At 44.0% G+C, this 72,089-nt stretch overlaps 1 protein-coding gene across 1 annotated transcript; it reads left to right on the forward strand.

The window, feature by feature from the left end:
* Positions 1 to 5,436: 5,436 nt before the first annotated feature.
* On the forward strand, positions 5,437 to 40,186 carry NINJ1 (ninjurin 1). Its single transcript, XM_065407874.1, has 4 exons — positions 5,437 to 5,520; positions 27,147 to 27,360; positions 35,685 to 35,850; positions 40,134 to 40,186. Exons 1-3 carry the CDS (start codon positions 5,437 to 5,439, stop codon positions 35,837 to 35,839), a joined length of 453 nt encoding a protein of 150 aa, XP_065263946.1. The 3' UTR covers positions 35,840 to 35,850; positions 40,134 to 40,186.
* Positions 40,187 to 72,089: the final 31,903 nt, after the last annotated feature.

Raw genomic sequence — 72,089 nt, forward strand, 5'->3', positions numbered from 1 at the left:
ACAATACCCCTTGCACAATTCCTTCCCATTGTCCTGGTAAATGCTTCAGTCATGTCCCTTTGTCACCTTGGATATGGTGGTCCAAAGCAGCAGCAGTATGTGCGTGGGGTTTTTTTTAAGCTCTTTTACTCTCTCCTCCTCTTGTTGTATATTTCCACTACATAACAAGGGGAGTTGTGGGTACACCTTTGTTTTCAAAATGTTATTCCAAATATTATTCTATGGTGTTTTCTCACTTTTCTGAGAGTCCATAATGCTGTAAAGCTTTACTTCTGTCTTCTCTAAATACAGACTTTCCATCCAGCTGTGTTTTTTTTAAAGTCCACAATGAATCAGTATAGATTTGTAGATTATGGGAATTTTCTTTAAGTCGTCCAAGATATTCCACTAAAACAAATGGCTGCTGCTTTTTATCATGAGACGCTGTATAATTTTTTTTTCTTTTTTCTGATGTACATTACACTTTTTATAGACAGGAAGTTAATGACAAATTGGATTGGACTCATCTGTAAAGTTTTTTCTTCAGTAACCTTTAGCAGTAAATATGGAAGCCTAACCTGTGCTTGTTTGCATTCAGACATGTTTGACAGTTCACACACTTTTATCTGCAATGTAGCAAGCCTAAAAGTTTAGTGACTTGCTGATAGTTGCTTGAGTAATCAGTTTTGTATAAAATACTGTAAAGTCCAATAGAAAATGATTAGCAGCAGTGACTCAGTGTAATCCTATATTGAAATGCATACTGATTTGTACATAATAAACCATGTTACAGGAAGTGTAAAGGCTCCGCCAAATCACAACACGCCATGAAATTCAAAGAGAACATCAGAATTCCACTCTTAAACTGACACCCAAACCTTGCAGCGCATTTGCTGGATAAGATCATATACTGTTTGGAGTTGGCTACAATAATCTGGTGCAGAGGAATGAGTTTAATTTCGTGATTAATACTACTACACCTCTACCCCACTATAACGCGACCCGATATAATACGGGTTCGCGTATAGCGCGGTAGCAGCGGGGCTCTGGCGGCGCTATAAAGGGTCCGGGGCTCCGGCTGCTGCGGGGAGCCCCGGGCCCTTTAAATCACTGCTGGAGCCCTGCTGCCGCTACCCTGGGGCTGCGGCAGCGGGGCTCGCCGGCGATTTAAAGGGCCCGGGCTCCCCGCAGCGGCCGGAGCCCGGAGCTCTTTAAATCACCGCTGGAGCCCTGCCGCCCCTACCCCAGGGCTGCGGCAGCGGGGCTTGCCGGCGCTTTAAAGGGCCTTGGGCTCTGGCTGCTGTGGGGAGCCCCGGGCCCTTTAAATCACCGCTGGAGCCCTGCCGCCCCTACCCCGGGGCTGCGGCAGTGGGGCTTGCCGACGATTTAAAGGGCCTGGGGCTCCGGCTGCTGGGGGGAGCCCCGGGCCCTTTAAATCACTGCTGGAGCTCTGCCGCCCCTACCCCGGGGCTGTGGCGGCAGGGCTTCACCGGCGATTTAAAGGGCCTGGGGCTCCCCGCAGCAGCTGGAGCCCGGAGCTCTTTAAATCACCGCCGGAGCCCTGCTGCTGCTACCCTGATATAATGGGGTTTCAGCTATAACGCGGTAGGGATTTTTGGCTCCCCACGACCGCGTTATAGCGGGGTAGAGGTGTATATAGATAGCACTTTAAGAACATAAGAACAGCCATACTGGGTTAGACCAAAGGTCCATCTAGCCCAGTATCCTGGCTTCCGACAGTGGCCAATGCCAGGTGCCCCAGAGGGAATGAACAGAACATGTAATCATCAAAAGATCCATGCCCTGTCGCCCATTCCCAGCTTCTGGCAAACAGAGGCTAGGGACACCATCCCTGCCCATCCTGGCTAATAGCCATTGATGGACCTATCCTCCATGAACTTATCTAGTTCTTTTTTTAACCCTGTTATAGTCTTGGCCTTCACACCATCCTCTGGCAAAGAGCCCAAGTTCTCCATTCTGCCAGCCCTTTAGCAATTGTCTGTTGGTGCAAAGAAGCCATGAAGCTGCTGGAGATCGTTAGGTGTGATGAAGGAATCCCTTGGTAGTGTAGCAGTTCTAGCCCACATCTCTTCATAAGGAGCAAAGCCTAAAAGGTGAAAGTTGGAGTGTCTCTATGCTGTGGATAATCTCAGTTGCTCTAACTTAAACTGGGGGATGAATGAGTCCCAGCCAGAGCCAACATTTTTAATAATGGAAATTTATAGGATTATATACTAAGGAATTATTCTATGTTTAGATACAATTACTCAGATCTAAACGACATAAGAATAGAGCTACTGAACAATCAACCTGTAACTGTGTAAAGCCTTTTCACTGTTGGAAAGCAATTTCAGTTGTAGCTATGCTGCTATTTGAGAGGGGATTATGTGTGTGTGTGTTAAAGGAAGAGTCCATGTAATTTTTTAATCTATACTCTTTCAATCTTAGGTAATCATAGATGTTACTTGTAACAGTAGTAAATTAAAAAGAAATCAGGAAAAAAGTGATTGAAATTATTTCCCTCTATTTCTTTTCACATTGTTTACTTTTTGCAGTTGTAGTCACTTTGTGTAGTCAGTTTCACTGTTTCTACCTATTTTAGGGATCTGTGCTGGTGTCCTTTACCATAAAATCTGTACACTATACAGTCAGTCATTCCTTTTTATGTGGGTCATTCACACAGTAATAGAGAAGAGAAATATTTCTAGAAAAATAGGACAAGGAGATTGCAAGCCCACAAACATTGGAAGGAGGATACAGATTAGTATTTAGGTTGTAAATGTCCTTTTTATTCATGGCCTACAAAGACCTTCAGATAAATGTCTGAAAAAATTGCATTTTAGAAAAAAATTTAATGAACCAATAACACTGAGAAGATTAAGAAGTCACCAATTTGAAATTTATTTTATTTTTTTAATAGAATAAATTTCAAATTGGTGACTTCTTAATCTTCCCAGTGTTATTGGTTCATTAAATTTTTTTCTAAAATGCAATTTTTTCAGACATTTAACTGAAGGTCTTTGTAGGCCATGAATAAAAAGGACATTTACAACCTAAATAACTATTCTACGGTTGAGATATACAAAGTCTAAGGTCAAGCGCCTTCATCCAACCAAAAAGTACAAGTTCCTGTATAGCCCCATTTCTTGATGTATATTAGGTTAGTCATATTTGGCTGTGTTTGACCCATTGAATTATAACAACTATTTCTACACGGCCCAACCTGGAAGGAATGGCTTATCTGCCAAAGCCCTCCATTAACTAGCAGGATCAACAAAGCCTCCTAGTAAGGAAGATAATTGGATTAACTTACTATGTAAGGGGTTAAACATCTTAAACAGAGCTCTTATCTGCTCTGCATGGACATTAAAGATTCCTTGGTGTTTTTTCTCAGAGTAGGGGGTTTGCCTTCATCTCCTTGGTGAAAATGACTCATCCCTGATTGTTCTATAGTATGCTACATGCTGGCTGCCATCTCCTTGCATGCCAGTGATAGGTATCACAAGCAATTCAGGTCCTGACATAAGACCCAACCTTGCACATATTTATGCCTGTGTATAGTCCCACTGAAACTATTCACTTGTGTGCATTCCTTATGTCTGCACATCTTTGCCCTATTTTGTAAAGTGTTTTGAATGCAAGCACTATGCAAGATTATTTTCATTTAAAAATCATCATACAGTGAACTTCAAGAAAGTGCATAGTCCTTGTACTAAAAGACTGATAAGGTTTTGTATATTACAATGGCCACTTATCTAAAAGATGTTTGGAGAGTGTGGTCCCCTGGTTAGTGCAGTGGGCTAGGAATCAAGATTTGTGGGTTCCATTACCATCTACTTCTAACTTGCAGTGTGACCAACTCTTGTTATTTTATTGAGAGTCTTACATTTGGTGTTTTTCTTCATGCACCAGCTCCTGGAGTCATGTTATTTTATGAGAATGTCAGCTTTCTTTTTTTAATTAAATGTTTAGCCCTCCCAGTTCCAGAGAAAAGCTTGAAAACCTGTCCTGAGTGTGTCCTAAAGGTTTGTAAACCAGAAAGCAAGAACTAAAAATATATTTAAAGAAAACCCATCTCAATTTGAAAACCAATCGCAGGATTTTTGAATATTTGGGATTAGGAATACTAAATTTACTTTGTGATCTTGAATAAGTGGCTCCTCAACAATCTGTAAAATGGGGGTAACTCTTATCTACCTCTGAAGAGTGTTGAGAGATTTAGACCTTGTTTAGACCTAGAAAAGATTTGCTGGTATTGCTATACTGGCAAACCCCTCCTAGTGTAGACACACTTCCTTTATACCAGCACTCTTTTGCTGGGATAAGCTGTGTCTACACTAGGAGGGTATGAACAACCAGTTATACAAACAATTTTTCCTGAAAGGAAAAAAAAAGTCACATAATGAAAGTGATGTCACTGAAGCACAAGTTGACATCCCTTCACATTCTGGTGTATTGGAAATGGCTTTGCAATGGTTTGCAGGACAAGAAGAAAATGAAGCAATGCTCCATACTGCAATTTATGCTCTGCACCTATTGTGAATTTGAGATATTCCATTTTATGAACTTTCTGATTTTATGAAGTCCCCAATCCCCAATTAGTTTGTCAGATAGGGGTTCTACTTGTAAGTTTTTGCCAGCAGAACTGTGTCTAGATTAGGGCTTTGGGGGGAAATGGGTGGTTTGGTTGTTTTTAATTCTTTGCCCTACCACAATGCTATAGGATAAAAGTTCCTAGAGTAGTCCTGGCCATAGATTCTTATTCTCCCCATCTTCCAGGAAGACTGACAAGAACGGCCACACTGGGTCAGAGCAATGGTCCATCCAGCCCATTACCCTGTCTTCCAACAGGGGCTGGCACCAGATGCTTCAGAGGGAATACCAGAATAGGGCAATTTATCCAGTGATCCAGTCCCCGTCATCCACTCCCAGATTCTGACAGTAAGAGGTTTAGGGACACCTGCAGCATGGGGCTGCATCCCTGAGCATGGCCAGTAGCCATCGCTGGACCTATCCTCCAGGAATGTTATCTAATGCTTTTTTTGAAGCCAGTGATACTTTTAGCCCTCACAGCATCCCGAGCAAGGAGTGCCTGGGTCGGGTGAAGAAATAGTTCCTGTTGTTTGTTTCAAACCTGCTGCCTCTAGAGCTAATCCGGACGCCCGCTTCTTCTTCTGGTCTGGCTCCTTGCCCGGCAGAGCCGCCAACGTTTTATAACATCCTCTGGCCACTCACCCAGACACTTGCAGCTCTGCCGGCCGGGACTAAGGGGAATCCCGGGCGGAAAGGGAAGCAGCCCCTGCGGAGCGAGCTCCAAGGCGGGACTCTCCGGCCCGGCCGCCGCATGTGTGTGTGCAGCGCGCTGGGAGGGCAGATACCGGGCGCGGCTGGGCCGGCGGATAAGCGGCCCCTGCGGGCAAGCGAGCTGCGGCCGAGCAGCCGGCCGGCCACGGCACCATGGCCTCGGCCTCGGCCTCCGAGACCCTCGAGCTGAACGGGCAAACCGGCCGCGGCGGCGGCGAGGGCGCGCCTCCCAACGCGGTAAGGAGCAGCGCCGGACGCCGCAGGGCCGGGCAGGCGCATCCTGCGCTGCGGGGCACAGAGGCGCTGCGGCCCGGCGGGGCTGTGCCAGCTCCCGGCCTGGGCTGAGGCCTGGTGGGTGAGGGGCGCTGTCTGGCTCGCCCAAGGCGGGGGTCCCTGCGCTGCCAGGGGCTCTGGTCGGACCGCCGCAGGGCTGGGCCCCGCGCCGGGAGATGGGTCAGTGGCTGACAAGCCAGAGGGCAAAGCGCTGGCCCCAGAGAGGGGAGAGCGAGCAAGGGGCCTTGCCCTTCACCCAGCAGCGAGACGAGGGCTGAGCGAGCCCCTGCCACCACTGCCCTGGTGTGCTTCAGGCTGTAGGAGGAAACCCATCACCTGCGAGGAGAGCGGGAGCAATCTCTGCCCCGCAAAACTATGCCTTAGGTTTTAATCCTGAAAGCCATTAGATGGGCATATTGTGTGCTGGGTTAAGTTTAGGAATGATATAAAATTATTCTACTTAACTGCCAGGGGGCAAATTTGTCACGTACACATGGGAGAAAGAAGAAGGACAAAATGCAGGGTCAGCTATAGGAAGTCAGGAAGTTCCTTCAAGAGGAAATGTAGCCAAACTGCAAACCTGGAGACAATGAACCTTTCTGTGCCTCCGTCCTGTAGATAGCTAACCGCTTAGTTTGCAAAATAAGCAAGGAGAAGGGGGCAAATAGATGAACAATAAGGGGTCACAAGAGGGGCAAATATATGTAGCTTGCTAATTATGTATGGTAATGATGGCAAATTTTGGCCAATCATAGAGCGATAGATTATCATAAGCAACTGCATATAATGCTTTGGTGTAAGTGTTTTCTTTGTTCTTGCTAACTTATGAGCTCGAACCCAATTGCAATTGAAATAAACGGATCGCCCCTCCCGGGGCTCCTTGCTTGGCTAGCTGTGTCCGTCTTTCCTTATTCCTCCGCTGGAACGGACAAAAATTTCTATGACAGGAAGATCATCCAAAATTTGAGGTGCAAACGCCTCCCTCCCCCTGCCTCTGTACATTTCCATGTACTTCAGTCAGTCCCCCTATGGAATGGAGACTGTCATTTGCATTTATCACACTAAAACAGACTGCATAATTCATAGATTCTAGGACTGGAAGGGACCTCGAGAGGTCATCGAGTCCAGTCCCCTGCCCGCATGGCAGGACCAAATACTGTCTAGACCATCCCTGATAGACATTTATCTAACCTACTCTTAAATATCTCCAGAGATGGAGATTCCACAACCTCCCTAGGCAATTTATTCCAGTGTTTAACCACCCTGACAGTTAGGAACTTTTTCCTAATGTCCAACCTAGACCTCCCTTGCTGCAGTTTAAGCCCATTGCTTCTTGTTCTATCCTTAGAGGCTAAGGTGAACAAGTTTTTTCCCTCCTCCTTATGACACCCTTTTAGATACCTGAAAACTGCTATCATGTCCCCTCTCAGTCTTCTCTTTTCCAAACAAAACAAACCCAGTTCTTTCAGCCTTCCTTCATAGGTCATGTTCTCAAGACCTTTAATCATTCTTGTTGCTCTTCTCTGGACCCTCTCCAATTTCTCCACATCCTTCTTGAAATGCGGTGCCCAGAACTGGACACAATACTCCAGCTGAGGCCTAACCAGAGCAGAGTAGAGCGGAAGAATGACTTCTCGTGTCTTGCTCACAACACACCTCTTAATACATCCCAGAATCATGTTTGCTTTTTTTGCAACAGCATCACTCTGTTGACTCATATTTAGCTTGTGGTCCACTATAACCCCTAGATCCCTTTCTGCCGTACTCCATGCAAGACTTTTTTCAATTTCTACTTTGCTATTAATTTACCTAGAAGCAGGATTACACATGTGCTTTCCCTTCATATATATGAAATAAAACTATGACTAACAAAGTGCTTTCTGTTAGAATATATACAGCATGGTCCTGTAAGGGTTCCATTCAGACTTCCAGTTTGCCTATGGAAGGGTAGTAGAGAATCATTCTTCCTCTCTCCATACACTGGCCTGCCACTTCCTGCAGCTCCCGTTGGCCAGGAATGGCGAACCACGGCCCACTGGGAGCTGCGGGAGGCCGTGCCTGCGGACTGTCAACGTGAGCAAAATGTCTTGCGGCCCGCAATCAGATTACACTGATGGGCTGCATGCGGCCCACGGGCCACAGGTTGCCCACCACTGCTGTAGCTGCTACCTTCCTTTGCCAACTGCTGTTTTAGCACACTTGTTCATCCCTTGACATTGTCATTAAATTAGAATATAAGCTTTTCGGGGCTGGAACCATATCTTTCTACATATTTATACAGTACTTAGGCCAATGGGGCTCCAAACCAGAATGTGGCCTTTAGGTATTACAAATAATAAATAATGTAGTTCTGTTAAGTTTGAGGGGAATTTTTAGGAAATGTGTGTGCTATAGCTTGGTATGTACATAGGAAGGATGACATTTGCAAATGAATGTATAACTGACTCACAGCAGTATGTCACCAAGGAGGAATTCTACAGTATTTAAGAGAGATACAAGCTCCAGTAACTAGTGGAATTTGAGTAAGGACAGCTGATTTAAACCAAAGCCAAGACTCGAATATTTAGTGGATAGTGCTTACTACAAATGTCAGTTGTTCATATCCCCTTTGGAAATCTGATTGTGAGACTATTTTGAATGTCTTGAATCTCAAATATACTATAGTTGAAGAGAAAAAAAATGTAATCTATTCCTTCCAAGATTGGGAGAACATTTCTCTAGTAGAGTTTTTCTGTCTTTCCTGCTTGAGAGCACAGCTTTTAAAACAACAACCCCTATTTTCTAATTTTCTTACAGTCACACTTGTATAAGCTATTTTTGAATCGACTGCTCACTCAGCTTGATGGGAGAATCTCTCTTTTGACCTGAAATCTCCCATTTTGTCTATTCAAAATCTATGTTTTAAAGTACTGAGACATTCAGTATCCACTGAGAGCAGCACAAAGGAGCATAGGAAAGTTGATTTTACTGTCTGCTTTTGTTTGCCCTTCGCCTTGAGGCTGTTCAGCTCCTAGCTCCGGACATCAAGTCCTGTTGGCCAAAAGGTGTATTACCGCTCATCATACAGCCCTCCACTCAAGCCTGTGCTCACTCCTCCACCTCCTCTTAGGTAGAGCTGCTGTGAGCAGCAACAGGACTGAGTGCATTCTTCCTTTCCTATAGAGCAGCTCTAGCAACTCAAGGAGAAGCAGAGGGGTCCTCTTTCTGCATCTGATCAGTGAGGAGGATAGAGAAGAGACCAAAAGAGGTTCAGGAAAAGACTGGATGAATAGTTGACAAACTCCTAAATAACAACACCTGTCTGTAAAGTATTGAATCCTCAACTTGAAAAAGGCTTGTCTCCATGCAAATGTTTTTTCTTGGTGTAACTGAAGGTGCAAATTTAAACTGATCTAGTTATACCAGCATAACTCCAGTGTGGACACTTATTCTGATATAAGAGGACCTTTTCTATGGTTTAGCTTAAGTTGCTTGTGAAGGGGGTTAAGCTAACCTGGAAAAAGCTGCTCCTATGCCTGAATAAGTGTCCATATAGAACAAAATATCAGTATAACTGTAGCTGTATAATTGGTAAAACTTTTTCATGCAGCCAGGACACAGGCGCATCTGTGTAAGATTCCTGTTCCCACCCTGATGAGCCCTGTGTGTGATGTCATACAGTCTTACTGGCATAAGTTCTAAAGTAGATTGTCAAATACTGGAAAAGTACTGCAATAAAAAAAATTGTTTCACTTTGGCATTACTCATGTCTTACCCCAAGTCAAGCTTGATGTACTTGAGTCAGAATGGTGAACTGAAAAATTCTCTTTAGAACGGCCAGTTTCTCATTCATCTCATTTTAACAGAAAGGAATAGCTTTGACTAGGTCATGTTAACTCAATTTTTTCCCCTTCAGTTTCTATTCTTTCTATATACTTCAGTGGGTTTTCTGATTTTGCTTTATATTCTGCCATCCGTAGTTACTGTTCCATTTGTGGCAAACCTTTCCCAAAGAAACTGAGACACAATCAGTCAATTAAGATATCATAAGCAGCTGTAAATTAACCGCCAAGCATATTTAAAACCAAATAATTCTATAAAGTAATGTTGTAGAGGTATTTACAAACTTTAATCCTCCCATTACACCTGAAATAGGCAGGTGTTACTTTTGTTTTGGCCTGGGCGGGCGGGAATGAGGCAGAGGCTAAGGGTCAGATTTTCCAAAAGAACTCATATCCCTTTAAGGGTATGCCTACACAGCAAAGAAAAACTCGCAGCTTGCCTGTGCCAGTGAACTCGAGACTTGCGGGGCTTGGGCGGCGGGGCTGGTTCATTGTTGTGTAGACTTCTGGGCTCAGCTGGAGCCCAGGCTCTAAGCCCCTGTGGGGTGGAGGGTCCCAGAGCTCAGGCTCCAGCCTGAGACTGGAAGTCTACACAGCAATAAAACAGCCCCAGCCCAAGCCCGAGTCAGCTGGCACAGGCCAACCACGTGTTTTTCTTTGCCGTGTAGACCAGGGCCGGCTCCAGGGTTTTTGCCGCCCCAAGCAGCAAAAAAAAAAAAAAAAATGCCGCGATCGCCATCTGCAGCACTTCGGCGGCAGCTCTGCCGCCGCTGCTTCATTTTTCGGCGGCAGGTCCTTCGCTCCGAGAGGGAGTGAGGGACCCGCCACCGAAAAGCCAGACGTGCTGCCCCAAGCACCTGCTTGCTGAGCTGTGCATGGAGCTGGCCCTGGTGTAGACATACCCTTAGATACCTAAAAAAGGTGGAAGCACTCAGCACCCAATAGATCCCCCTGTGATATCTATGATCAGATTTTAAGAAGAGCTCAGCATGGTGGATAATTGGGAGCTAAGCTCTTCTGAAAAATCAAGCCTCCATTTTCGATGCTAAGCGCTATTGAAAATCTGGCCTTTATTGACTTGCCCAAGACCCCAAGGGATCTATATGAGAGAGAGATATTAAGAGCCAGAAATTCCTAGCTTCTACTGTTAGACTAGATTGTCATGCCTTTGCTCACAGTGAGTAGTTCCTTTCTCACTTTTAGTAGAGCCTATTCTTCATTATTCCAATTAAAGTCAATGATGCTGCCTGAGAGATTGTGAAGAGAGTTTTTCATGCTAGTGCTGCTGGCAATAGCTAGTGAGGACAAGAAATAGAAAAATATGGAAGCTGTCTCAAAAGTTTTCTTATAGCTGGTGTGCTATCTCACTGTATCAATCCACACAGCGTATTCTGTCAGATGAATAAACTACCAAAGAGAGGAAAGATAAACCCAAACGTGGTATAGCAAAGCAAGGGATATTAATGTCACATTGTAGCCATTCGTACATTTATGTTTTTTTTCTGGCTAGAAACATATGCAAAGCAGGTAGTATATTGTCACTCTTAGTAAAGTGAAACCATAACCATAAGTAAATGTTAATAAAGAATATTGAGTATCCTGGCAGTCTAAAACTATAAATGAACAAATTTCAATACATGTGGGAACTTGAAATAATTATTCTTTTCTTCATAGAATGAAATGTGTCCTGAAGCATTGCATATTTCAAATGGAAACTCGGTCTCATCTAATGGCTAGTAGTAATTATTTATAGCAAATAAAACTTGTCAACAGAGCTTTACAAACACACAACACAAACAAACAGTCAGCTTACAATGTAATTCTGACAAATGCTGTAAGACCAAATAGCAGTGGAGTGGAGAGATGGAAGGTGAAAGCCAGCAGTCTAAAAATGCTCTTGGGTTAAAAATAATTTAAAAAACAAGTTCTCATTGCCTTAAATTATTAAAATTGATTTTTAGAGTTGGTTTTTTCATCATTTTTGTTGGTTTACTTTTTGCATAGTCGGTCAGTTTGGGTAATAAAAATATTCCAAACAGGATTTGAGAAAAGAAAGGCGACTTGGCATACGTGAAAGATGAAGCTGTTCTAAACGTAGGGAACAGAACGTAAAGAAGTACAGAGTCAACAGCAGGATGATGAGCCAAGGGAATACTTAAAAACCTGGAACCTCTGGGGAGAGAGTCTGCCCTTATCTGCTCAGTGCCCAGACTTAAGCTACTCATTTAGGGCCCAATCCTGCATACCCAAAACTCATTAGTTTTACAATATTAAAATCTTCATGGAACAAAGATGCACATGTCAGTGATGCTTATTGGCAAGGAAATAGTTACACTGAGGACTATAAAAGAAAAGGACCAGAACAATGAAGATTTGAATCTGGGCAGAATCTGATATTGCTCCACACAAAGCAAAACCCATTGGAGAACATGTGATGTGCCATATGATTACATGAGTCAGACCCCTAGTACCCTGCATTTATCATTTCGATCAAGTTTAGTTCTCAGTTGCAGTAGTACTTTTAAAACTTATTTTGAAGCTATCAAAATGTCTGCAAGCCACAGCAGGGCTCTGTGAAAACCTGCCACATTAGTCATCAATGGTATTCCTGGCTTTCAAGAGCTTTGTAGTTAGAACTCTCATGTGCGATTTAGTGTCATTAAATAATCATATTGGCTCGGAATATTCATTTTCTTCTATAGAGTGTGTGTCATGCAGAGAAAATATTAGTTTGTATTAAAGGAGAAACCTTTGCTGTTTCACCGCATAGGGTGGTAATTATACTGCCTCACGGCCTAATCTTGCTCTCAGTTAATTCATTGACAAGACTCCCACTGATTTAAAATAGAGCAGGATCAGTTCCTCCCTTCCCTTTCAATTTAAGTCTGAAAGCTAAACGCAGCCCTGGCATGGGCTTCAGTGGAGTTGCTCCTGCTTAGAGTGGATTTGAATTTGGTCCAATATCTTTGGCATTTAATTTCAAAAAGGGGAACTATGCAAAAATGAAGGGGTTAGGTAAACAGAAATTAAAAGGTACAGTGACTAAAGTGAAATCCCTGCAAGCTGCATGGACGCTTTTTAAAGACACCATAATAGAGGCCCAATTTAAATGTATACCCCAAATTAAGAAACACAGTAAAAGAACTAAAAAAGAGCCACCGTGGCTTAACAACCATGTAAAAGAAGCAGTGAGAGATAAAAAGGCATCTTTTAAAAAGTGGAAGTCAAATCCTAGTGAGGTAAATAGAAAGGAGCATAAAAACTGCCAAATTAAGTGTAAAAATGTAATGAGAAAAGCCAAAGAGGAGTTTGAAGAACGGCTAGCCAAAAACTCAAAGGGTAATAACAAAATGTTTTTTTAAGTACATCAGAAGCAGGAAGCCTGCTAAACAACCAGTGGGGCCCCTAGATGATCGAGATACAAAAGGAGCGCTTAAAGACGATAAAGTCATGGCGGAGAAACTAAATGGATTCTTTGCTTCAGTCTTCACGGCTGGGGATGTTAGGGAGATTCCCAAACCTGAGCCAGCTTTTGTAGGTGACAAATCTGAGGAACTGTCACAGATTGAAGTGTCACTAGAGGAGGTTTTGGAATTAATTGATAAACTTAACATTAACAAGTCACTGGGACCAGATGGCATTCACCCAAGAGTTCTGAAAGAACTCAAATGTGAAGTTGCGGAACTATTAACTATGGTTTGTAACCTGTCCTTTAAATCGGCTTCTGTACCCAATGACTGGAAGATAGCTAATGGAACGCCAATATTTAAAAAGGGCTCTAGAGGTGATCCCGGCAATTACAGACTGGTAAGTCTAACGTCAGTACCGGGCAAATTAGTGGAAACAATAGTAAAGAATAAAATTGTCAGACACATAGAAGAACATAAATTGTTGGGCAAAAGTCAACATGGTTTCTGTAAAGGGAAATCGTATTTTACTAATCTATTAGAGTTCTTTGAAGGGGTCAACAAACATGTGGACAAGGGGGATCCAGTGGACATAGTATACTTAGATTTCCAGAAAGCCTTTGACAAGGTCCCTCACCAAAGGCTCTTATGTAAATTAAGTTGTCATGGGATAAAAAGGGGAAGGTACTTTCATGGATTGAGAACTGGTTAAGACCGGGAACAAAGGGTAGGAATAAATGGTAAATTCTCAAAATGGAGAGGGGTAACTAGTGGTGTTCCCCAAGGGTCAGTCCTAGGACCAATCCTATTCAACTTATTCATAAATGATCTGGAGAAAGGGGTAAACAGTGAGGTGGCAAAGTTGGCAGCTGATACTAAACTGCTCAAGATAGTTAAGACCAAAGCAGACGGTGAAGAACTTCAAAAAGATCTCACAAAACTAAGTGATTGGGCAACAAAATGGAAATGAAATTTAATGTGGATAAATGTAAAGTAATGCACATTGGAAAAAATAACCCCAACTATATATATAATATGATGGGGGGCTAATTTAGCTAGAACGAATCAGGAAAAAGATCTTGGAGTCATCATGGATAGTTCTCTGAAGACGTCCACGCAGTGTGCAGAGGCAGTCAAAAAAGCAAACAGGATGTTAGGAATTATTAAACAGGGGATAAAGAATAAGACGGAGAATATATTATTGCCCTTATATAAATCGATGGTACGCCCACATCTTGAATACTGCATACAGATGTGGTTTCCTCATCTCAAAAAAGATATACTGGCACTAGAAGAGGTTCAGAGAAGAGCAACTAAAATGATTAGGGGTTTGGAACGGGTCCCATAAGAGGAGAGATTAAAGAGGCTAGGACTTTTCAGCTTTGAAAAGAGGAGACTAAGAGGGGATATGATAGAGGTATATAAAATCATGAATGATGTGGAGAAAGTAGTTAAGGAAAAGTTATTTACTTATTTCCATAATACAAGAACTAGGGGCCACCAAATGAAATTAATGGGCAGCAGGTTTAAAACAAATAAAAGGACGTTCTTCTTCACACAGCGCACAGTTAACTTGTGGAACTCCTTACCTGAGGAGGTTGTGAAGGCTAGGACTATAACAGGGTTTAAAAGAGAACTGGATAAATTCATGGAGATTAAGTCCATTAATGGCTATTAGCCAGGATGGGTAAGGAATGGTGTCCCTAGCCTCTGTTTGTCAGAGGGTGGAGATGGATGGCAGGAGAGAGATCACTTGATCATTACCTGTTAGGTTCACTCCCTCTGGGGCACCTGGAAATGGCCACTGTTGGTAGACAGGATACTGGGCTAGATGGACCTTTGGTCTGACCCAATACGGCCGTTCTTATGTTTTGTAAGAGACAATAGTATATAGTTATACACATTCTTTGGAACAAGTTCTACGCAAGCATTAACGCAATACATTAACATGCAGGGACTGCATTCTTGTCTAATCTGGGAATGATGGCAGATTGGGATGCTTTCCTGAATCTGGTCCTATTTAAGCATGTTCTTACATATTGCCCTTAGTGCAGTCTTGAATAGGGATGCACTTAAGTTCATGTGTACACACTTTCCTGAATCAAAGCCTTAATGCAGAAATGAAAAGAAAACATGATGCAGGGAAAAAGAAATCTAGCATGAATGGTTTTGTCTTGATTAAATAAATTGGATTTGTTTTCCTTTTAAAACACTTTACTACTTGATTTGCATTGTCATCTTGATTGCTTTCTAAGGCATTCTGTATTGTCTTTTTTATCTGAATATATTATTAATCCTACTTTCTCCTTTTCTTTTTAAATAATGTTGCTATAATACTACTCTTGATTTTAGACCTGTGAAAAACATCTCAGTTTATAGAGGTCCCCTGTTCTGTAGTGATAATCTAATGGACTGCAGCCATGCCATTTCAAGATGTGATCTCACCAGCTCTCACAAGCTAGTATTGTTGAGCTGGATTAGCACTTGAATGCCAGACCTCTAGGGAAAATGGAGGCAGGAAGGGGTGTTGATGAGGGCTTGTCTACACTGGCAAGTTTCTGCACAGTAAAGCAGCTTATTGTCCCATAATGCCTCAAGTGACCGCTCTGCTCATTGTTTTGAACTCGGTTGCCCTGGAGACATGCACCCATCCCCTTTCAAAGCGGGGCTGATGTTGGGAGTTTCCCCCTCCCCCTGCCTCAGGACTGGTTGCTTCCTGCCACTGTCTGAATTTACAAGACAGCATGCTGACACACACTCTCTGTCCCCCAAAACACACTCTCTCCTCCTCTCCATACACACACTCACTCCCTGTCAAATTCTCCCCCCCCCCCCCCTTCAGTTGAAAAGCAGCTGGCAATGTAGTGGGATGCCCATGGAACAATGGGATTGGGAAACCTGCATCATGTGATGCTGTGCCTGCCCCATGAGGCATTGCAAACCCTTCCCAAAGCACCCTGTGGCCAGTTGCACAGTGGGATAGCTACCACAATGCACTGCTGTCTTTGCCGTGGCAAGAGCTGCTAATGTGGATGCGCTCCAGCGTCAAAAGGAGCACAGTGTGGACACGCAACAGCGTTTTAATAAAAGTGGTATAACTTGTGGCGCAGAAACTTGCCAGTGTAGACATACCCTCCGTTCTGTATGTGGTATTCTTCTGTCTGAGTCAGTATTTAACTAGTGGTTGAGTGTGGTGTTGCGGGCAGGGTCCTTGGGAGGTTTTATCTTTGCGGAGATAGAAAAACAAGAAGGTCCTAACCATCTGTTGCATAGCTGCCACCATTCCAAAGATTTTCCTAGGCATAATACTGAAAAGCAGCAAGGGCTCTGGAGTCTTTTCAGGAGAGAATTCCTAAAACAAGGTATTTCTGGTTGCTGAGTGACAGCATAGTTATCCATCATATTTCTGATTTGTGAATGATAGAGAACTGGGGAAGCTGCGATTGACAAACAGTTATGTAATCAGCTTAATGGTATAGTTACAGGAATAACATTTCCACTTAGACACTGGGAAACTAATGGTTTATGTTAAAAAAAAAAAATCCAGAAGTTGTCCTCCTTCCTCACTTTTCCTCTATTGGGATTTTGTGCTTTGCAGACAAAGTATTGTCTATAATACACATGCAATGGGTGAAGTTTTCTGAATTGGCCAGTGCTTTTGGATACTTTAGTTTCTGGAAGCCCAGCTTGAGACATGGGGCCTGATATTCAGAAGCACTGAGCACTCACAGCCCCAGTTGAAACCCACAGGAGCTGTGGATGCTCAACGATTCTGAATCAGGGTCAAAGCGTCTCAGCTTGGACGCCCCAAATTTGTATCGTGTGCACACAAATCAAAGATTGCAGTACCCACAGAGAAGCTGGAAATTGAAAGTTTAGTTTAAGAATGCGAGAAGCCTAGGTAACAAAATGGAGGAATTGGAGCTCCTGGTCCGAGAAATGAGACCGGATATCGTAGGAATAACCGAAACGTGGTGGAACGGTAGTCATGACTGGAGTACAGGTATGGAAGGGTATGTGCTGTTTAGGAACGACCGGAACAAAGGTAAAGGTGGGGGAGTAGCATTGTATGTCAATAATGAGGTAAACTGTAAAGAAATAATAAGTGATGGAATGGATAAGACGGAGTCTGTCTGGGCAATACTCACATTGGGTAAAAAAACTACTAGAGCCTCCCCTGGGATAGTGCTTGGGGTGTGCTATAGACCGCCGGGATTTACCCTGGATATGGACAGAGAACTCTTTAATGTTTTTAGGGAAGTAAATACTAATAGGAACTGTGTAATCATGGGAGACTTTAACTTCCCGGATATAGATTGGGGAACAAATGCTAGTAACAATAATAGGGCTCAGATTTTCCTAGACGTGATAGCTGATGAATTCCTTCATCAAGTAGTTGCTGAACCGACGAGTGGGGATGCCATTTTAGATTTGGTTTTGGTGAGTAGTGAGGACCTCGTTGAGGAAATGGTTGTAGGAGACAACCTTGGCTCGAGTGATCATGAGCTAATTCGGTTTAAACTAAATGGAAGGATTAACAGAATTAAATCGGAGACTAGGGTTTACGATTTCAAAAGGGCTAACTTTAATAAATTAAGACGACTAATTAGGGAAGTGGATTGGACTAACATATTTATGGGTCTAAAGGCGGAAGGCGCCTGGGATTATTTCAAGTTGAAGTTGCAGGAGCTGTCGGAGGCCTGTATCCCGAGAAAGGGAAAACGGATCGTAGGCAGGAGATTTAGACCGAGCTGGATGAACGAGCGTCTCAGAGGGGTGATTAAGAAAAAACAGAAAGCGTACAAAGAGTGGAAGAGGGGAGGGATCGGCAAAGAAACCTACCTTATTGAGGTCAGAGCATGTAGAGATGGAGTGAGAAAGGCCAAAAGCCGTGTAGAGTTGGACCTTGCGAGGGGAATTAAAACCAATAGTAAGAGGTTTTATAGCCATATAAATAGGAAGAAAACAAAGAAAGAAGAAGTGGGACCGCTGAAGACTGTAGATGGAGTGGAGATTAAGGATAATCTAGGCATGGCACAATGTCTAAACGAATATTTTGCATCGGTCTTTAATGAGGCTAATGAAGGGTTTAGGAATAGAGGCAGCGTGACAGAGGGGAATAAAGGAGTGGGGGTTGACATTACAGTACCCGAGGTAGAAGCCAAACTCGAACAGCTTAACGGGACTAAATCGGGCGGACCGGATGATCTTCATCCGAGAATATTAAAGGAACTGGCGCGAGAAATTGCAAGCCCGTTAGCGATAATTTTTAATGAATCTGTAAACTCGGGGGTGGTACCGTTGGACTGGAGAATAGCTAATGTGGTTCCTATTTTCAAGAAGGGGAAAAAAAGTGACCCGGGTAACTACAGGCCTGTTAGTTTAACATCTGTAATATGCAAGGTCTTGGAAAAAATTTTGAAGGAGAAAGTGGTTAAGGACCTTGAGGTCAATGGCAATTGGGACAAATTACAACATGGTTTTACGAAAGGCAGATCGTGCCAAACCAACCTGATCTCCTTCTTTGAGAAAGTAACAGATTTTTTAGATAAAGGAAATGCGGTGGATCTAATATACCTCCATTTCAGCAAAGCGTTTGATACGGTACCGCATGAGGAATTATTGGTTAAATTGGAAAAGATGGGGATCGATATGAAAATCCAGAGGTGGATAAAGAACTGGTTAAAGGGGAGACTGCAGCGGGTCGTACTGAAAGGTGAACTGTCAGGTTGGAGGGAGGTTACCAGTGGAGTTCCTCAAGGTTCGGTTTTGGGTCCGATTTTATTTAATCTATTTATTACTGACCTCGGAACCGAATGTAGAAGTGGGCTGATAAAGTTTGCGGATGACACAAAGTTGGGAGGTATTGCCAATTCGGAGAAGGATCGGGATATCCTGCAGGGAGACTTGGATGACCTGGTAAACTGGAGTAATAGTAATAGGATGAAATTTAATAGTGAGAAGTGTAAGATGATGCATTTAGGGATGACTGACAAGAATTTTAGTTATAAGCTGGGGACGCATCGGTTGGAAGTAACGGAAGAGGAGAAGGACCTCGGAGTCCTGGTTGATCGCAGGATGACTATGAGTCGGCAATGTGACGTGGCCGTGAAAAAAGCTAATGCGGTCTTGGGATGCATTAGGCGAGGTATTTCTAGTAGGGATAAGGAGGTGCTGCTTTCGTTATACAAGGCGCTGGTGAGACCTCATTTGGAGTACTGTGTGCAGTTCTGGTCTCCCATGTTTAAAAAGGATGAACTCAAACTGGAACGGGTACAGAGAAGGGCCACTAGGATGATCAGAGGAATGGAAAACCTGTCGTATGAAAGGAGACTCGAGGAGCTCGGTTTGTTTACCCTAACCAAAAGGAGGCTGAGGGGGGATATGATTGCTCTCTTTAAATATATCAGAGGGATAAATACCAGGGAGGGAGAGGAATTATTTCAGCTTAGTACTAATGTGGACACGAGAACAAATGGATATAAACTGGCCGTCGGGAAGTTTAGGCTTGAAATTAGACGACGGTTTCTAACCGTCAGAGGGGTGAAGTTCTGGAATAGCCTTCCGAGGGAAACGGTGGGGGCGAAAGACCTCTCTGGCTTTAAGATTAAGCTTGATAAGTTTATGGAGGGGATGGTTTGATGGGATAACGTGATTTTAGTCAATAAGTCAATAACGTGCCATCGCTGGTAATTAGTATCAATGGTCAATGTGGGTCTGGCTGGAGAATCTTGCCCACATGCTCGGGGTTCTGCTGATCACCATATTTGGGTTTGGGAAGGAATTTTCCTCCAGGGTAGATTGGCAGAGGCCCTGGAGGTTTTTCGCCTTCCTCTGCAGCATGGGGCAGGGGTCGCTGGCTGGAGGATTCTCTGCGACTTAAAGTGTTTAAATCATGATTTGGGAACTTCAACAGCTGAGTCAAGGGAGAGAATTGTTCCAGGAGTGGGTGGGTCAGATGTTGTGGCCTGCATCATGCAGGAGGTCAGACTAGATGATCATAATGGTCCCTTCTGACCTTAAAGTCTAGGAGTCTAACTCTGAACTGTTGGTTTTTCAGTAGAGTCAGTTAAGGATGGATTAAGAGTTGTAGAGCTTGATCTTGCAAACCCCAATTCATGTATGTGAGTAAGTTCATTCATGTTAACAGCCCTATAGCCCTCAATATGCACAAGCATTTGCAAAATCTGGCTCATAACTTTTAAGTTTCAGGCCTCTGTTGGTTTAGGGCATGTTCTAAAACAAACAGTATTTAATTCTATCCTCTTAGAAAGCATGTGTATGATGGGAGAAATGTAAGAGGCTAACCAAAACAATAGCTGCATGTAAGCCAGAAGCAAAAGGGCATGCATTAAAATCTCCAGCGCGTGAAGTCAAGTGCATTTTCTTTCATACATGCAAGGGCACAAGAAAGTCACAGAAGTGAACTTTAACATAGTTATGGAGCTAATGAAAGAAAGGAGTGCTCAGTGGTGCTGGTGTTTGCAGTCTAATTTCCAGCATGGAGAGGTATCCACATCAAAAAACAGAACGCGAATTGGTACTGACACTTTTAGCTCTCCTGACAGTGTAATTGGTACTCTTTTGGGGACTCTCAGCAGAGGCCAAAGTTTGAATAGCGAGACTAAATTCCTCTCTCCCCCCCCCCCCCCCCCGTAAGCCATTCCTCTTTGTCAGACTTTAGGCATGTTAGTGTGTGGAAGCTTAAGTAGACAGCATCGTTTAGTGAATGAACAGGGGACTTTGGTCTTCAGGCTTTTCAATGAGGTAACTTTCACCACTGAGTCAATAAAGAGCATAAACGCTTGAGCCTTACTATAATGCACACAAGACCTGTATGTTTAGCAAACTGCCTTGATATTTGTTTTCAAACTTTACCTGAAGTGGATACTGTCACTGAGTTGCAACTGAAAGCCCGAGAATTTTTGTTGTTGAGTCATCGGGTGTAAGGAATAAGGCTTTTTTTTAATAAAGGAAATCCCCATGAACTGGAAGTCACAGGGTCAGAATGGTCAGTAAAAACAAGTAGTTACAAAAGATTCTCTTTTACCCATACAGTTCCCAGTAAAATATTACTAAATATAACCATAGTGTGGGGAAATAAGCATTGGGTTACCCGTGTTACCCTTTTAATCTTTTGGTAAAGGTTTAAGAGAAGGAAAACAATGCAACTATCCTGATGTTATGTCTTAATTAGTTGGCTCCCCACAGATGGGATTAAACACTGCTGGTGAAGACAGCAGTCCCACAAACCTTGAAAAGGGGCTGTAAGATGCTGGGCGGGTGGGAAAGTTCAGTTAATGAAAAACTAAGCTGTTCAGCAAACTGTTCTCACTGCTCTCAGAAGAGCCACAGAGACTGGAGATGGGGAAAGCTTTTCACAGCTCCCCTTTTCAGAGAAAGCTAAAGAACACACTGCACAGACAAATATGGTTTGTGCCCAGAGCTAGGGTGACCAGATGTCCCAATTTTATAGGGACAGTCCCGGTATTCGGGGCTTTGTCTTATATGGGCGCCTATTACCCCCCACCCCCTGTCCCGCTTGCTATCTGGTCACCCTATCCAGAGCTCAGATACCAGCTCTGCTGTGGCAAACCTGCATGCATGCAGGTTGTTAACATGGAAGTGAATACACTAAGATCTTGTTCACATGAGCGCTTCTTTGAAACCATTCTCAGACACTTCTGAGCCACCTGCCCCCCCCCCCCCAATATAGTCAGTAACTTGTCTGTACTAGATAATTCTGGTGGTAGGAGCATGGCACGGGATTGCATCACACCGCTCTGTGACCAAAGACGCAAATGTTTGCAATGGTGCAGAAACATGCCGGCACTATTGATATTGCTTGGGACAAGACTCGCCATCACCACATCCAGCACTGGCTCACCACGGTAGTGCTCATGTAAACCAAGACCACATCTACATTAGGCAGATCGCCCAAAGTTACACATCCAGTGGTGTAGCCCCACGAGTGGTAGCAACAGTGCTAGCACTAGTGTAGTGCTGAGAACTGCTGACATTTTTTATTGCATGTCATCTGGACCTACTCCAAGTAAGGTTAGCTGCATATTGCAGGGATGCAATTCTCGGGGGTGTGCAAGGCTATTAAGGTACGGCACTGATGGTGAGGCAGGTAAACAGCTTTATCCCAGCCACATTTACCCAGAGAGCTCCAGGAAAAAAGGATGGGGAATAGATTTCTTCATAGAATTGTCTCCCCACTACTCCGTAAGCTGTCTGGCAGCAGGTGTCCTCTCACTGCTCCTTATGGATCTTTACACAGTTTGGGTAAAATAAGCATGTTGGAAAAAACAGTAAGGGAGACAGACCCTAGACATGTGCATGGAAAGAACCTTCTGTAGCTGGATCTTATCCTTCCTGTATACATTTGTAGGGAGGGGGGAAATAGAGTCGCCCCATCACTCCTGCCACAAATACCAGAGGGCCCTCTGAAGATCCAGCCTTCCACTGACTGGGGGAAGGTCTCTTTGTAGTGGAAACACTTAATCTATCTTGCACTCACTGGAAAAGGTTACTATAGTTGGAATCTGTACCAATTTATTTGTAGTCTCCCCTCTGTGTGGGAAACGCTCCTTAAAAAGGGTCAGGCACTGGCTGAGGGAGTGCCACCAGTATTAGCAGTATGTCCAGACTGCAAGTGAAGGGGTAATTGTAGCACGGATAGGCATAGACATGCTAGCTTTAATCTAGCTAGCATTGGTAACAGTAGAGATGTGGCAGCACAGGCTAGCATCCAGAGTGCAAGCCCTGCAGGAAGCCTACATATGCACACTGGTTGCTAGCTTGTAGTGAAATTTGTGCCACCACATCTACACGACTATTGTCATCCCGGCTAGCTAGATTAAAGCTAGCATAGGCATGCCTATCCATGCTATAGTCACACCTTCACTTCGCAGTGTAGACATAGCATAAAGCTCCATTAGAACTGGACAGAGCCACAGGGTGCCAGGAGCCACTGCAGAAGAGAGCAATCCCAGCTCTTCTGCAAGGGGCAAATGTTGCCCTTGTGGAGGGGAAAAGGTAGATACCCTGCGGTTTTTGAACAGTGCTTATAAAATGGAAAGCACTGGTTAAATACATGGCACTGTTACTGTGCCGTTGTAGCAAGCACTGGGTGGCATTTTACAGCCACATAGTAGCAACAAGCATTTTGGACAGTTATTGTAAGCCCAGTTCAAGCTTTAGCATAGACCTTGCTTCTGTATCTCACTTTGCTTCAGGCTTAAATCTTCTAAAGCCAAGAAGCTGCAGCACAAAGACTTAATTTCTGGTACCTGCCAGCTATTTGCATGTTGTTCTCTTAACCACAGTATGAAATCATTTCCTGCTTTCCCCCAACATAGTATTTAAACACAGAGATTGCTATATAATATGCCTTTTTTTCTGATTCTAACTGCCATAGACAGCAAAGCCTCTGCAGTAGTACTGGCTAAATCTGTATTTTCAGCAGTTGCCTTAAACTGATCTTCCAGCATGTCAGATCTTCAATTCTGACATATTAATCCATGCACTGTTCCTTTCCTCTTCTCTTGCCAGATGGGAAGTACCACTGCCTAATGAGGGTGTGGAAGTTCCTGGAACTTTTCTGGTTACGTTCCCCCTCTCCCCAAATATAAAGTGATAAACACCACCATTTCCTCAGCTAAAGGGTGTTTGGAAATACTTGCATACAGTAGAGGACTGCCATTTTTCAGTGGTGAATGTGTTAGTACAGCTGCATCTGAGTTTCCGAGACTGTGAGTCACCATATAAAACATCAATAGTAAACTTAACAAATGGGACATGAATTCAGTGGAGTGGGCAGGCACTAGAATATCAAGTGTAGGTATTCTCTCTGTGCCTAGCTAGAACAGTCTTACTTTCCCTGCTATTTAAAGTAGTTATTGTTGAAAAGCAACTCAAACCCAAATTACTGTACTTGTTTGCTCTATGAGCCACAAAAGCCCAAACCACAGTGCTGAACAGAGGTGCTCCGCAGTAGCTCAGAACAGGAGGTCAGTGACTAAGGATATCTATTATCCATAACCCTTACATGGGGCTGGAACGCAGTGGCCACTACAATAGACTATTTAATGAATCAGGATATTAACCCTTTATGTCCCTCCATCCTCCCCTCCCTTTGTTTTTTTAAATGCAATGGACCAGATTGTCTACTCAGCTAATATGGTGTGACTCCATTTATGAGCTACTCCAGTGTAATCCACTGCCCATGCACTGGTCCACTGTGTCTGCACAACGAAGGAAGTCTTTTGGAATGGCAGGATGTTTAAAAATGTGGGAGTGCTTTTCCTGGTATAAGGACTAGGCCAAGTTTCACTCTGACACATGAGCACCCCATTGTATCCACAGGTGGAAATTAAAGCAGAATGAGCCCCAGTCCATTTACATGTAGTTAATTAAGAGTTGTGTATTAAAGTAAATTATTTAAGGCCATGTTCCCACTCCCCTTGAAGCCAAAGGGAAAACAGAGAGAGCTCCAAGACTGGGCCCTAAAGTTTTTATCGTAATATGGATAGGGAAGCAATCTGCTTGCTTCATTTAGAATTGGAGCCTGGGTCAAACCAATCTACTATTTACCGATATGTCAAATATTGCACCAAGTCAGTTTCTTTGGCAGGAAGAGGCAAATAATTAGCCAGCAGCTACCTGAACAGATATTGGTATGCTTCCTCAGTTATTAACTTATTGCAAAACCCCACAAATGATATCAGTTTTATAGTCCATAAAAAATTTTTTAAAGTTATTTTCAATAGAAAAACACTGGCCAAATTCTGCTGTTACACTTGTGCAACTTTTTGATGTTATTGACATTACATGTTTGCAGCCACAGGCAGAATATGGCCTCTACTGTACAATTAATAGGTGATATTAGTCTAAGTCTTTTTGCTCAATAGCTCCAACATTTATTTTGGGTTGCTTTTCCTCGAAGGTAATGGGAACACAGCCGCACAGGTCCTCACTGCTGTTCGGGAGATGGTATCATTCGAGGAACTGCAATGTAACTTGTGTCCATGTCCTCCCCTCCGCCCCCCCCCCCCCCCCGGAAACTGAGGCAAATAGGGTTTTTTGTGTTTTTTTTTTTTAAATATCATGGGTCCCAAACAAAGCAAAATAAATAGCTAGTTCTTCCTAACTGAAGTTTGGATCTGAAAAATTAACACTGCCTCTTTTCACCATGAGCAAAGTCTCAGTAATCAAGCCCTCTGTGTGAGGCTAAGATTACCTGGCTTCATTCCCATTGCTGCTGTTTCATGACATTTTTCTCTCAGTACATTATTTAAATTGTGTCCAGAGAAATGAGGTCAAATTTTGCAGTTTGTTCTCTTGGAAGGAACTGGGAAGTTACGTGGTGTAGCATAACACATTTAATGCACTGAAATTTTTCTAGCTTCAAAGACGACAAGCACAGGATGGACAGTGGCTGAACTGGCTTTGAAACTGGAAGTTTGGCTGTTTTGATCACAGCCACTGACCAGTTTAATTAGAGAGTGTCTTCTGCATTTGAAGTAACCTTTAAATAGAGATTTTTCCCACAGTGCTTAACCTTTCCAAAGAAAACATTTATATAGTAAAAAATATCCCTAACAAATAGGAGTTAAAAAACCCAAAACCAAAAAACCCAGCCACGACACTTCTTATAATCTTTCAAAAGAAATTATATTGAAGTAGTTAGAAACCAAAGATACGGACAAGAGGGAAGCTCATACATAGTCAGTCACACAAGAGAAAAGGAAGTTGTTTGTATAATTAAACATTCAGTAAGGAAGAAGAGTTATTAAATCAAACATTGAAGGTCTATATTCTGCTCCCTCTTATGCCTGTGCAACTTCATGGAGGTGAGGAGAGGTGCCTGGGTGTATACTTGTACTATGGGTGTAACAGAAGGCATAATTTGGTTCATGGTTTCAAGTGTGTACCAAGGGCCAGGTTTTTTAAAGAGGCCAAAGGGAGGTAGGCACCTAACCTGCTTTGAGAGAGACAAGGTGGGTGAGTTAATATCTTTTATTGGACCAACTTCTGTTGGTGAGAGAAACAAACTCTTGAGCTTCTGAAGAAGAGCTCTGTGTAAGCTCAAGAGCTTGTTGCTCTCACCAACAGAAGCTGGTCCAAATAAAAGATATTAACTCATCCTCCTTGTCTCTCTAATATCCTGGGACCAACACAGCTACAACATAAGCTGCTTTCAGGCAGTTTTGAAAATCTCACCAAGTGCCTAATTCCTTTAGAAATCTGGTGCCAATGACAGAGTTTTACTGATATCCTAAAGGATGAAGAAAGAAAAAGAGCAAGAGAGACCAGACCTGCTATGTCTACTGCTTTTTTGGCATTTGGTGTTGGAAATCCCCTGTGTCTTAACCATCTCCTATCACATGAGATCAGAAATGGAATATCCACATACGTATGGTTGGGCGGGGGCAGCATGGGAATATCCACCAGTGTATCTGCGGGGGACAAAGATTTATGCAGCAGTTTAATCCAACAAATCCTCAAATAGGATTATTGAATGACTCAGATGGTGCATAGGCCTTGTCCCACATCCCATACAGGGAGGAGTTTCATCCAGTGTAGTGGGTGTTTAAAGCAGTGGCTCTCAACCTTTCCAGACTACTGTACCCCTTTCAGGAGTCTGATTTGTCTTGCGTACCCCCAGGTTTTACCTCACTTAAAAACTACTTGCTTACAAAATCAGACCTAAAAATAGAAAAAAGTGTCACAGCACACTCTTACTGAAAAATTGCTTAGGGTCTCATTTTTACCATACAATTATAAAATAAATCAATTGGAGTACAGATATTGTACTTACATTTCAGTGTATAGCATATAGAACAGTATAAACAAGTCATTGTATGAAATTTTAGTTTGTACTGACTTTGCTAGTGTTTTTTATGTAGCCTATTGTAAAACTAGGTAAATATCTAGATATGTTGATGTATCCCCTGGAAGACCTGTGTGTACCCGCAGGGGTACACGTACCCCTTGTTGAGAATTGCTGGTTTAAAGTATAGCCCTGGTTTTAAAAATGTTTAAAAGCAATCCCATTTATACACTTCGCAGCCTTTAGATTATCCAGATTACCCAAACTTTCTGTCTCTTGTGACATAGAAGCATGTGCATCACAATTTCCAACAGTTAATACATTTGTATATATCTGCCTTAAGTCCAGGCACAATCTATTACTCCTTGGTTAGAGGATCTTTGTAGGTGTGAGCACACAGAAACAGATGAAAGCAGTACAGAGATGAGCAGATTAGGGAAATCAGTCCCTGGACCAAAGTCTGTTTCTTAGCTCGCTAACCCATTAAACTTGATGTATCCATAATTGAAATATTTTCACTTTCAGCCTAGATATCAACGCATTAATATGAACCACTACGCCAATAAGAAGAGTGCTGCAGAGAGCATGTTGGACATTGCTCTTCTGATGGCCAATGCATCCCAGTTGAAAGCAGTAATGGATCAAGGACCTTCTTTCTCATTCTACGTCCCACTTATTGTTCTCATCAGCATATCCCTCATACTTCAAATTGGCGTGGGCATGCTCCTGATATTCCTTGGTACGTATTAAGAACATTACCATTTATTTTTCCCTATAGGATTAACCCTGTTTTTGCATTTTCCTTTTGGAAAGAAAGCTATTTGAATGACTTTGTCTCAGAACAGGTTAAAATTCAGCCACAGAATACAGGAAATGTTTTTAGTGTATTGGCTTCCTTTTCACTGGGGAAAAGTGGATTGCCGATAAGCTTCCTCATTTTTAATTGCTGACTGCAGGAAAATGGACGATTATTTCAGTGAGGCTGGAGGAGCAAGGAACATAGTTAAATACAGTGCACATTAAACAAACAACAACAACAAAATCTATATAGGGCAGGCTCTTTATGCACCGTAGCCTCATGCAATTAGAGGCAACAGAGTGTTAAGGAATGACCAAAAAGTTATTCTGTAGCAACAGCAGTATAAGAGTAGATTACACCTCCTCCCCAACATCTTTATTACCAATGACACTACAGTCCTCCACCCCCACATTACCAATGTCACAGACTAATGGTTGTATCCTAGATGTTTTCTTTAGTTTATCACTGTATTACCCCCCTCCCCCCCACAGAATTTCTTTTACATTGATGCTGTACATTGGCTTTAACGGCTTTAAAGCAGTGTGAGTGAAAGCAAAATTTGGGCCTGAGTACTAGACATCAGCATAAGGCTTGGTAGGAATAAAATTGACTTCTTTGAAAACTCCCAGTCTTCTGGGGTAAATAAGGGAACTGATATTACTGCATGTACCATAAATGGCATTAAGGAGTATTTTAGAATACTGACATTCTGGTTACCACACACATCGTACAAAGAACAATGGAAATATATAGTCAAGGATGCCAAAGTCATTACAGGTTTTGACACTAGTGATTTAGAGAAGAAGAGATTCACCCTTTCTAGCATTTCTTATTGGTATATAATCCCTTGAATGAAATGGATTGACAGCCATAAGCTATTAGAGAATTGTTCAAAGGCAAGATCCTGGATTCTATTTGAAGAATGGTCTAGCTAACAAACAGCTAAGGTAGAATTTCTTCACACCAAAGACATGTCTAATCCATCATCAAGCCACCATTACTTCATCTTGACTTTTTGGCCAACAGGACATAAAACATCAGAGTAAAAGCTGATATGTCTATGCCTGGGGACCATCTTCTGGACTAGCAAGGAGATTCTAGCACGAGCATCAAGATTACTTTGATTTCTAACTTATTTGTCACTATTAATATTCATTATTACCAGTGTTACATGTGTCCGATTACTGATAAGACTAAAGAAAACATCTAGAACATAAGAACGGCCGTACCAGCTCAGACCAAATGTCCATCTAGCCCAGTATCCTGTCTACAGACAGTGGCCAATGCCAGGTTCCCCAGAGGGAGTGATCCTAACAGGTAATGATCAAGTAATCTCTCTCCTGCCATCCATCTCCACCCTCTGACAAACAGAGGCTAGGGACACCATTCCTTACCCATCCTGGCTAATAGCCATTAATGGACTTAACCTCCATGAATTTATCCAGTTCTCTTTTAAACCCTGTTATAGCCCTAGCCTTCACAACCTCCTCAGGTAAGGAGTTCCACAAGTTGACTGTGCGCTGCGTGAAGAACTTCTTCCTTGTATTTGTTTTAAACCTGCTGCCTATTAATTTCATTTGGTGACCCCTAGTTCTTGTATTGTGGGAATAAGTAAATAACTTTTCCTTATCCACTTTCTCCACATCACTCATGATTTTATATACCTCTATCATATCCCCCCTTAGTCTCCTCTTTTCCAAGCTGAAGAGTCCTAGCCTCTTTAATCTCTCCTCATATGGGACCCGTTCCAAACCCCTAATCATTTTAGTTGCCCTTTTCTGAAACTTTTCTAGTGCCAGTATATCTTTTTTTAGATGAGGAGACCACATCTGTACGCAGTATTCGAGATGTGGGCGTACCATCAATTTATATAAGGGCAATAATATATTCTCAGTCTTATTCTCTATCCCCTTTTTAATGTTCCCTAACATCCTGTTTGCTTTTTTGACTGCCTCTGCACACTGCGTGGACATCTTCAGAGAACTATCCACGATGACTCCAAGATCTTTTTCCTGACTTCTTGTAGCTAAATTAGCCCCCATCATATTGTATGTATAGTTGGGGTTATTTTTTCCAATGTGCATTACTTTACATTTATCCACATTAAATTTCATTTGCCATTTTGTTGCCCAATCACTTAGTTTTGTGAGATCTTTTTGAAGTTCATCACAGTCTGATTTGGTCTTAACTATCTTGAGCAGTTTAGTATCATCTGCAAACTTTGCCACCTCACTGTTTACCCCTTTCTCCAAATCATTTATAAATAAGTTGAATAGGATTGGTCCGAGGACTGACCCTTGGGGAACACCACTAGTTACCCCTCTCCATTCTGAGAATTTACCATTAATTCCTACCCTTTGTTCCCGGTCTTTTAACCAGTTCTCAATCCATGAAAGGACCTTCCCCCTTTTATCTCATGACAACTTAATTTATGTAAGAGCCTTTGGTGAGGGACCTTGTCAAAGGCTTTCTGGAAATCTAAGTATACTATGTCCACTGGATCCCCCTTGTCCACATGTTTGTTGACCCCTTCAAAGAACTCTAATAGATGAGTAAGACACGATTTCCCTTTACAGAAACCATGTTGACTTTTGCCCAACAATTTATGTTCTTCTAGGTGCCTGACAATTTTATTCTTTACTATTGTTTCAACTAATTTGCCCGGTACTGACGTTAGACTTACCGGTCTGTAATTGCCGGGATCACCTCTAGAGCCCTTTTTAAATATTGGCATTCCATTAGCTATCTTCCAGTCATTGGGTACAGAAGCCGATTTAAAGGACAGGTTACAAACCATAGTTAATAGTTCCGCAACTTCACATTTGAGTTCTTTCAGAACTCTTGGGTGAATGCCATCTGGTCCCGGTGACTTGTTACTGTTGAGTTTATCAATTAATTCCAAAATTTCCTCTGGTGACACTTCAATCTGTGACAATTCCTCCGATTTGTCACCTACAAAAGCCAGCTCAGGTTTGGGAATCTCCCTAACATCCTCAGCCTTGAAGACTGAAGTAAAGAATCCATTTAGTTTCTCCGCAATTACTTTATCGTCTTTAAGCGCTCCTTTTGTATCTCGATCATTCAGGAGCCCCACTGGTTGTTTAGCATGCCAAGGGATTATGCAGCCTTCTTCCAAAACATTTTTGAAAGTAGAATCATTTGCATTGTCACTATCAGAATCTTTTGATAGTCTTTGCATATACTTTGCCATCACAGGAGTGAGATGTGTAGTGAGATTCCAGCATCACTTTGCAAAGTTTTTATACAAGGCCTGTATCTGGAGCTGTAGCATTCATAAGAATCACCTAGTCAAAAGGAAACAGACACCCAAAATATCTGCAGTGCAAGTTTCAAGAGTTGACTTGAGATGCTTATGCAAGTTGCCAGAAGAGAGGCTTAGGTTTTCACCCACAGCCCCTCAATAAGGGTCTGCACCACAGCCCATTGAAATAAGTGGGAGTTCTACTGACTTCAGAAGGCATTAGATCAACCCTTTGCTACGGACAACCATATACATATAAACATTGCTCATGTAGATTTTAAAGGCTCTTCTTTTGAAATTAAGACCGTAAGATATTTGTGTTTTTTCATATGTAGAAAAGAGAAGTCTGGAAAGCAATAGCCACAGTTCACACAGGGCACTTAAAGAACTCCCCCCCCCCCCCGATTTCTCATTGGCTACTATTTTGCTTAATTAGCTTTCTGTGAAGCACAACTGAGGAGGCAGTCTCCTGTTCCAAGGGTGAAGTTCCCAGCTAGCGAGGATGCATGGGCTGTGGTGTCTTCAACACGCTGATGGCACCCAGCTTTGTGTTTCTCTCTTCTCATCCAGCCAGGAGAGTTGAGTGCCTTTGCCAGTGTCTGGAGGAGATTGGGGAATAGAGATCTAACTGGCTGTGACTCAATTCAGATAAGACAGGAGTGATGATGGGTTAGAGAAAGCAGCCTGAATACATGGCAGAAACTAAATCTTTAATGTCTTCATTGATTGTTACTGAGAGACTGGTTTGAGCCCCATTGCTGCTGAATAATCCATCTCTCAGCAGTGGCAGACACTGCTTTTTAACATTTACATCTGGCTAGCAGGCTGCAATCTTCTTTCAGATGTGGACCTTGCTTCTCTAACGCATACCTTTTGCCAACCTGTAATGTGTTCTATTTGGGGGCTACACCCAAACTCTGTTCAGAAGCTAGAGATAAGGCAGCTGTGCAGTAGCCCACTTGGTAAACAGAGTGGTGTACAGCCAGCACATTTAGCTGGTGCTTTAAGATCAGCACTGGCTGCTTGTGAGTTTCCGGATGTGTCAAGTGTTGGCATGACTAATAGAGTTCTGAATTGCTTAGAGTGTTCCTATCTGAGAGGCTCTTCCCCAGTGACACACTGCCACATAGGTGCTGGAACTAGGGATGCTGGGGGTGCTGCTGCACCCCCCGGCTTGAAGTGGTTTCCATTTTATACAGGGTTTATAGTTTGGTTCAATTGCTCTCAGCACCCCCACTATGCAAATTGTTCCAGCACCCTTGCACTAACCATTGTGGAGATCAAAAGCAGTCAAGTGGGAACCCTCCTTGGTATAAATGGAATGAAGGCATGAGCCACTGTAAAGGTAGCTTGCCTTTCACATGCAGATATGGCTGCTGCCTCAGTGTGTGGTTGTTGGACAGATAGGTTAGCTCTCTGGCTAACCAAAAACTTCCCCATTCCCCCCTTGCAGGGTAATGGAAGTCGAAGCCATTATTCAGTCTCTTTCCCTTTGTTATAGTTCAGGCCCAGAGTGTGCCAGTTTTCACCCTTCTCTAGGGAAGATCAGCAACTCTTCTCCCATCCTCTCCCAGAAACTCCAACCCTGGGCTTCGAAAGAGGTGGCAGCAAGTGCTCAGTCCAACACCCAACCACCCTCCCCTGAATGCGTCCTTGCTCAAGGCCTCTTTTGCTCCCAGGGTTCTCTTCTCCAGATATCTAGCTTTTTAGGCAGCTTCCTCCAATTGCTCAGGTGAGGCCCAGAGTGGTCTCACTGGGCTCTGAGGCAAAGGCATGACTTATATATCTTGGCACTCCTTCCCATCATTCCTTGCTGTGAGCCTCCAACTCCCATCAGAAGTGGGAACGAGAACTCTGAAGAATTCCCCTGTTTTGGGTTGAACCAGCAGCTGGGCCATGAGCGTGCTGTAAAGGACCAGTATTCCCTGCCACAAACACAAAGCAAGTGCAGAATGGGTCTGCTATTTGAGAAATAAGTTCACTGTTTCCTTCTGGTTCTAAACTGCATGGAAGGTTACACATGGCCTGTCCTTTGGAGAGACTGGTTTTCTGCACACTTTTCCTTGAAGGTGCCATGGCAGCATTAACAACTTTTTTGAATGGGGAAAAATAGAGTATTTTGAAATAGTTTAAGCTGCCTGAAATGAGAGTGGGATTGGATTACTATGACAAAAGGTTTAAGAATAACTGTACTAAAGAACGGTTGAGGTTAGCTGCATGCTTAGTACTGTAATAATGAAATAGGATTACTATAATTCCATCTGAAATCTCAGAGTTCTACTTTAATAGATGGAGCTGTATTTTACCTACTTCCTCGCCCCCAATTTTGATGAATCATCAAAATGACATTTCTCTGCAACCTGATGTCTAACACATGAGATCCTCTAGGTACATATACATTGTTGTCTTTTTCCACCCCCCACCAGCAGCCAGCCTTAAGAAACCCTATTCTTAAATACTACAAGAAAGGAGTTGTAGTTCATTTGTCTGGAACTGCCATGCATTACAGCGATCCAGGAGATGTTAGAAGACACACCTCCACACACACAAAATGACTACAAGCATGCTACCAGCGACGCTACATAACCTGTTTTTTCAGGTTGCATACGGGGTTAACTCTCAACAGTTTTAGTGTCAGTGTAGGTGCAGAATAGCTGAAATGGTCAAACAGTCCCCCCACTACTGCCCCACAGTGCTCTGGCTGGCTTGGGATGTCTCTCACCACACACTGCTTCTGGGAACAGAGCTGAGAACCATGGGACAGATCCCAGAAGCCATTTGAATCGAGAGAGTTTATAGGGCAGCACTAGCATGGACGCAGGGCAAACCTGCAATGGGTCATAAACTAATTCAGCATGGCTAGCTGGGATTCACGGAACCATTTGTACTTAAACTAACTCAGTTACAAATGGGGTCAGTAGTTCTTCAGTATTCACAATGCCCACATGTAGGGCCCTACCAAATTCATAGTCCATTTTGGTCAATTTCACGGCCATAGGATTTAAAAAAAAAAAAAAATCATAAATGTCATGATTTCAGCTATTTAAATCTGAAATTTCATCGTGTTGTAACTGTAGGGGTCCTGACCCCAAAACGAGTTGTGGAACTGCTACCCTTACTTCTGTGCTGCTGGTGGTGGTGTAGCTGCCTTCAAAGCTGGGCACCTGGACAACAGCTGCCACTCTCTGGCCGCCGAGGTCTGAAGACAGCAGCGCAGAAGTAAAGGTGGCATGGTATGGTATCGCTACCCTTACTTCAGCACTGCTTCTGGCGGGGTGCTGCCTTCAGAGCTGGGCACCTGGCCTACAGCCATCGCCGCTCTCCGCTGCCCAGCTCTGAAGGCAGCGCAGAAGTAAAGGTGGCAATACCATGACCCCCCTAAAATAACCTTGCAACCCCCCTGCAACTCTCCTTTGGGTCAGGATCACCAATTTGAGAAATGCTGGTCTCCCCTGTGAAATATGTACAGTATAGGGTAAAAGCACACAAAAGACCAGATATCACGGTCCATGACTCATTTGTCATGGCTGTGAATTTGGTAGGGCCCTACCCATATGCTAAATAAACCCCACCCTGATTTGTATAGCAGAGTTCGCAAACTACACATCAAGGGGCTTTGGTAATACTGTTTATGATACTGTTGCTGCCACAGCCTGCATGGTACTTAACATCTTATTCAGATTTTTCTTTCTTTTGTTTATATAATTTATGTATCTTACTACCAACCAAAGTTAGAGTAAGATGTCCTTTCATTAGTTCTCTTTAAGGGCCTGATCCAAAGCCCACTGAAATCAATGACAGGTCTGCCCACCAACTTCAATGATATTTGGATCAGGCCATAAATTACAGAGCCCCCGTTTAGAGAGAAAGTGGTCAGAGGAGATTTTTTAGCTTGCCATAATGCTGAACAGTCCTGCCCGATTTCACACAATCCTACACAAGCATATGCATATTTAATATTACTCATATATACATTTTACAAGATCTGGAAATGAGGCCTACACCAATCTAATTTTATCTTCTCTTATTTGTCCTCCCCTCAGCAGTTCAAGTAAGGAAAAGTGCAAGCAAACAAAAGAAAACAATATTTAGACAGCTGATGCTCAAAATAAGACTGACTGCAAGCTGTGATGCTTTGAAATTTCACTCTCTGTTAAACAGATGTAATGCTCCTGCTTTCTAAAAATAAAAACTAGAAGCTGTAGGAATAGCCATCAGTGGCTAGGTATGGGGAAGAGGGCAGGTACAGAAATCTCATACTGGAACAGATGGAAGAGAGAGATATGATTGGGCTATCTAGAAAGGATGTACAGCCCATTCTGTCATAAGAGGCTAGACTTTATTGGCTCTCATTGGTAGATCTTCTGATAAATGAGTAAAGACAAGTTTTCTAGAGGTAAAGTAATAAATATTTAAAATTTGCATTATGACAGTTTTCCTTTTGGAAGGAAAGAAATTAAATGTACTGTAAGAAATATTACTGCTTCAATTGTTGGGGATATCTTTTCTGTAGGACACATTCTGCATCTAGCTACACATAGAAAGTCTGGGAGCTGCACAAATGTATCTAAGAGCAGAATTTGGCTCTTACACTATAAGAGGATATTACATATTCATCACAAATGAAAATAATCCCCTTAGATTTCGTAACATTGGCTGCAATGCTAACTTCCCTTTTTGCAGGATGGATGTATCTGGCATCTGGCATCTAGCGAGGGGGAAAGAGACATATTAGGGGGGAGGAATAGCTCAGTGGGTTGAGCATTGGCCTGCTAAACCCAGGGTTGTGAGTTCAATCCGTGAGGGGGGGTCACTTAAGGATCTGGGGCAAAATCAGTACTTGGTCCTGCTAGTGAAGGCAGGGGGCTGGACTCAATGACCTTTCAGGGTCCCTTCCAGCTCTATGAGATATATTTACATAAGATAAATAATAAAAAGCTTTTTACCGTGTGTGTAAATGTGTTTTGATAGTAAAATACCACTTTTCTCTTTTCCTTTGAAGTAAAATATGACCTTAATGACCCTGCAAAACATGCCAGGCTGGATTTCCTCAATAACCTTGCAACTGGACTGGTGTTCATTATAGTAGTTGTGAATATTTTGATCACTGCCTTTGGAGTGCAGAAACCAGTGGCTGAGACAGCTTCAAGACAGTAGGTAACAAGAAGGTGAGTTATGATCCTTTCAAATTTTTTCCTATTGCCTTCCACCCGACTGACAGTGCACACTCAAACAGCCTCCCCACTCCTCATCAGGGCCTGAAAATCATGTTTTTTTAGAAAGTGACCATTTCCCCCTTTAAAGATTATCTGTATGATCTCTGTAGAGAACAAGTGTATTCTTCACACTGTTCTTGAATCAGATTATAAATACTAGGGATTATCGATGAATTTGATACTGGATTTTAACTGCAAAGTGCAAAAAACGACTTAGGCATATAGAAGACAGTTTGGTATTCCAAGAGGGGCCCCTTGTATGTTCCCTCTGTGAAGTCATAGAGAGCATGCCTCAGGAAAAGCCACTCCCTCTTCTCAGTGCTCACGAAGCCAGTCAAGGGACTGAAAACTGTACTTTTACCCTTCTACTACAAAAGCTTTTTTACTAGGCAGGTTTGCATTTGCAGTATACTGCTATGCCAGTCAGTTATTAACACATGAAAGACTTTATCCAAGCTTTTGGTATGGTTTATTGTTAACCCAATACAGTGTTAGGTGGCAGCAGAGATGTTAGACTTCATTTAATGTGCCCTGTGGTTTTCCCAGGATGCACTTCTTCCTGTTTGTAGGAAGCCCAACCCAGGCAATTCTGCACTACAGGTTGCTTTGATAAATGTGGTAGAACTGTATTATTCCCCCTACCCGAGCAGTGTAAGGCTACTCCTCAATGTGGAAGGTACTTGAAAATAAGAGGCTTTGATTTACCCTTCTACGTAAGAGTAGAAGAGCTTGTGAAAGATCAAAATGTATGTCTCAGCAGCATTGAGAGGCTGCATTCTGGCTGAAATTCACCACAGTGCAGAAGGCAAGCCCAAGAGCAGGATACCACTACCATCACACTTATGCCCTCAACATAGGATTTAAATTATATACCATGTACCTTGCTCTGGCCCTCTGCACAGGGGGACATGTCCTCTTAATCCCAAATCCCTTTTCAAGAAGACCTGTGGACGAAACCATTGCATGGAACTGCCAGTAGTAATCCCATAGTATGCCAGATCCCCATGCTAATCCCACATGACACTGCACAGCCTCATACACATCCCCCTATCAGATGGGCGAGCTCTAGAAGCAGCAGCAAAGACAGTTATATTTTTTTTAAATGAATGTAACATTAAAAAGGCATCCATATACTTGCTCTGAGTGCCCTGCCCCCTATTCAAAATTACAAAGTCAGAACAACCATCTCAGTCAGCCTCATCCCTTCTACAGAGTAGCATTCCCTGGTATTACATACAAAAAAAACCCACTATGAACACTACGGTTGCAAAGTCAAGCACTCAGAAGTGAGGGAATTCTGGAATTGCAAAACCCTGTGCGACCTTAGTTCAGCCCTCAGGAGTCTGGCCTAAATTCACACAAGAAGCCTGTGCAAGAGCCAGCAATGGAAGCCAAGAGGAGACTACTAGGTCCCAGCTCTCATATCTAAGGCACTACAAACATTCTTTCACTTCTTACAACCCTTTTCCTCATTCACACCCCATACTGTGCAATGGTGAGGCAAGGGAACTGTTGAACTAGTATTAGGTAATTCTGTATTTACCCTACTATAATGCATACATACAAGGGGAGCAAATTAAGGTTCCTTAAGTAACTTTAATTCTCACATTTCCCTAGCTTTTGAGAGCTCCACTCCGCAACCTCAACTGCCTTTTAAGGTAGGGTGTTTGTACGTGGTTTCCTGGGGTTTTAAAAAGGAAAATTGAGAAAAAAACCAAATTCCATCATTTAGAATCATATCTAATGTCTGCTAGGGTCACCAGCAAAATTGGAACCAAAGTCCATTAGCTAAAGTGAGAGAGCTCTGTGCTGTGGATCTAAAGGAGTCACTTCTTGTTTTGGACTTGCCACTTGAAGGGGCATTGTCATGGGGCATGACTGCCCTGTGACACTGCAGGCACTCCCTGCCTCCGTTTCCTCCTCCCAGGTGTTCACGTGGCTCCGCCGTGCAGCTGGGTCACCCTGAGTTCAATCCTTTTTCAGGGGTAACAAGTTCAAACAAACATCCCAAACAAATAAGCCCCAAAGACCAGAAGAACCTTTATCTGGGAGAATGTGAAGGGAGGGGCAAAATAATAGTTGCAAGCTTTTTAAGGTAGGGGGTATGAGGGCTTTTGCTGAGAAGTTAGGACTATGAAGTGCATAATAAAATCATTAACACCAGTCAGCGGAGAGTTGAGACCAGAAAGCGTGGATTCCTCCTCCCAGTCCAGCACACCTTTCCCTTTGCAGCGTACCATGAGATGCTTAGTCGAGTCTTGAAGCATGCTCAGGGCAATTGCTTTTGTTAGGGAGCTGTGTGTAGCCGGAGCATACTCTGTGCACAAGAAACATTCAGAGATTTTACCAGCTAGCTTCTAATCAGCTATACAGAGTGTGCAGATAGCAATTTTCAGGGACTTGTAACTTCATCAAATCTAGGTGAGTTTTCACGGGGACAGCAAAAGGCACTTTGTGCCCCAGGACTATTCCTTTGCCAAACATCAAATCCCTCCTTCAGGATGGAGGCACACAGCTACAGGACTCAGCAATGAACATCTTAATGGGTGTTGCAGCTGTTACATGCGATCTACAAGTCATCTGTTTCCGAGCTTCACAAGCCAATTGTGCTTTGGGCAGAATTAACATGCCATGCTGGTTTCTCTGTCAGTTATTGTACATCATCCCTCTAAACATGCACAAGTGATTCCTCCTGCAGATTTCTACCACTTGTCCATTGACTTTGCTTCTCTCCCCCACCACTCCTCCGCCCCGTGTGTGGGAGAGTTGTAGGCATTTTGTGGACACAGTTGTTTTTCAGTTGCTGTGGTTTTGTGAAATATCATGTTACTTAGAATCCTCTATGCCCGATGGAGACAGCTATGTGGCATTTATGTAGGAGTTTCTTTGTTTCAGTGCCCTGGGCAGTGAACATGCCAGAAAAAACACATGATCCAAAGGTTTTGGGTTTTTTTCCCCTTTACATTATGTTTGGGATTTGGGGTCTCTAGCTCACAGCAACCATCTTCCTGAAAGTCAGAGTCTGAATGTTCCTTCTTTGTGATCCCCATGGGAACCTTTAACACCTTGCATTCTGCCCAATGGATGCCTCTCTTTATAAGCAGAGTGTACATAGGTATATGTTTCATTAGTCATCCACAACATTTGTACGCACACAGGGTTATGTACCTACCACAAAGGCTGTCTGACTGAAATTGTAATAGAGATTTCATTTCCCCATTTTGCAGTGAAGACAAAACAGCGACTAATTTAATTTACCTTGGTGGTAAGAGGTCAGGTAGAGAAGTAGGCCCTATCACCTGCACAAGACTGTCGTCATGCTCCGGCCTATAAGCTGTACGTGCGGCTAACTCACTCAACTTGAATGGCTAACTCAGAGTCTGGGTCCTTTACCTTTTTTATCCTTACTTGGTCTATGTTTGAGGTTTCTGAAAAATGCACTTTGGATCTGTTCATATTTTAATTTAACAAAGAGAAGATTAAAGGGGGGACTTCATTACAGTCTGTAAGTGTCTACATGGGGAACTGATATTTAATAATAATCTCTTAAATCTTGCTGAGAAAAATCTAACATGATCCAATGGGTAGAAGTTGAATCTAGACAAATTCAGACTGGAAATAAGGTGCAAGTTTTTTAAGGGTGAGAGTAATTGACCATTGGAACAATTTAGCAAAGGTTGTGCAATCAGTCCATCACTGACCATTTTAAAATCAAGATTGGATGATTTTCTCAAAGGTCTGCTCTAGGAATTATTTTGGGGAAATTCTATGGCCTGTTGTATCAGAAGATCAAACTGGATGATCATGGTGGTACCTCCTGGCCTCAGAATCTATGAATTATTTGCCCACTGGCACATGCAACTTTTGCTAAAAATAAAAATCGGCCCATTCACTTATGTACAGTCTTTACAGATCTTTGAAAATAAATCTCTTTTTCCTCTCTGGGATTTTGGCAAAAATACAGCCCCTGGTAGCCAAACGCAGAGTGGCAGCTAGAAGTGAGGCCCTCATTGGACAGCTCCCAGAGTCTGTAACAAGCACTGGTCTGCTTATGAAGGACTGTGTTGGCATGCTACCCGTGAAGGACCATGCTGGGTGGAAGTGGGCACTTTCCAGCTTTGCCCTACGTTAGGCCAACATGGCAGAAGCTTTTGATTCCATTGCAGAGGGAATTTGTAGTTACTGTAATTATTACATAATTGAGCTTAATTTTTTTGCTTTTCATTTTATTTCAGAGATCTGAACCATTGACCCCTCCTCTAAGTACTTCTGCACTTGAGCCAGTTAAACTTGGACACAAAAAGGAGAAGCTGAAGTTATTCAAGCCAGCATTTTTCTGTTTCCTTCAAATGACTTGTTTTCTGTGCCTGGGATTTTCATCCTATTAAATATGTAATATTCAGTTTCTAGTGGAAAGGTTGAGCGTCTTAACTGCTAGTTCATTGACTCTGCCTTCGAAGAGTCTGGCATCTCAATTTCTATAGAAACTGGAGTTCTTCAGAGAAATATGCAATGTGAATGAATTCATCAGGAAACAAAGCGATAGAATCAGCTCCAAAGGCATCTCGGACTCCTCACTTTTTGTGCCTTGTGTTTTCTTGATGGATGAGAAGTTTCCCAACAAAAATTGCTGTCATTTCCACTATGGAAACCAAGGGTCTTAATTTCTGGCACAGTCACACTGTCCTAACCTCTCTCAGTTGTAGCTAGGTATTTGTATTCCATATTGCTGTAGTGGAATGTCTTTATGTTGTGTGAAGATGGCCATGCCTAATTTTCCCTCTTCCTAGGGAGCAGTTTGTCTCTTCAGCTAAATCAAAAACTCCACCTCTTCCAAGGTGACAGGAATCCAGTAGGAACAAACATTAACAAGCTTTCCTTTGCCCAATTTTTCTCTGACAAGTATTCATTGGCCCAGTTTCTCTGTCGCTGGATCACAAGGGCCTGCATAAACCTTCCCTCCCCTTGGTGCAGGGTCCCACAAGAAGTCCCTTTGCCTAGTTTCTCACTCTCAGTCGCTGCTCTCCTCCAGTCCATACAGGATGATTATTATCCACAGCTCTAGCACATCCTGAAAAGACTTGTAAAAATGCTGCCATAGCTAGGCGCCACTGAGTAACTTAAGGGCGGAGGGTGACGTTCATCCCTGCACAGAGGGCAAGGCAAGGCCTGTAAGCTATTAAGTCACATATAACCCATCAAATTAGGATACAGAGGGGCAAATTTCCCTCTGAGAAAAGGCCTGATCTCTGCACTTATTTGCTTTTGTGAGTTTGACTGATTCTTAAAAAAAAAATTTAAGTAATAAATTTAAAGAGATAGCAAGAAAAAGATCCTCAAGGGCTCATGTTCCCTGCTGGCACAGGAAGCAAAAATTTTTTGGAGGGCATACTGTTGCTGGCAATGTTGTATATTGCGAGTTTTGCTGCTTAAAGTATTTTAATCATTTTACTTCTAATTTATCATACTTGCAATTAGAAGGATTTTAGTGTCCTTGCATTTTAACTTTCTTGTCGATATAAATTGATACTAATATATTTCTTGTGTTATCACATTATTTTGCACATTTGTGGCCCAAAGTGTAAGCTTTTAGGAGAGTTAGCAGCAGCACTCCTTTACAGTTTTAAATTGATAATCCTCTCTTCTAGTTATGAATACATGAATAACTGGGTTTAGAGACTTATCTTGTTTACTGTAGGTTACATAAGAATTATCCTTTAACCAGAAACAAAGCAACAAAGTTACTATTTTTCTGTATTGCTAGTAGCAGAATATATACATACAAGCAACATAGAAGAATATTAAGCTTTTCTTGCTTTGTTTCTGGTCAAAGTTTTTCTGCAAGATTTCTGGCAAATACTGCTTTGAATGACTTGTTGTATATATTTAAATGTAGGTTGGAGCAGCTGTGAGATGAGGCACTTAGCACAAGTTTCCCCAACAGTTAATTTGTCTTGTTAAAATTAATGAAGGAATATCAGATTGTACCTGTATTATAAAATATTCTCAATATTGTATTGCAATGTGTTGATTGGTAAAATATCATTGCTTGACTGCTTAAAATAAAGACTTTCTTCCATTAAACAAAAACAAAAAACACAGTAAAACTGCAGGTGGAACCCTTCTGAACATGTAATTACCATAAATAAATATCAGAGTGGCTTTGATATACGCACCTTGAGTTTATCGCATGTGCGAAAGGTAGCAAAATATAGTACTATGCAATATAGTACGTCCTCATGGTGTAACCCTAACTAAATAGTCATTGCAGTGGGCAGACAAATGATTCTGACCCTTTAACTCAGGTTGGGATCCTAATTATTTCTGATTGCAGAATAGCATGAATTTTTCTAAGTGCAACTTTCCTTTTTTTATTGGTAAATAAATAATTTTTCTTACTTTTGTTTCTGGTTCTCATTTACTCTCCACCTTCAGACATTTTATTACCCCCACAGCGCACACCTGATGTAAATGACTCCATTGACCTCACTGGAGTTTCTGCTGCTTGCACCAGGTTGGAATTTGGCCCGGGTTATTTCTAATTCCTTCCTCCCTTCCTCCCCTCCCCCCATCCTTACAGACACGGAAAGCCAAACAGGGCTCATTTCACACTTAAATACCTTTCACTGGCTAACAGTTGTGGTCGAGAAGTACAAGGGACTCAATTTCTTACTACCTACAGACAGACTCATGCTGCTGCCTCTGCTGCATTAAGCAGCCTCTGGGGACCTAGGTTTTTTACTCACGAACACAGAACACTTATCTCTAGAGCAATCCTTGGGGCTTCTATAGGACTTGACCAATTCAGTTTCCCTTCCCTTTATTTACTCTAAATTCTCACAGCGTTTTCTAGATTTCTGTGTTTGCTTCATTTGTCTCCTCCATTCCGTCTGTTTCTCTTCCCTTTTCACGGTCTGCCAATTTTTCTATATTTGCTCTTGGTTTCTTTTTAGTTTCTTCTTGCTACTTGACCTTCATTCTCACTGTCACGCAAGGGAACCAGCTGTTTCCGTGGTTTTTCCTTGAAAACATCATAGGAACAGCTGTTCTCATAGTATTTTCCACCAGAAAGATATCCCACCCTCCAGCTGCTTATGTTATATCAGGGGGAAGAGAATCTACTGGATCCAAAACACCAAGTAGTGAAATTATGGCTGGATATAGTCTGTTCTCAGTGGATTCTGGGGAGAATGTACCCTAGCTAAAAAACATTCTCTCTTGGCTATCAAGAGCTAGGCACGTGTATCTAGAAATTAAGGGCCAGATTTTCAAGACAGCTGAGGACCTACCGCAGCAGCCAGATTTTCTAGATAGCTCAGCTCCCATTTACCCAGCATGCTGAGCTCTTGAAAATCTGGACACCAAGTGTCACAATGGGAGCTGCTGCTCAACTCTGAAAACTTGGCCTCAACTGTGGGTTCTGAGCACATGAAAATCAGACCATAAGTAAATAGCCTGATTTTCAAAAGCTACCAAGCACCCTCACCATTGTCCTTAGATTTGAATAACTTTTGCCAGATGAAAGGGGTGATGTTTTATTGCCATGTTTTTACTGCAATTAAACGAGAATTGCAAAATGTCTTCAGTCATGCAATCTATGTTTTTAAGACATGGAGGCCTTTAAAAATCATGTATTTTTTATCAGGCAAAAGCTTCTCCAAGTTGGTTTCACCTATAAATAATTTAATTACATTAAAAAAATTCATATCGGGCACCTATTTAAAATCCTAAATGACCATCTCCTTAGCGGTATCAGATAAATGCGTCATTTTCTGCAGCTTCTTGGTCTATTAAGCTTTCCCCATTATGTTCCCACAGTCAAAAACTGCTTGTTTCTAGGCAAAAGTTTCAGTTAAAAACAAATCATCAATAATGAAGCAAGATGAGCTTTTATTGGCCATCTTGGTTCATATCAGTTCATCTCGTTCTGTATTCAGCAAAATAGAAGTAGGGCAAGAATTACACATGCTGTTTAGGTTATGTTATCAGTACCTCCAGATCTAGGGCTGTTTAATGTTGCCGCTCTCTTGGTTTCATTTTAATTCACTTCAGCAAGTTACAATGACCAAATGTACTGGTCTGCAAAGTTATTCTAGGGTGTATGCCCTAAAACTCATCATCAGCTGGAAGCTGTTCTCCAGCAGAATGTTGCTATAAAATGGACTGAAGTGGTAAATGTATCTCTGGTTAATTTCAACCTTTACTCAGAAACAGTAAATAAATAATAATAAAGCCCCTAAAACGCTAACCCTGCATACTGCTAAGAGCTGCACAGCTTAGTGTATGCCAGACCTGTATTCACTTGTTTTGATAGGTCTGTGTGTAGATTTGCTTTTGAACTCAGTTCTTTCACATATGGCCACTGTTCTGTGCCCAGGAAAAGTTCTCCATGGACATCCTTTTCTTGGTCTCTTTGCCTTGTGATGGCTGTGTCACAGGGTGGCTGCACCCTGTCAATGAGGGAGGCCCAGAGCCCCCATGCTAGAACAGATGCTCTGAGTTTGGCCAAATAATAGGGTCGAGCAGCACCTGGGGCTAAGGGATCATGGACAAATCAGAGAGGAGACAGGCTGATGAATCAGAGCTGGATGAATGGGAGTCAGGGGCAGGTGAGAGCTACCAGAGGACTGTGGAAGGTGTTTCCTGGGGGAAGGTTGAAGGCAGGGAGAGCAGCAAGAGGGGTTTGCTGGCTGACCTCCCCAAGCTAGAGTCAGGGGGCCAGACAAGACTGAAGGCAAGGGAGCGGCAGAACAGAATACCCGCTGATGTCTCCACAGTGGAGAGCTGGATCTAGGGGAACAGCGAGAGGAGCAGGGGGAGAGAGGGATGGTCCCTGGGCAAGGTTGATCTCCCAGTAGGGTGTGTGGGGCTTCCTGCTGGGAAGCGTGGGGTTCTAATCCAGCTGGGAGGCTGGGGCGGCTGTCCTGGCAGAGGGAGAGAAGAGGGCTAATAGGAGCCTATGTGTGGTGGAAGACACTGGAGTATGGTGAGGATGCACTCCCAGCAGAGAGGCTGGAGGCATTCTTGCCGGGAAGAGCAGTCTTTTAAGAACTAGATTCCTGGGGAGTGGGGGAGATATGGACTATGTTTTGTAATAAACTGGCCCCAAGGAGGGGTGTTATTTAATCAAGAGCCTGGTGTAGAGGCACATGGGTTGTGCTGTGGCCTGTCATGGGAGGGCACTTCAGGCAGGGTTGCCCGATGACAGGTTGTCAAACCCAGAAAATTAAGTGATTTCATACAGTTGGTAATGTACAGTTCTGTAATCTGAATAATAATTGAGATTATTTGGGAAACAATCATCAGGTGAAATTGTAGATTCCAGGCAGTTGGTCTAACTCACATTACCAGGAAATTGTGTGGAAAATCTGCCCCCCCATTTCATCCATGACTGCTGCTGTCACAAGTTACGTCTAGCCCAGTAATATTATATTAGTAGCTGAAAGCCCCTGCTGCCACATGGATGTGGCAATTGGGCCCAGTAATCCACCATCTGTGCAGTCTCCGTGATACTACCAATGAAATTGTTGCATGTAAATTACCTGTAGGGTAAGGGAGGTGATTGGTTGAGTTACCTCTGATATCACAGTGATGTAGGACTCTTGGCGAGGCATAGATACAGCTGTGCAACAGGAAGGCATGTAATATCGTAGAGAACTTAAAAGTGAGATAACAAGCGGCAAATCCCAGTGATGATCGAACCTGGTGATATTCTGAACCAAAAGAGCTCACAGCCATGCTTGTAACTGCTTCCATCACTTCACACTGACCTCACAGACAGTCTAGGCTTCAGAGTAACATTCCTGGAATCTTATTATACAGCTACTGTACCAGTAGTTGCATCATTTTATAGCAGGTCTCTCAGTAAAATAAAGGTATATCAAGCAAGTAATTCTGCTACATTATAGTGAAAAAGCCTGACAAAACAGGCTGGTTTACTGCAGGCCAATGGGAGCAGTTACTAGTGAACAACTAATACCATCATTCAGTGACTTGTATTGACTGGATGGTTTGGTAATTCAGGATTACCAATATTACATCTGACTCCAATAAAAATGTTCTACACGGGTGAATAATCCATTTGTTGGTTTATGATCCTGCAGTTCCTCATGTGATGTTCCTGAAATGCTACAGTTTTGCTCTGATTTCTCATGTGCATGCAGTAGAGGACAGCTACTCAGGGTATGTCTGCACTGCATTGTAAGCCCAGGGTTTGAACTCAGGCTCAAGCCTACCCCCCAACCCAATTTCCAACTATACACAAGTCACGCTAGCCCAGGGCTTGGACCCCACAGGGATGGAAAGTCCAAGGCTGGGTCAAGCCAGGACCCAGGATTCAAGTTCTAGCACTTTGCAGTGTAGATGCAGCCCCACTGGATCTGTGCTTTGGGAATCCACCAAAAGTACCCACAATCCCACAGGCTGACTATCTTTGTCCTCTAGAGCAGGGGTCGGCAACCTTTCAGAAGTGGTGGGCCGAGTCTTCATTTATTCACTCTAATTTAAGGTTTCGCTTGCCGGTAATACATTTTAACATTTTTAGAAGGTCTTTTTCTATAAGTCTATAATATATAACTAAACTATTGTATGTAAAGTAAACAAGGTTTTCAAAATGTTTAAAAAGCGTCATTTAAAATTAAATTAAAATGCTGATCTTACGCCACCAGCCTGCTCAGCTCGCTGCCAGCCTGGGGTTCTGTTCACCTAGGCCGGCAGTGGGCTGAACAGGGCCTACGGCCGGGACCCCAGACCTGGGGGGGGCGTGTTTCAGGGGTTCAGGGCAGAAGGCTGGGGTGTGTGTGGGGGGGGTTTCAGGGATCAAGACAGAGGGCTGGGGTGTGTGGGGGGGTGTAGGGCAGAGGGCTGGAGGTGTGGGGGGTGCAGGGCAGAAGGCTGAGGGTGTAGGGGGATTAAAGGGTCAGGACAGAGGGCTGGGGGTATGGAGGGTGCAGGGCAGAAGGCTGAGTGTGTGGGGGGTTCAGGGCAGAGGGCTGGGGGGTGTGGGGGATGCAGGGCAGAAGGCTGGGGTGCTCGGCTTGTGGGGGTGCTCCCAGCCCCCTGCCCTGAGCGGCTCATGCAGGGGGCTGGAAGGGATATGCCCTGTTCCATCCCCTTCCCCAAGGCCCGTCCCTACCTCTCTCTGCCTGCTCTACAGAGCTGTGTGCACGCTGCCGCTCTTCCCCCTCTCCCTCGCTAGGGCCATCAGCTGATTGGCGCAGGGAAGGAGAGGAGGAGGAGCAGGAAAGCACCACGCTGGGGGAAGAAGCGGGGGAGGGGGGAAGCTTGGCTGCCGCAGAACCAAGCTTCTGCCTCCTGCCCCCGCAGGGGAGAGCTGTGGGCGGGGGGGCGCTGAGTGGGGCTGGGGGCCGGGACCGCGGCAGGGAGCTGCGTGCCAATCAAAATCGACTCGCGTGCCGTAGATTGCCGACCCCTCCTCTAGATGGTCAAGTTTGGTGGACAGTCAAGTTTTCTTACACTGCACCATGAACAAAGGATTAGAGCTGCCCCATTTTGGGAGGGCGCTAGGAAGTCTGGGATAGGGTGGTTGGACTCAGGCCTGCATAATGCAGCATAGATGCTGGAGCTCCAGGTTGGAATCCAGCATTCAACAACCCCTAACTTGGAGTTACAAATGAGTGTAGACACTCAAGCTCTAGGTTAACAAATGCAGGGTTTGCTAATTCAAGTTCTATTGACTCTGGGCTTTGACTGCAGTGTAGACATGCCCTCAGTGACTACACAGGCAAGAAGGCTTTCATGCCATGTTTTTCCCCCCCAAGAACCTGTACAGACCACATTGCACATATGAAAAACTCCTGGTGCACTAGTGTCAGACTGGGGGTTTGGGTTTTTTTGTTTGTTTGTTTGTTTTTTAAAAGTACAGATGCTGCGACAATGAGGAAGTTAAAGATGAAAGACAGCCATGCAAGCAGAACTTGACTGTGGAAATGCTGCTTTCACAACAGGTCATCTGAGGATCAGGAAAAAACAAATATCTAGACCAGGGATCAGCTACCTATGGCACGAGTGCCAAAGGCAGCACGCAAGATGATTTTGAGTGGCACTCACGCTGCCTGGGTCCCAGCCACCGGTCCCGGGGGCTCTGCTGCCATCCTGGGGTCACGTCCACCGGCCCCCTGCAAACCGGGGTCCCGTCCGCCGGCCCTGCTCAGCCCGCTGCCAGCCTTGGGTCCTGGCCACCAGTCCCGGGGACTCTGCTGCCATCCTGGGGTAGAGAGGGGTGCAGACAGGGGCAAGAGGGGGCGCAGCTCAGCACCCCCACCTTAAAAATTGTTCCAGCGCCACTGTACTAGGATATTTCTAAGTCCTAATTTACTGCTTACATCACTATCACGTCACGTGGAACACTGCATTGCATTTGATGTTGTGCGTGCCGTCTGTCACGATTCTTTTTCCCCACTGTAAGTTGAGGGGTATATTTGACAAAATGTCAGCTCCTAAGAAAGCAAAGTTAGATGTCCATTCATTTCAGCCTTCTTGGACAGACACATTTGGATTTATTCAAAAGAAGGACCGTGCTGTTTATGCTTTCTATTGTGAAAGTATTGTTTGTTGCACATCAAGTGTTTGACGACATTTTCAAACGAAGCACGAGAAAACCTTTCTTGATGAAGCAGACAAGTCTAAATCGATCAAAAACGCAGTAGCAGGATATGAGAAGCAAAGCAGTATTTTTAAATGCTTAAGTGTAAGTAAAAATCAAGCCACAGAAGGAAGTTACAAGATTGCACAGTGCATTGCAAAAAACGGAAAGCCGTTTATATGCGGAATATATAAAAAAATGCAGAATATATAAAAGAAATTTTTCTCAGCAGTTTGGAGGTTTTGTTCAATGATTGCCAAATAAAGATGTGTATCTAGAATAAAATAACTGCCTGTCTCTGCCAGAACAGTTGAGAGACGCGTAAGCAAAATGGCAGAAAACATTAACGAAAAGCAGACGTCTGCATTAAAAGACACAGCAGTGTTTAACGTTGCAGTTGATGAGAGCGTGGATATAAACGACGTTCCACATTTGGCAGTTGTTGCAAGATATTGTGCTTCCGATGAAATCCAAGAGGAACTTTGTTGCCTAAAACCTCTGCATGGCACAACAAAGGGGGAAGATATAGCGGAAACTTTTGTAAACCATTTTGAAGAACAAGGAGTTGACATCAGAAAAATATTTTGTGTGACAACAGATAATGCTCCTGCCATGGTCAAAAAATAGAAGGGATTTGTAAAATTACTTAAAGATCAAATTGGCCACCCGACAGTCAAATTTCACTGTATCATGCATCAAGAAAACCTGTGGGCTAAAATTTCTAATTCAGAGCTTAATAATGTGATGAATACAGAGGTGCAAATTGTGAATGTCCTTGTTGCTTGATCTGCTTGGACTTACAGTTTCAAGCACTGCTAGAAGAGATGGGCAGTACGTATAATGACATTCCACTTCACAGCAACATTTGGTGGCTAAGTTGTGTCAAGGTTTTGGTGCACTTTGTAAACTGTTTTGATGCAATCAAGGCCTTTTTGTTGGAAAAAGGACAAAACTACCCCAAACTGGATGACGACAAATGGCTCTGTAAACTCATGTTTCTAACTGACATCACCGCTCACCTAAACGAACTCAACCTCCATCTCCAGGGTGCAGGGCAAATGGTTCTGGATCTTTATGAAACCTGGAAGGCATTTGTTATAAAACTAGCAGTTTTTTCTCAGGATATTCGAACTTTGACTTTCCGCTACTTCCAATACATAAAAGAGCTATTGACACGTTGCACTGTCAGTGTCGATGAGATTGGAATATACATACAAGAATTCGAATCAGAATTTTCTGACAGATTTCAAGATTTCCAGTGATTTGGCCCAATGCTTTCTTTTCTAATTAAACCTGAAAAGTTCAACGAAAGCAATTTGGATTTGTCTGTATTTCAGTGGATGGGTGTTGAAGATTTCAAAATGCAACTCATTCAGTTAAAAAGCTCAGAATTGTGGGCATCAAAGTTTGGAGATCTGCGGAGTGAACTTGAAGCTACTGAGAGAGATCATGGGGCCTCTATTCTGACCCGCTGGACATCCCTGCCAGTGAAATTTAACTGTTTGAAGAAAATTGCGTTTGCAGTGCTTTCAGCATTTGGATCCACATACCTGTGTGAACAGGTATTTTCACACATGAAATCTGTCCTTTTTCCCTCTCGGAGCCGGTTAACAACTGATCACTCAGAAGCCTGTGTGCAGCTTAAAGTATCCAAATACGTGCCAGACATTGGAAAACTCAGCAAGGAAAAGCAAGGCCGAGGATCACACTAAACTGATAAGATCTGCATTTTAATTTAATTTTAAATGAAGCTTCTTAAACATTTTAAAAACCTTATTTACTTAACTAAACTATTGTTGTATGTAATATATTATAGAGAGAGACCTTCTAAAAACGTTAAAATGTATTACTAGCACGCGAAACCTTAAATTAGAGTGAACAAATGAAGACTTGGCACATCACTTCTGAAAGGTTGCCGACCCCTGATCTAGACCTTATGTTAGAAAAATGTAAAAGTGAGACGGGAAATAGAGGAGAGGTCTCCCTGGCCTAGTGATCATGCTCTGTATTGCCAATCAAAGGAACCAGGTTTCATTAACATCCTAGTCTTTTGCTTCCTGTAGCTGAGAGTGGGATGCATCAATTAGGGGCCCTCATTGCTCTGCTAAGAATGGGCAAGAAGGTTGCTGCACATTTTGACATGAGCTGCTTCTGGAGTGCATCCTACTTTAGGGAATGACTTCTAGCTGCCTCTGTGCGCTCTCCCACCCCACCTCATCCTAGCCTGGAGATCAAACAGTTTATTCTTCACCTTGGTATTCCCCTTATAGAAAAGGGTCTGTAAAATTTAATTCATATATTAATTTTCTGTAGTACTTTCAAGTCCTCTAATACAATTATGCTACAGTAATAAGGAATATTCCTGTTCATTCTATAGGCTGCTTTAATAAATCTATAAAAATAGTTGTGTTTGATAAGTCTGAAGACTACTTTCTATATACTTTTACTCTTATTATAGAAGGCTTTTTGATAGGCCTACAATTCTATTCATCCACACAACAGATATTTCATGACCAGTGACAGTACAGTCTTCCCTGTACTGCCCCACCAATATGCCTCAACCCTGACCGGCAGGGACCACCGCTCACGCTGAGAGAATAATCCAGTATTTCTATGCCCATTCAGTCCTTGTCAGATTTTATGAGGCTGCAAGGGAAAACACTGCTGTATTCAAAGGCGTGACACAGAGAGGAAGGGCTCCATGTTCCATAACCAAAGCCATGAACTCCCTGTTCTTCCTACAAGGGATGATTAAAGAAAGCAATATGATTATAAGTACTCTTACACTACTTTGTTTCAGTGTTTGCCAATCAACAGGCAGGGAATTTGTTTAACACGTCATATAGTAACTCTTTGAATGTTTTCTCTACTCTATAGGAACCACAGTTATCGCCATTAAACCAATATCCGTGAACAGTTACCACAGAGAGATATCTGAGCCACCACATTTTCCTAATAGTTAGAGCAGGAAATAACTAGTATCTGAGATACTACCACATAGTAATTGTATGCAAATGAATTTATAATAGAAGCAATTGTAGTTTAGATCACTTTTGGGGACATACATATTAGTTGGACTTTCTCCACTGCTGTTTTTTCCCTATTAAACAGCTTCAAGTCATCTACCCTCCCTCTGCCTTACAAATGCAATACGTTGCATTGCACTGGTGTCGGAGGAAAAGCCGGGTAGGGTTCTGGGCACTGAAATGTTGTCAGGGAGTCCAGCAAAATGTGTGTGTGGATTTGTATGTGACTAGACACTCAGTTATGATCAATTCATTAACTAACATTCTTCATTTTGGACCTCATCCCAAGAGATGCTGAACACACACAACTCTCATTGACGTCAAGCACTTCTCTAGTTTCAGGCCCTGACTGTGCTCATTACATCTCCAGGGATTTAAATATATATCTTAATGTTTCCCACAGGGCCGGCTCTAGGCACCAGCAAAACAAGCTGGTGCTTGGGGCGGCACATTTTTAGGGGCGGCATGGCCGGTGCCAGAATGCCGCCCCTAAAAATGTGCCCCGGCCGCCCTAGCTCACCTCCGCTGCTGCTCGCGCGCCGCTACTCGCCCTCCCTCCCAGGCTTGAGAGCCTGGGAGGGAGGGGGAGAAGCGGTGCCCGCGCCGTGGCCACTCGGAGTCTCCCCCTCCCTCCCAGGCTCTCAAACCTGGGAGGGAGGGAGGGGGGAGATCCCGAGCGGCCGCGGCGCGCGAAACAGCCGTTTCACGCGCCGCTGCTCTCCCTCCCAGGCTTGAGAGCCTGGGGGGAGGAGGCAGGGCTGGGGATTTGGGGAAGGGGTGGAGTTGAGGCGGGGCCGGGGGTGGGGGTAATTAAAAACCGGGGGGGGAGGGCGGCCAAAATTGTTTTTGCTTTGGGCGGCAAAAATCCTAGAGCCGGCCCTGGTTTCCCATACAAACTAGAATTTCCACAATCTCATCTCTGGAATAACAAACAGCTTCCTGAGCCGGGATTCCATTTGTTATTACTTTCAGCCATGGAGCTATTATCTGATCTTTCTTCCACAGGAAAATCATGCATCATTGGGTAACTAGCAATACAATGTCAATATATGAAGGGCCAAATTCTGCCCTTGGAGGCACTGAGCATACAAATTTGAGGGCAGAATTTGGCCTTAGGTTTTGTCTACCACTAGGAGACTACAATATATTCTCCCCATGCAATGTAACATTTCATGTAGAAAAATTCATGATTAAAGGATAAAAGTCTCTGTTTCTGGTAGTGTAATGCGTCACTGGCTGCATAACAAAAGCCAAATTATCTAGAACAAAAGCAAACTCCAAAATGGGAATTGTACATGTCTGATGATAAACCAAAGCTAAATAACTACTTTGGATAGTCACTGACTCGGGGACAATTACTGAGGTCTATTCTGTTCTCACTCAGACAGGCTCCTGTTGACAGTGCTGGGAGCTTGCTTCAGTAAACCAGAAGTTAGGGAGGAGCCAGGATTTGGCCCCTTAGTGAACATAATAATTACCTTAAATATTGCATCAATTGGTGGGGTTATTTTTGGCTTGTTCCCTCCCATCTTCTAGACGTTGCCTCCCTAATCTCACCTTCCCATCTTTTCCTTCACAAGTCTACAGTTGCTACTTGGACCAAAAGTTTCTTTCATTACAATTCTTGCTTATTAGCTACCTAAGTCATCATCCCTTATAAACCTTTTAATTCCTTTGATTTCTTCATCATCATAACCTTCCTTTGAAGGTATTTATAAGAATATTTGTTTGGTAAATAGGAGTGCCGCCAGCTTTTCTGCCGCCCTAGGCGGCGGAAGGTCCCGCCCCAAAATGCCGCCCCCCACAGAGGCGGCAGAAGGTCCCGCCACCGGAATACCGCCGCGGTCACTGCCCCCCAAATTGTAGTGCCCTAGGCGACCACCTAGGTGGCCTAATGGGTTGCGCTGGCCCTGTTGGTAAATTATCTTCAATCTTTAAAATTTAAAGGATTCTTATCTGGAGATTATACAAACTATTATTCTGCTATTTATTACAGCTGGGCAAATTTATTTTGGCTAATAGTTTATTTGCTCAAAAATGCAGTTTTGGTCAATATTTGCAAATTTGTCAAAACATTTCAACCTAACTGAAAAATCAAAGTGTTTTGATAATATCCAGGCACATTGCCAAAACATTCCAGGTTTTCCAACTGGAGTCACAAAACGGGTGGAGATGTAGCTGTTGGTTGTCCTAATAGCTTTTAGCCCATTGCTAATGACTATGAATTGCCACTATGAAGAGTCATTGGGCCAGGCAAAGTGTGAGAATGACTCTATAGTCTGGTGGTTAAGGAACTCACCTAGGATTTGAGAAAACCCAAGTGCAAATCCAATGACTAATTAGTTATACACAATGGGACAGCTTCAAACAGGAGAGACTGAGCAAGACCCATGCCAGACTGTTCCATCTCGGTGGCGAGGGCCCTCTGCTACCATGTGGGAGACACAAGTTGGTTCACATCAGGCAGAGGGGGGGAATTAAACCCTCATCTCCCACTTCCCAGGTGAGTGCTCTAATCACTGGGGGGAAAGTTGTAAGGAGACAACTTCCCCCCACCCCACCAAGTTGTGTTAATTTAATTCTCTTTTGCTTTTATTAAAATGCCCCAAAACTAAAAATATTTGCATCAGATCAAATAAAACATTTTGTTCAACCTGAAAAAAATCCACTAGTTGCCCAGCTCTGCTATTCACTGCATGGATTTACTTATACACCTCTACCTCGATATAACGCTGTCCTCGGGAGCCAAAAAAATCTTACCGCGTTATAGGTGAAACCGCGTTATATTGAACTTGCTTTGATCCACCGGAGTGCGCAGCCCCGCCCCCCCCGGAGCACTGCTTTACCGCGTTATACCTGAATTCGTGTTATATCGGGTCTCGTTATATCGAGGTAGCGGTGTATATCAGAGTGGATTACTGGGCCCCCCAGATCTGTCTCACAACCCTTTGTTCAGTAGAGGAAGTAGCATGCCCAAGAGCCATTTGTACATGCACTTGCAGTACTTAGTGTAGGACACTAGGTGACATGCAATCACCCATTACATGGGCACAAAGTAACATTTTTGCAGGTACAAGTGTACATTTTTATGGGTACAACAGGTGTGTTTTGCTAGTCCAAAGGCTGCACCAAACCCTGAATCACAAATGTATCATTTAAAAGCCCATTTCCCTATGTTGTCCAGTGATGCATTAGGTCACATTGCCATAGGTACTGCAGTTTAATAGAGATGAACAAGACTAAAGGAGGGGTGGGGGGAAGCCTAGTGGCCCTGCTCCATCTAGCTTTAACAAGTAATGAAATGAGACTATATTTCTTGGAAAAAATGATGCAGTGACTTTGTGACGTTGTGCAGTCTATATGGTTTTATAAAAACATGATAATAAGTGAATATAATGCAACTGGGGTATGCTTCGTGCAAAAGGTCTCTTGTAAGGTATCATTACAAAGCTCATAATCTACTGAGTGTGATCATCCTATTTGTAGAAATGTACCACTCTTGTATCTAAAACTAGAAATATAAAACATAACTCTGAGGGCCTATTGTAATTATGTAAAGTGTGGGCCATTAATGATGGTTTGGAATCTTGATGACTCCCATTAGCAAGGACCATTGTCTGCAGATGGCTGTGTTTACCTGTTAGTCTTCCTGTATATGTGTGTGCTGGCAAGTGGGCAATGAAGTCTTGCAGTGACATGTGATCATGTCACCTGAACTGGAATCCATCTTTAACCTGGTGCTTTTCCAGTGAGGGGGGTGGAAACCCAGAGGGACAAAGGGTTCCCGCCTTATGCAAAAGATATATAAAGGGGTGGAAGAGAACAAAGAGAGAGAGGAGCCATCATGAAGAATCCCCTAGCTATCACCTGAGCTGGAACAAGAGCTGTACCAGGGGAAAGAATTGTGCCCAGGCCTGGAAGGTGTCCAGCCTGAGGGGAAAAAAAAAAAAAAAAAAAAAAAAACTTACTGAAGCCTCTCTGAGGGTGAGATTATCTGTATTCAGTTTGATTAGACATAGATTTGCACATTTTATTTTATTTTGCTTGGTGACTTACTTTGTTCTGCCTGTTACCACTTGGAACCACTTAAATCCTATTTCCTGTATTTAATAAAAATCACTTTTTATTTAGTAATTTACTCAGAGTATGGATTAATACCTGGGGGAGCAAACAACGGTGCATATCTCTCTATCAGTGTTATAGAGGGCGAACAATTTATGAGTTTACTCTGCATAAGCTTTATGCAGGGTAAAACAGATTTATCTGGGTTTAGACCCCATTGGGAGTTGGGCATCTGAGTGCTAAAGACAAGCACACTTCTGTGAGCTGTTTTCGGGTAAACTTGCAGCTCTGGGACAAGTGATTCAGACCCTGGGTCTGTGTTGGAGCAGACGGGAGTGTCTGGCTCAGCAAGACAGGGTGCTAGAGTCCTGAGCTGGCAGGGAAAACAGGAGCAGGGGTAGTCTTGGTACATTGGGTGGCAGCTCCCAAGGGGGTTTCTGTGATCCAACCCATCACAAACTTCTATTATGAAAGGGAAGTGTCATTTCAATTTGGGGAGAATTTCTAGTTTCTGGAAAGGAGAGGAAGGATGACTGTGTAGTGTGCGGCCTAATTTCTATTCCTAGCTCTTCCACAGACTTCCCATGTGACCGTGAGCAAGTTACTTGGAGCCAGATTTTTGAAGATACTTGGGCACCTACTGGGATTTCCAAAAGCACTAAATGACTATCCGCATCTTTTAGTGCCTAAATACCTTTAAACCTGACTCTGAGTGACTTGAAGTCAGATGGGAAATCTTTGTCCCTCAGTTTCTTTATCTGTATAATGAAGACAACACCTACTTTACAGGATTTTTGTAAAGCTTAGGAAGTGGAGATTTGTAAAATGCAATGAGCTCTGCAAAAGGCGCATAAATCCATAGCGTAGACATTTCTTATCTTGAACTTGGATATGCCAACTCTGGAATATCCAAACGTATATCCACCCCCTAACAGCCCTGAGTTTCCATCCTCTGTATAACAATCAATTTCAAGAGTATAGCAGTTTCAGAAACATTTACTTTACACTGTGAACACTTTTACACTATCATATTAAACATGATTAAGTTCTGGAAACACTAGTCATACATGTCAAGGTTTTATTAATCAATTCAAAATTGACATGTAGAAGCTAAACATTATACATTTGCAATAAAGAATGCTTGGGTTTAACAGCATTTTGCTCCTTCCCTTAATTAGCGTGGGAATGCATCAAAAAATAGGAAGAGAAAATATGATTTTTCCCCTAGGTTTTTTTTTTTGGATGGGGGTGAGGAAGGCAAATTCTAAGTTTTGACAAAATGTAATCAAGCTTTTAAATTTCAAAGAGATTGACCAGCTCCAGTTATCACCTTTAGGGGAATTAATTCCTTTGAAAATCCCTGTCTAGACACCTTTCAAAATACCAACCTTAAAGGTTAGTTTCATACATAATGCAACACTTCAGAGTGAAATTTTACATCTGACAAGGCTTCATAAACTGTTCTAAATGATACCTCTCTGCTGAGTGGCCTCCATTACCTAGAGCTCTTGGTTTGCCACAGCAAGAGAAAAAAATTTGTGGGAGTTTTATTCTTATTTAAATAAATGTGCGGCATGATAACTCCCTGATAGCCAGTTAATAGCTAGTTACACGGGTAGCTTTAACCTCAGAAAAGGAGTAGGTAATCAGGAATTACTCCAGGGCACTCAGATGCTGACCAGGGGATTTGCAGTTTATGCACAACAGATAACAAACGGTGTCTCCCTAGGATTCTGGAGCTTTCTTATTGCCATTGCTAGGAGACCTGCCTTAATGCTTTATTTTCTAAGTATACAGTACAGTGCTATTCTATAGAGAGGGTAGGTGGTGGAGAGGAATGTCAATGCAGGAGCAGAGCGGGAGTTTCCCACACACATCCAGATACCTCGCCCCTTTCTACCAAACACTGTTTCTCAGTTCTGCTTGGGTGTCATTTCAAAGATTACACGGAGGGCGGACTATGTAACTAGGAAGTGGCTCTGGTATCAGCTTGGTGAAGCTCTAGACTGTTAGGCCAGGAGCCCCAGGCTGCTTCACTGCCCTCATAGGGAGTGACAATGCAGAGCTGGCATGACGGTTATTGTTGATTAAAGTTAACAGAACTGAAAAGTGTGCCACCTCCCCCTGTCCACTGCTCCCTCCCAGCATTGCATTGTCTTGTCCTTGTGAGGGGCCAGCTTACCTCTCCAATGGCAGGTACAGCCCGGTCAGCACTCTCTGTCTCACTGTTAGGAGATGCGTGTCTCAGTTTCCCACTGGTCTTGGGTAGTTTTGCTCTTTGGGCAAACCAGAAGTTCCCCTTCCTCAGGGTAGATGAACATTCAAACCAAAGCACAACATCAATATTTGCCTCTCAACACTGTGGGACCCCCCATTAGGTCCATTTCCCAGCTTGGGCCACACCCCTTTCTCCAGGGTCTGTGTGACCTCAGCTGTCTCCCTCTGTATCAGGGTTTTGCCCCTCTTGCTGTCCATAGACAATACGACCCCTTGGTTGCAGGGTATCAGCTCACCACCTCCAGGTGCAACAGCTGAGGAGTAAGAGGTAGGGAAACCTGTGCTTTCCTTCTGTCTCAGGCGCCAGCCACACAGCTGTCCCCTCTTCCTTCACATACTGGAATCTCCTTTGGTCTCTCCCCACTTAGGGCTACTTCCCACCTGGCTTACCTGCCACTCAATTTGGCAGCACCTCAGGCACAGTTTGTTAAACTCAGCAGCAAATTGCTATAGAGATTAATGCTGATCAGATAGGTGTTAATAGCCCCATCAGGGCATTAAGCTCTTGCAGATGGGAGAACAGAGCCTGCAGCTATAAGTGGAGAGCCAGTGGGAACTGACTGTGCTGCAAGGGACTTGCTAGAAACTACACAGCAGGACTACATTTCAGACATGGATTTACATGGGTTATTGACCCTACATTTCCCAGGACCCTTATACCTGACTTTTGTGCAAGGCCATTATCCCTGCGAAGCTGAGGGGAGGGTATGCATAAGATGGGGCAAAATAAATCCCATGGATTTTCCAGGTCCATTTTCTTTTCTGTGGATTTTCTCCTCAGTGGGAGGATGATCTGAGCCTTACATATATAAAAGAGAGAGAATGTGGCATTCGCTGCCACTTGCCATTGTTAATAACATGGAATCAAATGGATCACTGCACCATTGGTGAATTAGGCCTGGGGCTGATGCAAATATCAGGGGCCATCTTCATAAGTGATCCTCCCTCCAGAGTAGGGAGACTGGCCTGGTCCATCTCAGTACCACTACAGGATTGGTTCTCTACTGGATGTTTACTGGTGTGTCATCCAGTGGTGTGCAAATGTCCTGAGCAGTATGGCATGTGCAGCAGAAGGGAAGAGCTTTTAACAACAAATGTAACTGTTTAAAACCTGCTCTTTCAAAGGAGGAGGAGGAGGACATTTCCCAACATGCTAAAAACTGCACCAACCTTTAGCTCCATAGTTAGGTTTTGACTGATCCTACGCAGGCCAAACTCCCAGTGGGGGCTCTGTAGGAGCGGTTTCTGAATAAATCTGAATATAAATCTTGGTATTTGAGTCTCTTTATCAAATGGGCACATGTAGGATTGCTGCTCCTTTTCTGACTAGCCGTAGGTCTTAGTTACACAGGGAGGGCCATATCCTGGAATTTCAAAGGGCCAGGACCGTGTGTGTATAGATAAAGTGCTACCTATGTATTCATTCACAAAATATAGTGATGTAAATAATGGAAAGCAGAAAATAAAGTATTATTATAGAAAAATACACAGCCAATTATTAACCAGTTCTTCCCCCCATGTCCAGAAATGACAAACCCCACCTTCCGTCACTCCTGGAGACAACATACAATAACCCAAACTTTTTTCCTCTTCTGTATCCTCCATTTGTCTAAACAGTGAGGAGAGCTGACTTTCAGCTCCGGATTATTTTCATAACAGAAATGATTTAATGATCTCAGTCTAGTAATGTTCATTTATCCACGTCATGACACTGCAGCACAAATTGGCACAATTACAGGTCTCTTCCCAGGAGCACAGTGCTGGAATCACTTGATGGTGCAGTTCAGGACTGCCGTGTATTTCCAGAGATCTAGTCAGAAACATGAACACTTTGTGGGTGTGCTTTGTCTGGCTTTTGTCAGTCCTCTCACAGGGAGTAAAATTCAGCAACAGAGCCAAGATTATAAAAGAAGATAGGTTAGAAAAGTCCACGTGACCAAATGTTTGCTGGGATGATCTGTTATAGCAGAGACAAATGGCAGCATTTTGTATTCCACCATTAGTGGGCGATGTGAAAAGTTATTTTGAAGGTTCCGCTCATCAGGCAAAAACAGTCAGGAAATCTGAGTCATAAGGCATGTCAGGGAATGTGCCAACCTGCCAAGGAACTGAAAGCCTCACGTGAGCCTCCCTCTAGACTGCTGCATGTTCCAGTCTGAACTAGCTTCACCCTACTGCCAGAGGGTGGAATAATGTGATAGTCAAGGAAAGTGCTTGGCGGGGGTGTGTGGAAAAGCACAGGGAACTGCCTCAAAAACCACTCTTCCATTCATGTCTTATAAGCAAGTACAATCCTGTGCACTCAGATACAATACAAGGATGGCTCCTTTGCCACATACACTAAGTCCCTTGAGACTCTTAATCCACCAAAGCCCAGCTGACTTGGATGTTCAGAGGGTCGTCAGTTGCTAGGTTACAAAATGTACTGGCTATTGTTTAGGCCCAGGCAGCTGGGTGGTAGTCACATCTCGTCCTCTGGGTCTCTGAAAAGATTAAACCACCTTTTCCAACCACCTCATTAAATATGCAGCATGTAGGGGAAACTGAGGCACACATACTATCCATACAAAAAATTAAGAAAAAATCCTACTTTGTCACATATAGTAAGCAAGATTCCCCTTGCTATGGGCAATAAATCCCTTTCTGGCTCGTATAGGACAAATTATGCCCTCAGTGCCACCCTATGCAACCCCACTAATCTCAAAGGGGTTACACACACCTTAAGTCAGGGCCCATTAATCATATGTGGAATAAGAGAGGAAGGATTGTCCAGAGGTTAGGGCATAGTCTAGGACTTGGGAGACCCAGGTTTGAATCCTTTGCCAACAGATTTCCAGTGTGACTGTGGGCAAGTGGCTTAGGCTACATCTACACTAGATGTGCTACAGCTGCACCAATACATCTGTGCCACTGTAGCACTTCTGGTGAAGATGCTCTAAACTGACAGGAGAGAGCTCTCCTGTCGGCTTAATTACTCCACCTCCCACGAGAGGTGGCAGCTATGTCGGCGGGAGAAGCTCTCCTGCTGACATAGCGCTGTCTACACTGGCACTTAGGTCGGTGTAATTTACGTCGCTCAGGGGTGTGGTTTATTCACATCCCTGAGTAACACCGAAATAAGTTCTAGTGTAGACAAGGTCTTAGCCTCTCTGTGTTTCCCGTTTCCATCTGTAACACGGGGATAATACAGTACTTAGATAATACTTAGTCCTGCCATGAGGGCAGGGGACTGGACTAGAAACTAGATGACCTCTGAAGGTCCCTTCCAGTCCTATGATTCTATGATAACAGCACTGCCCTATCTTACTGGCATGCTGTGGGGATAAATATGCTAAAAGATTGTGAGGCATTCAGATACCCTGATGGTGGGGGCCATGGCAATACCTAAGATATTTACAGTGTTGTAGCCATGTTAGCCCCAGGACATGACAGAGACAAAGTAGGAGAAGTAATATATTTTATTGGACCAACTTCTGTTGGTGAAAGAGACAAGCTTTTGAGCTACACAGAGCTCTTCATCAGGTCAGGTCAGATAGATAGAGCACAACAGTTCTGTTTTGTGATAATTTTTGAGGTTCCAAACTTTGTTTTCGTTCTGCATTTGAACAAAAAGGAAAACTTTTGAACATATTTGTGAAACGGAATTGTGGGGAAACAGCCGTTTTTAGAGCAAATGACACAGGTTTTCAGTTCTCCACTGGAAATGACTGAAGAGCCCACCATGGACGTCAGCATCCTTCCCACTGAAAACGTCAAAATCACTATGTCGCTGTGAGACGTTTTGCTTCAACGAAGCAGCATATTTTGATAAAAGAACATTTAGTTGAAAATGTTCTGACCAGTTCAAAGAGAGAGCGAGGGGAGAGGCAGTAGGTCTGCCCAGTCTTGCTGGAAAAGCAGAAAGATCCTGCATTTCAACTGGAGCAGGACTGTGTGGACCAATGAGAGTGTAAGGAATTGGTTGACTGAGATGTAGCCACCTCTGTTGGGAGGTGATCTGACAGTGGTAGGAAAAGCGCAGAAAAGAAGAGAGAACAAGCAGTTGTGGTGGAAGAACAGGGAGGGATAAAGGCTTGCGAGTTAGCCGCCTGGCAGTAACTCCAGGAAGTTGGTGAATATGGGAATGTGGGCACACAGTGGCAGCCCAAAAGACTGTTAGCCAGGGGCTTGCAGATTTATACCAACTCACAAAGTAAATGATTACAGAGCCAGGCATGCCCCCTCCTGGCTTGAGAAGGCTAGAAATGTAAGAGATTATATATATATATATATGGGCAATTGCTGTAAAAGCCCTTGCTTTGCAAGGCCAGCCTTGAAAACAGCCTTAACTGATTGCTAGGGGTAGATGATATCCACTGATTTCCCCCCCCCCTACAGATCACAGGTTATTTGTGGTCTCCATACAACTGCCTAGGGCTGCCCGTCGGAGTCCACGATAAAAATGGTCACAGGTCCCAAAGTTTTCAGTAAGATGCCGTTTCAGTTTGTGGGTGTGGGAGGCATTGCCAGATGGCCACTGCTTGCACCAGGGCTACAGACTCCCTTCCATCCTGCAGCCTAAACCTGAGCCAGCTCCTCTTTTGAGCAGCCAGCATGACCTCTGGCCACCAGCAGGAGAGTATGAGAGGCTACGTAGTATAGTACAGTGGCTCTCAGCCTTTTCAGACCACTGTACCCCTTTCAGGCGTCTGGTTTGTCTTGCGTACCCCAAGTTTCACCTCACTTAAAAACTACTTACCGGTACTTACAAAATCAGGCATAAAAATACAAAAGTGTTACAGCACACTATTACTGAAAATTTGCTGACTCTCATTTTTACCATATAATTATTAAAATAAATCAATTGGAATATAAATATTGTACTTACATTTTCAGTGTATAGTATATAGAGCAGTATAAACAAGTCATTGTATGAAATTTTAGTTTGTACTGACTTCGCTAGTGCTTTTTCTGTAGCCTGTTGTAAAACTAGGCAAATAGCTAGATGAGTTGACGTACTCCCTGGAAGACCTCTGTGTACCCCCCAGGGGTACGCGTACCCTTGGTTGAGACCCACTGGGCTAGTGAAGTAGGCATGGACAAAGAATAAAGTACTCCTGCAATTCAATCCCAGCTTTGACACTGATTCCTTGCCCTTGGTTAGCTCACATAGCATTTCTCCTTAGCTTTCCCATTGCACAATGGGGATAATACTTACTAATACATCTGAAGAAGTGCTGTGACCATTAAATACTGTGTATGCTGAGTACTCTACATGCTTAAATTCACCAAAATGAATACAGAACCTTCCAGTGGCAGGGAGCAGGCGGGGTCCAAAGATCCCCTTCCAAGATGATTTTATTTTAAATGTTTGCAGCTACATGCAGGACCCCTCCCATCCTACCCCCACAAGCAGCTGCACTCGACTCTTGCAGACAGAGGCAGGGGGGAGGTCTAAGGATCTCCCACCCATTGCAATACACATTATTTTAAATGTAAAACATTCAGTTAGATTTGGGGGCTAGCGCAAAAAATCATCTCACTAGCCCTCCCAAAAATTCTCCTCGCTGGCTCTGTGCATAGTGATGTGATCATGGAGAGCAGGATTTGGTTACATTGGCACAGCCCTCCTCTCCCTTTGCCCCCCAAATAAAAAGCAGAAAATAACTTGGGAGGTGGGGGCGGGGGGGGGGGGAGGGGGAATAAACCAAGCTAACACGATCCTTTTCTAGAGAAAAAAAAAGGCTGAGATTTTTCAAAGCTGGCTTGTCAGTGGGAAGGTAGATACACATCTTCCACCAATTTCAATGGGATCAGTGTGCCTAAATCCCCTAAGCTGAGATTTGAAAGCCTCCTATGTGTTTTCTTTCTCCACCTCTTAAGGACAAAAGCAAAATCCAGATGTCTGGAATGATCAGTGAAGAGGAATAATAATTAAGAGGCCCAGACACCCTTCACGCAACCCTTTATAGCTTTGCTACTATGTGCTAAACTGGATTATCCCAAAGCAGCGTGTGAGAAGACACTCAAGTCAGTCTCTTTTTGTTAATAATGAAAATTGCTCCATTTAACAGTTTGGAAATTATGTATAGGAAATTATTATGGAAAGTAAGGGAATCCCAGAAACAAGGTATTATTTCAACATAAAGTCATTTGCCCAGATCAGAAGAAACCATATATTGAGGATGGATGGATACAAAACAGCCACTAGGTGTCACTGATAATCTTCGAAAACACAACGAGCTAGGGTTTGTGCAGCAGCAGAGCCCCAGGTCTATTGACACAGCTGTTCTAACACAAGAGGGTGTGTTTTCCACGATGATTATCATAATGTGAACCCCAGCTAGCCTCTCTCGAGACTCCCGCCCCACAAATCTGAGTTGTGCAAGGTACTGTAGCATAGTTAGAATAAGGGACAACGTTTGCAGCAACCTACACATGTTCTTTGGATAAATAAATACAAAATAAACCCCAATTTATCTCAGGTTTCAGAGTAGCAGCCGTGTTAGTCTGTATCCGCAAAAAGAACAGGAGTACTTGTGGCACCTTAGAGACTAACAAATTTATTAGAGCATAAGCTTTCGTGGGCTACAGCCCACTTCTTCGGATGCATATATTTATCTGTAGGACTTGGGGCCTCAGCCATCATTTCATCTGCTTCAGGCCTAGCCAAGGCAAATGCCTCACATGCCAGAAGTCAAGATTTCTTTTCTGGGCAGAGCAGACATTTCCCACTCTGTTTCTCTCGGACCCTCTCTCCCTGACCCCAAATGACACCCTAGTGTGTTTTGCTGCCCCCCCCCCCCATCTCAGTGAGAATTGGATGGGGCCCTAAATCCCAGTTCTCCATATATGGTGGGGCAGCATTGTACTCAGTGAATACCTATAGAGGCTGATTATTTCCTCTGGGTTTTTGCTGATGCTCTGAAACTCAGACTGCTAAACTAATGTAATAGGTTAAAAAGCCAGAAGGGAGTGCTGTGTTCATCTAGTGACCGCCTGGAGGCCTTCCTGGACTGGAGTACTGTTCAAATACAGCAGATCTTTTAAAAAAACATCCCAAACTTGATTAAAAATTGCCAGAGATGGAGAATGCACCACAGCCCTTGGGAAGTTGTTTCAATGGTTAATTCCCCTCACGGCTAAAAATTAGCACCTTATTTCCTGTCTGAATTTGTCTAGCTTCAATATCCAGCCATTAGATCTCGTTAGACCTTTCTCTGCTAGACTGACGGGCCCATTGTACATTTTTTGCACCCAGGTAGGTGCGCCTAGGCTACGTCTACACCAAGAGCGAGGGGTGTGACTCCTAGTCATTTACACACCCTCGCGCTAGCTGGATGAGAGCTAGTGCGAATATAAACAGCAGCAGAGCTGCAGTAGCATGAGTAGCGGCTGCAGAGGCACGGATTAGCTGTGCCTCCACTGCCACTGCCCACGCTCCTGAGGCCACACTACTATTTACCCTCACTAATTCTCATCCAGCTTGCGTATTTGTACATGAACTGGGAGTCACACCCCTAGCTCCTAGGGTAGACGTAGCCATGGACTGTGATCAAGTGGCCCCTTAACCTTCTCTTTGTTAAGTTAACTAGACTAAGCTAAGGCCTGGTCTACACTACGAGTTTAGGTCGACTTTAGCTGCGTTAAGTCGACTTAAGCCTGGACACGTTTACACGACGAAGCCCTTTCTTTCGACTTAAAGGGCCCTTTAAACCGGTTTCTTTACACCACCTCGACGAGGGGATTAGCGATAAAATCGGCCTTATGGGGGTCAGAATTGGGTAGTGAGGACGGAATTCGACATTAGTGGCCTCCGGGAGCTATCCCACAGTGCTTCATTGTGACCGCTCTGGACAGCACTCTCATCTCAGATGCACTGGCCAGGTAGACAGGAAAAGCCCCGCGAACGTTTGAATTTCATTTCCTGTTTGCTCAGCGTGGAGAGCACAGGTGACCATGCAGAGCTCATCAGCACAGGTAACCGTGATGGAGTCCCAGTCCCAGTCCCAGGATCGCAAAAGAGCTCCAGCCTGGACCGAACGGGAGGTACGGGATCTGATCGCCATCTGGGGAGATGAAGCAGTGCTGGCCGAACTCCGAAACAGTAAAAGAAATGGCAAAACATTAGAAAAGATCTCCAAGGCCATGAAGGACAGAGGCCATAACAGGGACGCACAGCAGTGCCGCGTGAAAATTAAGGAGCTAAGGCAAGCCTACCACAAAGCCAGAGACGCAAACGGAAGGTCCGGGGCTGAGCCGCAAACATGCCGCTACTACGAGAAGCTGCATGCCATTCTAGGGGGTGCAGCCACCAGTAGCCCAAGCGTGTGCTATCAGTCCCTCTCTGGAGACAGGGAAGCGGGTTCGGCGGACGAGGAAGATGAGGATGGAGAGAACATCATAGATAGCTCACAGCAGCAAGGAAGCGGAGAAACCAGTTTCCCCAACAGCCAGGATATGTTTGTCACCCTGGACCTGGAACCAGTAACCCCCGAACTCACCCAAGACCCTGTGGGCACACAGGGGACCTCTGGTGAGTGTACCTTTGTAAATATTACACATGGTTTAAAAACAAGCGTGTTTAATGATTAATGATTAATTTGCCCTGGCAATCGCGGCCAGTACAGCTACTGGAAAAGTCTGTTAACGTGTATGGGGATGGAGCGGAAATCCTCCAGGGACATCTCCAGAAAGCTCTCCTTCATGTACTCCCAAAGCCTTTGCAAAAGGTTTCTGGGGAGGGCTGCCTTATCCCGTCCGCCATGGTAGGACACTTTACCACGCCAGGCCAGTAGCACGTAGTCTGGAATCATTGCATAACAAAGCATGGCAGCGTATGGTCCCGGTGTTTGCTGGCATGCAGACAACATCCATTCCTTATTGCTCTTTGTTATCCTCAGGAGAGTGATATCATTCACGGTCACCTGGTTGAAATGGGGCGATTTTATTAAGGGGACATTCAGAGGTGCCCCTTCCTGCTCTGCTGAACAGAAATATTCCCCGCTGTTAACCACGCGGTGGGGGGGAGGGGTGAAGTGACCATCCCAGAGAATTGGGTGTGGGGGGGAGGGTAGTTAGTTGGGTTTGTGCTGCATGTTAAACCTGAAACCGCAGCCCCTCCTTTTACATTGCAAACCCATTTTAAATGGCCAACCCAACGGGTGCTTGGTATGGTTAATGAGAGCAGTACTGTTTTAAACCATCCCCACTTGTTAACAAGGTTAAAAAAGCCAAAAGACTGTGTCTTACCATGGCTGCCTGCAAGCTGAAATCTGTGGCCTGGCACTGCGTGAGTGATCTCTCACACCAAACCGGCAGGCCAAGAGGAAAAATGCGACCTTGTAACGAAAGCACATGTGCTGTGTGATGTGAACAGCAAAATCTAACGTGAAAGAGTGTACCCATTGTTCTCAAAAATGTATCTTTTTTAAACAACTCTCCCTTCTCCTCCACCAGCTGCAAATGTTTCACCTTCACAGAGGCTAGTGAATATTCGAAGAAGGAAGCGAAGGACGCGTGACGAAATGTTCACTGAACTACAGACTGCCTCCCACGCTGACAGAGCACAGCAGAATGCGTGGAGGCAGTCAATGACTGATTTTAAAAAAGCCCAATATGAGCGAGAGGAGAGGTGGCGGGCTGAAGAGGAGAAGTCGCGGGCTGAAGAGCAGAGGTTGCGTGCTGAAACGCGGGCTGAAGAGCAGAAGTGGCGTCAACTTGTACTCATAAAGCAAGAGTCGATGCTCCGGCTGCTGGAGCATCAAAGTGATATGCTCCTGCGTATGGTTGACCTGCAGGAAAGGCAGCAGGAGCAGAGACCGCCGCTACAGCCCCTCTGTAACCAACAGCAGGAGCAGAGACCGCCGCTACAGCCCCTCTGTAACCAACAGCAGGAGCAGAGACCACCGCTACAGCCCCTCTGTAACCACCAGCCCTCCTCCCCAAGTCCCATTGCCTCCTCACCCAGACGCCCAAGAACACGGTGGGGGGGCCTCCGGCCACCCAATCACTCCACCCTAGATGATTTCCACAGCAATAAGTTTTAAAGTTTTAAAGTTTTAAAGTGCAGTGTGTCCTTTTCCTTCCCTCCTCCCCCACCCATCCCGGGCTACCTTTGCAATTATCCCCCTAGTTGTGTGCTGCTTCCCTCCTCCCCCACCCATCCCGGGCTACCTTTGCAATTATCCCCCTAATTGTGTGCTCAATTAATAAAGAATGCATGAATGTGAAGTAACAATGACTTTATTGCCTCTGCAAGTGGTGCTTGAAGAGGGGAGGGTAGGGGAGGTTGGGGTGCTTGGTTTACAGGGTAGTAGAGTTAACCGGGTGTGTGGGGGGGGCTGCGATTTCATCAAGGAGAAACAAACAGAAGTTTCACACCAAATCCTGCCCAGTCACAAAACTAGTTTTCAAAGCCTCTCTGATGCGCACCGCGCCCTGCTGTGCTGCTCTAACCGACCTGGTGTCTGGCTGCGCGTAATCAGCGGCCAGGCGATTTGCCTCTACCTCCCACCCCGCCATAAATGTCTCCCCCTTACTCTCACAGATATTGTGGAGCGCACAGCAAGTAGCAATAACAATGGGGATATTCTTTTCGCTGAGGTCACAGCGAGTCAGTAAGCTGCGCCAGCGCGCTTTTAAACGCCCAAATGCACATTCCACCACCATTCGGCACTTGCTCAGCCTGTAGTTGAACAGGTCCTGACTCCTGTCCAGGCTGCCTGTGTATGGCTTCATGAGCCATGGCATTAAGGGGTAGGCTGGGTCCCCAAGGATCACGATAGGCATTTCAACATCCCCAATGGTTATTTTCTGGTCCGGGAAGAAAGTCCCTTCCTCCAGCTTTCGAAACAGAAGAGAGTGCCTGAAGACGCGAGCATCATGTACCCTTCCCGGCCAGCCCACGTTGATGTCGGTGAAACGTCCCTTGTGATCCACCAGGGCTTGCAGCAGCATTGAAAAGTACCCCTTGCGGTTTATGTACTCGGTGGCTTGGTGCGCCGGTGCCAAGATAGGGATATGGGTTCCGTCTATCGCCCCACCACAGTTTGGGAATCCCATTGCAGCAAAGCCATCCACTATGTCCTGCACGTTTCCCAGAGTCACTACCCTTGATATCACCAGGCCTCTCATTGCCCTGGCAACTTGGATCACAGCAGCCCCCACAGTAGATTTGCCCACTCCAAATTGATTCCCGACTGACCGGTAGCTGTCTGGCGTTGCAAGCTTCCACAGGGCTATTGCCACTCGCTTCTCAACTGTGAGGGCTGCTCTCATCTTGGTATTCTGGCGCTTCAGGGCAGGGGAAAGCAAGTCACAAAGTTCCATGAAAGTGCCCTTACGCATGCGAAAGTTTCGCAGCCACTGGGAATCGTCCCAGACCTGCAACATGATGCGGTCCCACCAGTCTGTGCTTGTTTCCCGGGCCCAGAATCGGCGTTCCATGGCATGAACCTGCCCCAGTAACACCATGATTTCCACATTGCTGGGGCCTGTGCCTTGTGAGAGGTCCATGTCAATTTCCTCATCACTATCGTCGCCGCGCTGCAATCGCCTCCTCCTCCTCAGCTGGTCCTCCTGGTTTTGCTTTGGCATGTCCAGGCTCTGCATATACTCCAGGACAATGCGCGTGATGTTCATAGTGCTCATAATTGCCGCGGTGATCTGAGCGGGCTCCATGATCCCAGTGCTAGCTATGGCGTCTGGTCTGAAAAAAGGCGCGAAACTAGTATCTAAAGACCAGGGGAAGAAGGGAGGGAGGGAGGGAGGGGCGGGTGACTGACGACATGGCGTACAGGTACAGGGAATTAAAATCAAGAAAGGTGGCTGTGCATCAGGGAGAAATACAAACAACTGTCACACAGAATGCCCCCCAGAGATTGAACTCCTAAGCCTGGGTTTAGCGGGCCGTTGATTTGACGGAGGGAGGGGGGAAGGAAATGAATAAAACACAAATCTATTTTTTACATCTTAAGACGACAGTGCAGCATGACTGATAGCCCTCGGCATTTTCTGGGTGCTTGGCAGCCAATACTTGGCAGCAAATAGTATACTACGACTGGTAACCATCATTGTCCAACGAGGACGGTTAAAGGCAAGGGGTTGCTGCTGTGTAGCAATGTAGCCCCACGTGTGCCAGCCACATGTCTGCCAGCACCCAGATCGCCCTCGGCCTTTTCTGGGTGCTTAGCAGACAATACTTGGCAGCAAATAGTATACTACGACTGGTAACCATCATTGTCCAACGAGGACGGTTAAAGGCAAGGGGTTGCTGCTGTACAGTAGCCAGAAGGATCGGTAAAGGCGCTCAGGCTACAATAATCTATGAGCATTTCAGGCAACCTCTAAATTTACTTGCTTTCAGACCTGAGGAAAGCTCTTCTTGCAGATCTGCTGAGCACCCAGATCGCCCTCGGCCTCTTCTGGATGCTCAGCAGACAATACTGACAGGACGGTTACCAGTCGTAATAAACCATCTACTGCCAAAAGGCAAGGGGCTGGTGCAATGCAGCCCTACGGCTGCCAGCCCCACAGCTACCAGCATCCCGAGCGCCGATGAAGGCTACTACTCATGCTGCACCGTCTACCGCCAAAAGGCAGTAATCTGCTGCTGCTGTTTAGCAATGCAGTCCCACGTTTGCCGGCACCCGGAAGACATATGGTGACGGTGAGCTGAGCTGAGCGGGCTCCATGCTTGGCGTGGTATGTTGTCTGCACAGGTAACCCAGGTAAAAAGGCGCGAATCTATTGTCTGCCGTTGCTGTGACGGCGGGGGAGGGGCGTGACGCAATGTACCCAGAACCCCCCGCGGCACTGCTTTGCATCATTCGGGCATTGCGATCTCAACCCATAATTCCAATGGGCGCCGGAGACTCCGGGAACTGTGGGATAGGTACCCATAGGCACCCATAGTGCAATGCGCTGGAAGTCGACGCTAGCCTCGGTACTGTGGACGCGGTCCGCCGACTTCATGCACTTAGAGCATTTTATGTGGGGACACACACAGTCGGCTGCATAAAACCAGTTTCTATAAAACCGGCTTCTATAAATCCGACCTAATTTTGTAGTGTAGACAAGCCCTAAATTAAACAGCTTGAGTCTCTAACTGTGACACGTTTTCCTATCCTTTATTTCCAGTCACAGTTTGTAAAGCACTGAGATCAATGCATGAAATGCACCATATAATCCCGTAAGGTCCAGATCTTCAAATGTATTTAGGCCCCTCACTCTCATTGCTTTCCATGGCAGTTAGGGGTTTAAATTCCTTTGAGGATCTGGGCCTCAGTGAACAGTCAGAGCCAAAGTACAGTCTCAGTGAAGACTACCAGTCATCAATGTCTACCGTGTGCAGCTTGACGATTATTTATTTCTACTTACTAAGCAGCTATGCCAAGCTCTAGACTACCGTGCATTACATTTTCCCATTCTGATCGCACCTGACTTCCACGGGTAACAGCTATCAAAGCGACGAGCCTCAAAGGCATATTCTAGAATGAGTTTTGCTAGACATAATGTTAATTAAAGATATTGCAAAATCAAAATCTAAGGAAGCCCTTTCTCACATACACAGCTTGCAGTGTTCTTCTTCCAAAACAGATTGATTGGGTGATTCAGGATATATGTCTCTTTTTCAGATGAAGGGCAGATCCACAGCTGGAGTAAATTGGCATATTGAATTCAAAGAGTGACACTGATTTGCACCAGCTGAGGATCTGTCCTGATAACAGTAGCGTGTTTTCTTACTAGCTTACCTTTTGCTACCTACACTGGCAAGTTAAAAAAAATGCAGACACATACCATTTTGTAGCCACCTGGAAGAATGATCATGGAAGAGAAAACAGCTGGGAAATGAGGCAGTACCTATCTTTAATCAAGATTGCAGAAAAACTTGAGGTGGCCTTAAAGACCAAACTATGTGTATTATATGAAGTTATCCCCTTCACTGCATCTTCTATACTCCCATTACTATAAGGCATCTTCCCCCACAACCCCTCTCTACTCACTCCAGCTGTCTTTCCCCCATCTATGTTACAGCTTGACACAAACGCCCTCATATTGTTCAGTCTTTCTTCTTTGGCCAAACACTTACCAATCAGAGATTGCAGATGGCTCGTCAGATGTTTTTAGAGTCAGTGTAGTACTGGTGGCACTACTGATTTCTTCTGGGGAAGAATGAAACTGACTGACTTTTTGCCTTTCAGTGCTGGTGCTGCTTTAATAGGCTTTGTCTTTGAGATGCA

Source organism: Emys orbicularis, chromosome 7 (assembly GCF_028017835.1).
Source record: "Emys orbicularis isolate rEmyOrb1 chromosome 7, rEmyOrb1.hap1, whole genome shotgun sequence".
Lineage (NCBI taxonomy): Eukaryota > Metazoa > Chordata > Testudines > Emydidae > Emys > Emys orbicularis.

Coding starts and splice junctions, on each gene's coding strand:
- NINJ1 (XM_065407874.1), top strand. CDS start 5,437: ATGGCCTCGGCCTCGGCCTCCGAGACCCTCGAGCTGAACGGGCAAACC. Junction 5,521..27,146: donor AGGGCGCGCCTCCCAACGCG/GTAAGGAGCAGC, acceptor TTTCACTTTCAG/CCTAGATATCAACGCATTAA. Junction 27,361..35,684: donor CATGCTCCTGATATTCCTTG/GTACGTATTAAG, acceptor TTTCCTTTGAAG/TAAAATATGACCTTAATGAC.